The sequence below is a fragment of the Numenius arquata genome, chromosome 1, assembly GCF_964106895.1.
Source record: "Numenius arquata chromosome 1, bNumArq3.hap1.1, whole genome shotgun sequence".
In the NCBI taxonomy this organism is placed as follows: Eukaryota; Metazoa; Chordata; class Aves; order Charadriiformes; family Scolopacidae; genus Numenius; species Numenius arquata.
In genome coordinates this window covers 57,420,642-57,484,408 of record NC_133576.1, presented here as the reverse complement: position 1 = coordinate 57,484,408, position 63,767 = coordinate 57,420,642, and the positions used below count along the sequence as shown (strand labels likewise).

The 63,767-nt window shown below is 41.7% G+C and overlaps 2 protein-coding genes across 2 annotated transcripts; one reads left to right on the top strand and one right to left on the bottom strand.

Moving 5' to 3' along the window:
• The first annotated feature begins 7,714 nt into the window (after positions 1-7,714).
• On the top strand, positions 7,715-35,669 carry TXLNG (taxilin gamma). The gene is made up of 10 exons (XM_074146780.1): positions 7,715-7,876; positions 19,034-19,343; positions 20,022-20,113; positions 23,477-23,647; positions 24,397-24,591; positions 25,962-26,081; positions 27,136-27,210; positions 30,617-30,709; positions 31,227-31,322; positions 32,335-35,669. Exons 1-10 carry the CDS (start codon positions 7,733-7,735, stop codon positions 32,653-32,655), a joined length of 1,617 nt encoding a protein of 538 aa, XP_074002881.1. The 5' UTR covers positions 7,715-7,732; the 3' UTR covers positions 32,656-35,669.
• Positions 35,670-44,698: 9,029 nt separating this feature from the next.
• On the bottom strand, positions 44,699-53,194 carry RBBP7 (RB binding protein 7, chromatin remodeling factor). The gene is made up of 12 exons (XM_074145787.1): positions 52,973-53,194; positions 52,581-52,725; positions 50,458-50,600; positions 49,820-49,993; positions 49,394-49,509; positions 48,657-48,817; positions 48,230-48,356; positions 48,062-48,139; positions 47,390-47,466; positions 46,901-46,958; positions 46,013-46,123; positions 44,699-45,236 (listed from the first exon to the last, which is right to left on the bottom strand). Exons 1-12 carry the CDS (start codon positions 52,986-52,988, stop codon positions 45,168-45,170), a joined length of 1,275 nt encoding a protein of 424 aa, XP_074001888.1. The 5' UTR covers positions 52,989-53,194; the 3' UTR covers positions 44,699-45,167.
• Positions 53,195-63,767: the final 10,573 nt, after the last annotated feature.

Here is a 63,767-nt window from a genome sequence, read left to right as displayed (position 1 = left end):
TATATTGAAGTTAATAATTTCAGAAAACAACTGTTCCTACAAAACCATCAGAAGACATGCATGGCTTCATCTTCTTCTCAGTATAGCCCAGTATCGGCTCTATATATATACATATAAAGACCATGCATACATATAAATGCAAACCCACATCTATTAGTGTGTCTAAATATATTCAAAAAATCATAATGTTCTTTTCCTTTTCAGCTGTTACTTTTAACTAGATACCGTTCCAGGAGGAGGAGCAACCAAAATAATTATCATTAGTTTTTAATGAGACAGCGCTCTGTAGAAATTATCTTGAAGAATGAATCACTTGCTTCGTTTCTTAAAAGCCTGGTTTTCATTATGGCACAGATTGGGAACATTTTCCTTTGCTAATTCAGGGATTCATGAAGCTATGACAAACCTCTCCAGATACACTTTGGGAGGTATGCTTAATCCAAAGCTACCTGGGCAGAAAGATTATTTTATCTCAGTATTACTCTGAAAAAGCAGGGAAAGACAGAAGAAAAATGCAGTTAGGTACGGGTTGTGTATAAAATTAAAAGAATATAAAGGTTTGATGCCTGCTTTGATATATGATGCTCTAGAGAAAACCATGTTTAGTGTGGTTTTTTTTTAATTGTATGCGTGCACAAAACCTTAATTCTGCAGTTGCTTTTTGTTATTTGTTCTCTTGGCTATGGTTTCCATACTCAGATGTGAAGGTTTCAGAGCCACATAAACTGCTACTTCTCTGCATTTCCTATCCTTCCCGAGGAGAAACGAGGCCAATTTAACTCACAGTCAAATAATGGCCAGAGAATAGATTGATGACACCCAGCTTCTTGTCCCACTTACTTCAGAAATGTTTTCGTGCTGGCCATGTGCCCTTTCGTGACTTTGATGCCTGCAATTTAAACATCAAACAGTTTTGCTTCTGCTGGATCATCACCGCCTCGCATCCTGCGTCATGTGTAACAAGACTTTCAAGCCCATCGTGTGTTGGGTGGATGAAAAGCGCTGCTGTAAGAGCATTACTGGGGTGGAGAGGAGCCGCCGCACGCATTTAGTGTGGATGTGGAAACAACAGTCTCTCTCAGTGGGATGTGGCGTCAAAGAATTAGTGGGCATGGGGATGAAAGAGCTGAGAACAGTGTCTGAGCAGGCAAAAATACTGGCGCATAGGATCTTTCAGGTGGAGGAACCAGACTCTAACTGTACTGAACAGTTAGGGTCTCTCTGGCTATATATATATTAGTTAACTGATGTGTCTGAGCACGTGTTGAAAACTGAATGCCTATAAACAGTTAGAAAGACCCCTAAAAATGTTTGCCCTGAGCTAACTGGCAATCTCTCCATCTGCTCCTGGCCAATGAGTTACTCCCAGAGGAGCTGGCATGCCACCCAGCTTTGGAGGCCGACGCTGAGGGGTACGGCAGGGAATGGTCTGCATCCCCTCGGTCTGGGTGCTGGAGGATGATGTTACACCAGCAGATGTAACTCACAGCAGCAAGCATAGTGGCTTCTGGCTTGGGTATCCTGCCTCCAGTCCTGGCTGGTGTAAACAAGGACAAGAGCAGCAGTAGGGTAAGCAGCACCAGGTTCATCCAGACCAACTGGCTGCCTCGTCACGGTGAGCCAAGGCTTGTGGCTGGCATCCGAATTCTCTTTCTAATTACCTTTGCACAAACCTGTAGCTGGCTATCATACATACAAATGTCCAGTTCCTTTTTTAATCTAGTTCACTATTTTATTGGTATTGTGGGATAATTAATTTCTTAATTTGTGACAGGGAAAAATCTTTTTAGTGGCTATAAATGTGCCACTTTGTAATTTAACTTAACTCCATGTGATGTAGGAAAACAAAAGATCCTGACTTTGCCTTCTTTTCATCACGTCTCACTTGTTATTTTTTTGAGCCAAGGGAGCAATTTCAGACTTTCCACTCTTGTCGCTCAACCCCAGCCAGCAACTGGGACCATGTAGCCATTCACTCACAGAGTAGGGAGAAGAGGGAGAAAAAGGAAAAAAACCTCATAGGTTGAGATAAAGACAGTTTAACAGAACTGTAACAGAAGAGGAAATAATAATAATAATGCTAAAAGAATGTACAAAACTATGATGCAACACAATTGCTCACTACCCGATGATCGATTGCCCAGCCTGTCCCGAGCTGTGATGCCGGATTCCTGCCCCCCGGCCAACTTCCATTTATATACTGAGCATGATGTCTACGGTACGGAATATTCCTTTGGCCAGCTTGTCCTGTCTATGCTCCCTCTCAGCTTCTATAGGAAGCTGAATAAGTCCTTGACTTATGTAAACATCACTTAGCAACAACTAAAACCATTATGCATTATCAGCATTATTCTCATACTAAATCCAAACACAGCAGCTACTAGGGAAAAAAAAAATAACATTATCCCAGCTGAAACCAGGACAGCCCCCAATAATTTGAGACAGCTTTCCTTAAAGCTCATTTATGTTCAAAGTTCATTTTCAGGGAGGGAAATGTGACACGTGCAACAAGTGCGTACGAGAACGCACCATCCAGCTGACACATGCTGGTTTCATTTTCTGTGTTACTCCTCATCCTATTCCTTGTGTACTCTGGCATCTTGGGTTTTTTTATTTTTCATATTCAGCCAATACATGTTTGTAATATTGTCCGCATTGGGCCCCAGGCAAATTCCCTAATAGTCATAATTTAATTTTTGGATCCTGTAAAGTAGAAGAGTGGTGATTTGAGTTGTTTCATTTGCTTGGTTTGTATTTTTCTGTTTCCCTCCTGCCTTCATTTTCATTTTTGATTGGTCATCCTGTGAAAAGTAACATTAGAAGAATTATAGTTCCTACTCAGTTGAGTGGTGCGATTGACACGCCTAGGGGACAGGATGCTATCCAGAGGGACCTGGACAGGCTCGAGAAGTAGGCTCATGTGAAACTCATGAGGTTCTACAAGGCCAACTGCACCTGGGTCGGGACAACCCCCAGTATCAACACAGGCTGGGGGATGAAGGGATTAAGAGCAGCACTGCCAAGAAGGACTTGGGGGTACTGATGGATGAAAAGCTGGACATGACCCGACAACATGCACTCGCAGCCCAGAAGGCCAACTGTATCCTGGGCTGCATCTAAAGAAGCATGGCCAGCAGGTCGAGGTAGGTGATTCTGCCCCTATGCTCTGCTCTGGTGAGACCCCACCTGGAGTACTGCGTCCAGCTCTGGAGTCCTCAGCACAGGAAAGACATGGACCTGTTGGGGCGAGTCCAGAGGAGGGCCACAAAAACTGTCAGAGGGATGGAGCACCTCTCCTGTGAGAACAGGCTGAAAAAGAGTTGAGGTTGTTCAGCCCAGAGAGGAAAAGGCTCCAGGGAGACCTTATAGCTTCTTCCAGTACTTAAAAGGGGCCTACAGGAAAGATGGGAAAAAGATTTTTAGAAGGGCTTGCTGCAATAGGACCAGGGGTAATGGTTTTAAACTAAAAGAGGATAGATTTTGACTAGATACAAGGAAGAAATTTTTACAATGAGGGTGATGACACATTGGCACAGGTTGCCCAGAGAGGTGGTAGATGCCCCATTCCTGGAAACATTCAAGGTGAGGTTGGACAGGACTTTGGGCAGCCTGACCTACTTGAAGATGTCCCTGCTCATTGCAGGGCCATTGGACTAGATGACCTTTAAAGGTCCCTTCCAACCCCAGCTATTCTGTGATTCTGTGAGTACCAGGAGGAAAGCGTTCCAAGAAAAGTTCTGGTAGTCCAGAACTTCTTGAAAATTTTGTTGAAAGCAATCATCATAGTAATCACGATAAAAATGACAAAATTAAATTTGGTGCTGTATTTCATTAGTTTCCTGACTGCTTTGTATATTGTAACAACGCTGTGAGAAAATAAATACTATCTTTATTTCATAATTTCTCGATTGTCATTGTTTAGAGTTTTAAACATCTTGTTCTAGTTGTCACCCTACTGATGTGTTTAAAAAAATAATGAAGCAATTTATTTTTCACCAAGTTGCCTAGGAGTCCCCACCCCAATGAAGACAGTGAAGTACTCAAGAGAGGTGTCAAACTGACTGCTTACATCTACAGTGTTCATGAAGTTAGACTGCTCTTAAGTGTGGTAATAACCACATAACTTGGACGTAGCCCATAAAAGTCGATTACCCTGAAAACTTAAAAAAAGTTGACGACTAAAGATTTTTACCAATGGATGCTTAGTTATATCCTAAATAATAATAATGCTAAAAAAGAAGTAATTTTCCTAATAGTTCAGCTTTCTGCCTGTCAAAACATGAAACCAACACTTTTGATGCACAATAATTAAGCAGCTTCTTGGCAATGGCCTTTTGGGTGGACTATCTGCTTGGCTGCTCCTAGTGCATAGTCCATGACTGTTCCTCCCTCGCACAAGCTATCTCCAGCAGGGTCATTAACAGGGCACAACTGCAACAGGGCACAACTGCAAAAATGTTCTCAGCACGTGTATCTACTTGCAGGAGTGCAATATGAATTTCCAGTGCTGCTGATATGCACTTTGCTGGTAAGTGCATTTTTTAAGGAAAACAGTTCAGAAAAGCAAGTACATAAAGAGACATGGGGAGAGAACTATAAATGTAGCTGAAAATGCTAAAAGTAGTTATTTTGTTCAATTTCACATTTGTGTTCTTCAGAGGACAATAGCACAGTAAGCAATCTGTGCACCAGAGATCTGTGACTGAGTTTGGAAGCTGATGGTACTTCTCTCACTCTGCCTGCATCAGCTATCCTCAAAAAACCCTACACTTCTGTAAAAATTGACTTACTAGGAAGCACTATCTTTATGAGAAAAAATATTATAATTGATCTGTATCACTGTATCAGCAGAAAAAACCTCCGCCATTTCAAGTGTGAAAAGAATTACTGCTGGAAATCTAACATCTGGTAGTTTTTGAAGAAAACTTTGTCCCCCTTGACAGAATGGCCTCGTGCCTGCTTCTGCTGCACAATGTGTGCTAACCTCTCTGGCACCCAATTTCACCAGAATAGGCCTTACAATGAAGTTTATTACTGTAAAGTCGTACAGCCAGCAAAGAATCAACTCTGTGGTTCTTCATTTTGTTGTCTCTCAATGTAGCTCGTATTTGTAATTAATGTTCCTTCTATTCCAAAAAGTGCCTGTCTAGGGAAGGAAAGGAGGGTGCAAGAGTAATTTATGTTTTGCTACATACATATATATATATCTATACACTCTCACGTAATGCTTGGGAGACATTAAAAAGTAATCTTAAAGCCCTATTTAAGGATTGCATGAGCCATCCTGGGATCAGCCAGAGCATATTTTCCTGGATCTCTTGCTACTCTCAAATGGAAGGGATGCACGGGGAAAATCCTAAAGCACCAAAATTCTGCTGGGGGAGAGGAGGGGCCCTTTTTTCTTTTTCCAAGGATTGTACCAGTATTATGCCTGTTTGTAAAAGAACAAGTGTTATTTTGGGGGAGAAAAACTCCATCTAAAGATTGGGATCGTAGACAAAAATGTAAAATTATTTTTCATCTTGAAATTAGCAATTGAATAGTTCTTGTGTGTATAGATTGAGGCTATAAAGACTGCTTTAGAGAAGCTACTTTACTCAACACAAATATCCACTCTACTTGTTCTCTGAAGTAGTAAGTGTTTAGGGAGGTTTAGAGTGATATTTTTATTCGGTAACTACATAAAAGAATGTAAAGGTTCCCCTCGTATTATGAAGAGATTAAGTTTATTTCCATGGAGAGCAGAAACATATGTATTTCCAGGATGTTTGCCTGTATCAGTTTTAAGTTATTCTACAGCAGCCCACACGTGCACATGAAATTGGTGGTGGGTTCAAAGGACTGCACGTGTGCCTCAGCAGTTTTATTCTTTCCTTCAGCATGTGTTGCCTTCCCTTCTTCCACAGAAGCAACCCTTGAACCCATAGCAGCCTTCCCACAAAGCAGGATGTGAAGAGGTGAAGATCTTGGTCAAGGCAAGGGCTGTAGCCCATGGCCATGCTCCCAGGAATGGCTCCAAGTGACTTCTCCAGCTGTGCCAGCTGAGGAAGACAGCTCCATCTGCAGCCCTGGCCTTGGAGACATGTGCAAAGCCTTTCCTGGCAGAACTGCCTTGCGCAACTCGGGTTTCCCTCATGACAGACATCCAACTTTTCCTTCAGGAGCAGCTGCCCCACTCCTGGCCTCCCGCCGCTGCCACACCACTGGGCTTCAAAGCCGTGACAAATGCAGCAACAGCTACAAACAAGGCGGAAGAAAAGCTGGAGGCAGGGCGTGGTGACCTGTCTCCTATAACATCCTCATAGGTAAGCTTAGGAAGTGTGGGTTAGATGAGTGGGCAGTGCGGTGCACTGAGAACCAGCTGAATGGCAGAGCTCAGACGGTTGTGATCAGTGGTGCAGAGTCCAGTTGGAGGCCTGTAACTAGCGGTATTCACTAGGGGCCAGTACACTGGTTCCAGTTGTGTTCAATATATTCACCAACAACCTGGATGAGGGGACAGAGTGTACCCTCAGGGAGTTTGCCAATGACACAAAACTGGGAGGAGTGGCTGACACACCAGAAGGTTGTGCTGTCATTCAGTGAGACCTAGATGGGCTGGAGAGTTGGGCAGAGAGGAACCTAATGAAGTTCAAGAAGGGCGAGGTCCTGCACCTAGACAGGAATAAACCCATACACCAGTACAGGTTGGGGGGCTGACCTGCTGGAAAGCAGCTCTGTAGTAGAGAGACCTTGAAGTCCTGGTGGACAACAGGATGACCATGAGCCAGCAATGTGCCCTTGTGGCCAAGAAGGCTAATGTTCTCCTGGGGTGCATTAAAAAGAGCATGGCCAGCAGATCAAAGGAGGTCATCCTCCCTCTCTACTCTGCCCTGGTGAGGCCACATCTGGAGTCCTATGTCCAATTCTGGGCTCTCCAGTTCAGGAAGGCAGGGAACTACTGGAGAGAGTCTAGCAGAGGGCTACAAAGATGATCAAGGGAATGGAGCACCTCTCTTAGGAGGAAAGGCTGGGAGACCTGAGGGCCTGGAGAAGACTGAGAGAGGACCTCATCAATGCTTATTAATACTTAAAGGGTGGGTGTCAAGAGGATGGGGCCAGACTCTATTCAGTGGAGCCCAGCGACAGGACAAGGGCCAACGGGCACAAGCTGGAACACGGGAAATTCCATCGCAACATGCGGAAAAAATTGCTTACTTTGAGGGTGACAGCACTGGAACAGGCTGCCCAGCGAGATGGATCGCCTGGACGCGATCCTGTGCAACCTGCCCTGGGTGACCCTGCTTTGGCAGGGGGGAGGTTTGGACTAGATGATCTCCGAAGGCCCCTTCCAACCCCCACCATTCTGTGACTCTGTGACCGGCCGTTAATAACGCTGTGCGCCTGTGGCCCCGGCCCCGGCCCGGCGGGGCTACACGTCTCGGCACCCCACCACGGCGGCAGGCCCGACTACCGCTCCCGGCATGCCCTGCAGGGGCCGCAGCGCAGGGGAGCGCGCGCTGCACGCTGGGACGGTGCGGGCGCGCCCCCGCGCAGGGCAGGCTGGGAAGCGCAGTCCCCCTCTCTCCCGGGGAGCCCGCGGGCGGGGAGGACGCGAGTCGTCCCCCCCCCGAAACGCGGGGCGGAGGGACTGCACAGCGATTGGCTGCCGCACGGAGAAGGGGCGGGCCGGCCGGGAGAGCTTCCGGTGTTCCCTCGGTTCGGCAGCTTGTTTGGATGCTGCCGTCACATCATGGCGACGCGCGGAGCGGAGGCAGCGCGCGGAGGAGGCAGCAGCGGCGGCAGCGCGGCGGGACGGAGCCGGCGGCCAAGCCAGAGCGGCGAGGAAGAGGAGGAGGCGGCGACAGCGGCGGTCCCCCCGAGCGGCGGCCCGGAGGTGAGAGCGGTGCGCAGCCGGGCCCGGCGGGAGGGCGCTCCCCTTTCCCTCCTCCCCCGTCCCCATGCGGCCTCCGCGCTCCGCCGCCGGCCCGCCCGGGCGCTGGGGGCTGGGGCAGGCAGGGCCCCCCGCCGCTCCTCCTCCGCTGTCGGTAGCCGGCTAGGCTCCGCTCCGCTCCCCTCCCCTCCCCATGGGGCCCGACCCGTGGCTGCAGCCGCGGGTGTGTGTGTCGGGAGGGGGGGTTGTCTCGCCATCCCCCTCTCCCCCTTCTCCCCCCGACACGCCCGGGGAACCGCGGGTGGGCGCCCCCTGCGCCCCTCACCCGCATCCAAACCCCCGAGGGGCGGGCACTGCCTCGGGCGCGCGGCGGCCCGTTGGGGGCGGCGGCACGTGGCCGGGGCCCGGCGAGGGAGGTGCGGGGGGCGGGGGCGGGCCGGGGGGTATGTGAGGCCTCGGGGGGCTCAGCTGGGCGGCCCTGGCTGTTTCCCCCCTCCCCGGCCGGGGGGCCGCGGCCCGGCAGTGTCAGGGAGCCGCCGCTGCTGGCGCGAGCCGTGCGGCTGAGGTGCGAGGCGCGCCTGGCTTTGCCTCCTTTCCTCCTCTCTTTGCGGCGCGGTGGGGCTGCGGGGGCGGCGGCGAGAGCCTTCCCTTACCCTCCGAAATAAGTAAAAATGGTCTTTTCTCTCTTTTCCCTTCCTCTGCCGAAACGACGCTGAAAGCAACGGTGTCCTGGTGTGCTCCCTGACTTTACAGTCATTTCTGGTTACGTTTCCATGTAGGAAAAGCTTAAATTTTGTGTACCTGGGCACCAAAGGGCAAAGACTTGAAATGTGCTGTAACTCAGCTACTGTATGTAATATCACCAACATAGTGTTTTATGGGACAGAACTGCCTTGGTAATCTCATGTGCTGCTTTGGTATCTCATCCCGTGTCCTTACATAAATTCAAGTGGCTTTTTTGTGGTAAATCTTTTTTTCTGTGGTACAAAAGATAATAACATCCCAGAAATAATAACTTCATCGTAGTGGAGATAGATTTAGAAGGATGTGGAACTAGTTTTTCTCAATGAAAAGCCATCTCCTGCTATGTGTTTTCTGGAATTCTTTACTAGGAAGTGGCTTGTACGTAACTTTAGTGTCTGCTATGAAAGCAGGTGATTATTTTTTTTAAATTAAAAAAAAAAAAGGCAAAAACGCCAGCAAACTAACCAGCATCTTCATATTATTTCATATACCCACAGTCAAATGGAATTTCATTTTTAAAAAAGGTGAAATATGGCAGGGAATATTAAGCAAATTTTACTTTGAACTTTTTTTTTTGCGTATTAAAAATCTTTTCAGCAACATCTTGCAGATTTCCCTCCCCCTGCTTTGGTACATGGGAGCTTCTTTATTTTTAGGTTCCTTGTGGCCTGTTTGCATTCGGAATTCAGAACTTGTCTACCCTGCTTTTTCCGGAAACGTACTATGGATGACTAGAAAACTATTAGGTTTGGAGTAAAGAGGAAGTGAAACCTCATTGGCGGAAGTGATTCATGCTATATTAAGTGTTTTCTTAATTAGCACCTGTGTCAGATGCTTGCATTAAAAAAGGGCTGGTGAAATGTGCTGTGCTTTGCCCTGCATACAAATGCATTAAAAGGTTACATTTAAGCTTTGGGTTCCTCTAGTGAAATTTTTGCTAGAATTACAGAAACTGTTTTAAGTGTCTTAAGCTAAAGCAGGGAAGAGATCTTTCTAATTTCTCAGAGCACAGAGAAGAAAACTGGTACAAAGCCAACCTTTTTTTTTTTTTTTCACCCCTTTGCGATTATGTTTGGGTTAAATAACAAAAGCTATTTTTAAAAGCTGGAATGTCTTGTGTCATGAGGCCGTTAAAAGACAGAGCAAGAAGCATGGAAAGGGTAACAGAAGTTACCCTTTCCATGCTTCTTGCTCTGTCTTTTAACGGCCTCATGACACAGGTTACCCTTTCCATGCTTCTTGCTCTGTCTTTTAATGTAAGGACCATAAAGGGTCACGTGGGAATGTAAGTGTCTGAACCAGTATCAAAGACCACATCTTGAATGTAAGGCCTGCAGTATTAATAGTGGAATTCTATTAACATTGACTCTGTATTGACTTTTATAAAGATAAAATACAGGTTTCCAAAGCAGATATCTCTTAACTGACCTCTTTCTGTGTTGGGACTTCTAACCTTGCAATGCTTTGAAACTAATGATGAGCAATACTGCAGGTGCCTCAGTCCAGTATTTTGAAAGTAGATAAATGGGTGTGTAGAACATAATTTTTAATGTAATGACAGAACAGGGTGAGATGTTTGTTTGAAATGACTTTCTGATCTCACAACTAAGATCCTCGTTCAGTGGGGAGGCCACCTCAGAGGCCATCAGGTTTTCAGAAAGGTATAATTAGACTGCATGATCATTCAGGTCAGTGAGCATAGTATAGAGAAGTATTGCGTGGAGAAATAACCGTAATGAGCTAGTCTTGTGGTTATAGGCACCTGAATTGTAGTGTCTAGATCAGTGGATGAAGGTGCACCTGCTATGAAATTCAAACGCAACTTTTATGACATCCCAAAATACTAGTTTTTATGGAGAAGTCATAAATAAAATTATTACCAAGAATGACTGATTTTTTTGAGCACAATAGAGTTATGTTAAATGAAGTCATCTTGGGTATCTGCACCTAGGAAACATATATTACACGTTTTCAAAGTAAGTTTTCCTGTGTTAACAGATAAAAGTAAATTGCTGAGATGCAGGAAGCCTAAATTTTGTTATAGGACATTAACATTTATGATAAATGTGACATACTTTTTCCCACAAGATTTTTTTATGTAATTGGTCAGGATAAGGGGTATAAGGCATTTATGTTCAGTTGCATGTGCGATACCTTTGAAAATGTAGTCAGCTGAGAGATGTTATTCAAGAAGTTTTTTCTTAAGTCTGATGCTGAGCAAATGATTACATATTTGCTTGTTTTCGTGGCTTAACCCCAGCTGGCAGCTACAACTACAGTGCCTCTCGCTCACTCCCACCCAGTTTGGATGTGAGAGAGAACTGCAAGAGTGAAAGTGAGAAAAAAAAAAAATAGTGGGTTGCGATAAAGATAGTTTAATAGAGCGAAATATGCACGCATAAGCAAAGCAAAACAAGGAATTCATTCACTGCTTCCCATGGGCAGGCAGGTGTTCAGCCACCCCCAGGAAAGCAGGGCTCCATCAGGCATAATGGTTACTTGGGAAGACAAACATCATCACACCAAATGTCCCCTTCTTCTTCTTCCTCCAGCTTTATATGCTGAGCATGACGTCATATGGTATAGAATATCTGTTTGGCCAGTTGGGCTCAGCTGTCCCAGCTGTGTGCCCTCCCAGCTTCTTGTGCAGTCCCAGCCTCCTCACTGGTGAGGCGGTGTGAGGAACAGAAAAGTCCTTGACTGCTTAGCAACAACCAAAAACACCAGCGTGCTATCAAAAGTATTTCTCATCCCAAATCCGAAACACAGCACTATACCAGCTGCTAGCAAAAAGACAAACTCCATCCCAGCTGAACCTGTGACACTTATATATTTAGGTTGTCTTACAGTTGTGAAAATCTATACATATGTTTGTTCTAAAGCTTCCAGGATATTTTTAAAAGTATTAGCAATTCCGAGTCTTTTCACAGTACAGGCCAACTGCTACTATGGGAAATGTAGGTGTTTTGATACATTAGTGCTAGTGCTTTTTTAATTTTTGAGGGTAATTTGCTAACAGGAGAAAAAGGATGTTATTGTAGCTACTGGTTATGGTTACTTTTAGTAAGAGGTACCGAGAGGTGTTTTCAGGTGTTTTGGGGAAAGGTTGAGTATGTGTATGCACAGGACTATAAAATATAGGTACTTTACTAGTACCAATAACAAGCAAAGTCTATTTTAGGTAGTGCTGTAGGTAGACTTTTGAAGGTACTGACACACACAAAAAAAAAAAGTCCATTTGTGATACATTTTGGCATGATAGGATAAGTTCATAGAATCATAGAGTAGTTTGGGTTGGAAGGGACCTTTAGAGGTCACCTAGTCCAACCCCCTTGCAATGAGAAGGGACATCTTAACTAGATCAGGCTGCTCAGAGCCCCGTCCAACCTCACCTTGAATGTTTCCAGGGATGGGGCATCTACCACCTCTCTGGGCAACCTGTGCCAATGTGTCATCACCCTCATTGTAAAAATTTCTTCCTTGTATCTAGTCGAAATCTATCCTCTTAGTTTAAAACCATTACCCCTGGTCCTATTGCAGCAAGCCCTTCTAAAAATCTTTTTCCCATCTTTCCTGTAGGCCCCTTTTAAGTACTGGAAGAAGCTATAAGGTCTCCCTGGAGCCTTTTCCTCTCTGGGCTGAACAACCTCAACTCTTTTTCAGCCTGTTCTCACAGGAGAGGTGCTCCATCCCTCTGACAGTTTTTGTGGCCCTCCTCTGGACCCACTCCAGCAAGTCCATGTCCTTCCTTGGTTGAGGACTCCAGAGCTGACCACAAGCGGGATCTCACCAGAGCAGAGCATAGGGGCAGAATCACCTACCTTGACCTGCTGGCCATGCTTCTTTAGATGCAGCCCAGGATACAGTTGGCCTTCTGGGCTGCGAGTGCATGTTGTCGGGTCATGTCCAGCTTTTCATCCATCAGTACCCCAAGTCCTTCTTGGCAGTGCTGCTCTTAATCCCTTCATCCCCCAGCCTGTGTTGATACTGGGGGTTGCCCTGACCCAGGTGCAGGACTCTGCAGTTGGCCTTGTAGAACCCTATGAAGTTTACGCAGGCCCAGCTCTCGAGCCTGTCCAGGTCCCTCTGGATGGCATCCTCCAGCATATCAACTGCAACACTTAGCTTGGTGTTGTCTGCGAACTTCTTGTGGGTGCACTTGATCCCACTGTGTGTGTCATTGATGAAGATAGTAAACAGTACTGGTCCCAATATGACCCCCTGAGGAACACCATTTGTCACCGATCTCCATCTGGATGTTGAGCTGTTGACCGCTACCCTCTGGATGTGACCATCCAGCCAATTACTTGTCCACCCATCAAATCCATCTCTCTCCAATTTAGAGAGAAGGGTGTTGTGGGGGACTATGTCAAAGGTCTTACAGAAATCCAGATAGATGACATCTGTAGCTCTTCCCTTGTCCACTGATGTAGTTAACTCCATCATAGAAGGCCACTAGGTTGGTCAGGCAGGACTTGCCCTTAGTGAAACCATGTTGGCTGTCTCAAGTCACCTCCCTGTCCTCCATGTGCCTTTACATCGCTTCTAGGAGGATCTGTTCCATGATCTTTCCAGGCACAGAGGTGAGGCTGACAGGTCAGTAGTTTCCAGCCTCCTCCTTTCTGCCCTTTTTAAAAATGGGTGCAATGTTTCCCTTTTTCCAGTCACCAGGGATTTCCTCTGACTGCCATGACTTTTCAAATATCATGGAGAATGGCTTGGCAGCTCTATCAGCCAGTTCCCTTGGGACTCTAGGATGCATCTCATGGGGTCCCATAGATTACTGTACATTCAGGTTCCTCAGGTAGTCACGCACCTGATGATCTCTTACAGTGGGAGGGATTTCTCTCTCCAGTCCCTGCCTTGCAGTCCATCCACTCAAGAGGTGTGGGAAGAGAAGTTGCCAGTGAAAACTGGAAAAAAAGTTGTTGAGTACCTCAGTCGTCTTCTCATCCATTGTTACCAGTTTGCCAGTCTTGTTCACCAGGGGGGACTACGCTTTCTTTGACCTTCATTTTCTGGCTGACTTACCTGTAGAAGCCCTTCTTAGTATTCTTTGTGTTCCTTGCCAAGTTCAGCTCCAACTGCGCCTTGGCGTTCCTGACCCCATCTTTACACAACTGAGACACATCCCTATACTCTTCCCAGGATACCTGTCCCTACTTCCACTGCCTGTGTGCTTCCTTCTTGCCCTTTAAGCTTGACCAACAAGTCTTGAGTCAGCCATGCTGGTCTCTTGCCTTCCTTTCCTGATTTCTTATACCTGGGGATTGAGAGCTCTTATGCTCTGTCCTTAAAGGTCTGCCAGCTCTGTTCTGCTGCCTTGTCCCTAGGGGCAATTTCCCAAAGGGTCTTACTAACTCCTTGAACAACTGGAAGTTTGCTTTCCTAAAATTCAGTGTCCTGACTTTACTTTTTGCCTGACCCGTACCCCTCAGGACTGCAAACTCCACCAGTCCATGATCATGGCAGCCCAGGCTGTCTCTGGTGGCACTGATTAGCTCATGATTAGTTCTGCCCAGGTGCCTGTTTTGTCCTTATGTGCAGTGCGTGTTACTGAAGCAGTACTGTTGAAGTAAAATTGACTTAGGCTCTTGTGATCATAGCCAGTTTCATAAATAGGATCCCTATCTTGTACTCTCATGTTTTGGATATGAAATAAGGTAGAGTTTTCCTGGTGTGCACCATTTTTGATCAAGGTACAAGTTGAGAGAACAGAGTAGAAGACTGAATGAAAACTTTGGGGTGAGCAGGAGTGATCTTACCAGTAATTTTCGTACAGGCATTCTCAAGTTGTTTGGCCTGTGACTCTTACCTTAAATAGCTTGAAGATTATATGCTTATTCAGAAATGTCAGCATCTTGTAGTAGTTGGTTTCGTAACTAGGTAGGTGGCAAGTATCTTATTTTTTAATGATAATTTTGAATTTTGATAAGTAATTTTGTTATCAAGTGGCACATCTGTGCCACATACTCTTTTTGTCTCTCACTGAAAAATCTTTCTAGGTATGTAAAAATCTTAATTCTGGTCCATCAGATTATAAACCACCTATCATTAAAGCTGGTTAGAAGCTAGAGGTTGGACGGCAGCTAGAAGCTGAGAGAGCACAGTAGCAGCTAGAAAAGGTAGTGGTGATTTCAGTGGAAGGTCTTTGGTGGGGTGGTTTGGTTTTGTTTTTATTCAGTCAGTACTGAATCAGCGCTATTATACAATGTGCTGTTGGAAGTGCTCTGTTCTGGCTGGAATGTTGAACTGAGAAGCTCACTCGTCTGATGAGCTCGCATTTGAAAAGATAGAGGTAATAAATAGTTGGGGTTGTTCTGACCATTGTCCCTGTAAGGGGGGCAGAATTTCAGTGATACTAATATGGGTTAGTACTTAACATTCTAGTGTGACATTTTTTATTACTATGCTCCAACTTGAAGCTTGATAGAGATCAAATCTGAAACTATCTGTAGTTAAAGTGTTCTAAGAATAAAATTGAGTGAGAAGGCTGTTCAGACTTCTAGTTAAGTTTTTAATATCTAAAGTGAGAGCTAATGTAGAAAATTCTTTGTTAGTCATCTAGCTATTGGTGTTTGTGGCCCCTGTCAGGCAATAGCAGACTTCTGTTTAAAATGAAAAACAAACACTTTCTAATCTAGGTTAAATGCATTAGAATTTTAGTATGTCATGCCACTACTGTCAGTTTTGCCAAAACTTACGGCCTGCAACTTGATAGGGGGTTTTGTAGTTATTTTGGTATGTTATCAGGTTGTTCTAGCTGCTAGTAGAACCACTTCTTTAAATACAGTATTCTAGCTTGTGGTCACCAATTTTTAATTGTGTTTAAGTTGAGAAAATTGGGTATTATTACAAAAACTGTCTACTGCCACACTGAGCTTTGGTTTTGCAGGGAGTATGCCTGCTTGTCAGTAAGCTTGGATTTGTTCCATGTTCACTGGAAAACCAGAAGATGTTGACAAGTTCTGTAGTTTTTTCACTGTTGCTGTTATTTGCAAATATGGTTGAGATGTACAAGACATTTGTACACAAACTTTTTCTTCAGTGTGGTATTCTGATAGGTTATTTCAACTTTCTCTGTTAGACTTCAGAGAATGAGTCTGAAGTTCCGAAAATCCTTGTGGGTTTTTTTTGATGAAGGATGGAGCATTTCTCAACTCAGAATTGAGAAATTATTATTGTCAGGAAAGAATTGGACTGACACCTAATTTGACTTCTTCAAAAAGCTCTGCTGAATTAATTAGGTGGTGGTGTTCACTCTGTGAAACTTCCAGATGCTGTAGAAAATGCATGTTAATTGTCAGCTCTGAATTGACAGGTGTTTAGGTTACTATGATTGTTTGCTAGTAGAGGTGAGCATTTAATGACTTATTGGTCACACGTATGCCCTTGCCAGTAGGGCATACTCCCCAGAAATGGCGGAATTCTCTCGGATGAGAAATCTCTGGGTTGCCTAAATTTGAAGCAGTGCTTCTCACAAACATCTTCTTACTGACTATTTCAGTACCTCAGTAGTCAATGTTAGCTACGTACTTGCAGTTAGGATAAGGTATTTTTTTTTGCCTAGTTCCTTGTGCTCTGGCTGTAATTAGACTGACTTTTTATTTTATTTTAGTGACTCTCATGCTTTGGCTTCTTTCCAACCATCGTGCTAGCACTTCTGGTTGGCAGGATTGCGTGTTGCTGTGCAGTGAACTGGGCTGAGGTACTGATCTCGCTATAAACTGTGTGAGAACAAGTTGCACGAACACTGTTGCTAGCACAACAGAGGCAGGTATGGAAAAAGGGGAATGAAATGATAGCAAGAGAGCTGTTTGGACACTACTGCTGTTCAATGTGTAACCACAACCACAGCCAGTCAGGCCTTCTCAGCTGCTTGTTGGAGTTCCGCTTTCAAAAAGAAAATCTGGAGTCTGTTTAGGGATTTTGGTAAGTCTGGAAATACTGTGCAAACCCAGAAGCTTTGAGTTTAGAGCAGACTTTTCCTACCTTTTACTAAGCTTCTTAGGCACAAGTCTGAATTGCAAGTTCACGTTCTGTGTGATGGAAAACCTGCATGCTTTAGTTGCTGTGTTGGTACTGCGGTTCTACCTTGGTATCATGTTGTGTTCAGATACCTCTGATCTTTCCTGTTTTGTCAGTTACCTTGAGCTTCTGTATGAATTATGCTTTTTAGAGAAGATCCATACCATTGTACCTACAAAAAGGTTAAGTGAGCTCTACTGTTTTCACATCTCTTGTCCTTTTTTAAGAAGCACCTTGTGTTTGTTTAGTTGACCCTAAACTTGGAGTGGTAAGCCTTTCCCCTGCCAATAGAAGCCCCAAGGTTTAAGGCAATTTAAGGAAAAAAGCGTTTTACAGGTCTAAAAAGTTAAATGTTAAACGTTGGGGTTGGTTATTTGTTACAGCAATTCTATTACTGCATTACCTTTGCAAGGTATTTATCAAGTACACTGATATGATTGGAGAATGATAGAACTACAGCGTGTTTATATTTTTCTGTAAAGCACGTGCATCATTTCCACACTTGTGAGGAACAGTGCAAAGTGAATCTTTCTTAAGTCAAAAGTTGTTTATTAATGTCTATATAGATTATTTGCAGTTAAAAAGCCTTTATTGTCCTTTTTGAAAGGTATTGTGTGAATTCCATCTTGTCAAGAATGAATCTGCCTTGAGATAAAAGTCTAAAGCAAGAGACTTGCTCTAAGTATAGAGGACAACTAAGCTGTTATGTTTTTTTTACAATATTAATGCATATTTGTTTAATGATTTTTTAAAAATAACTCTTCCAAGCATGCTGAACAAATGGGGAGTTGAAATATATCTCACAATATGTTATTAGCATTGGCTGCGTTCCTTTGATGTTGGCTAATTCCTTTTGAAGAGGAAAACGGTCCATCTGTGCAGAATATAAAACCCAGTGCAAACTCCTGGCTTTAAGAATTAGCACCTTTTTAATATTAAAATGTAAGATAATTTGAAATGAATTTGTGCTTCAACAGCTTAACTGTGAATATAAACAAGCCCTGTTTTTATAATTCCTTGTGACTTTTTAAGGAAACTTACTTCCAGTTCATGGAAAATAAATCAATGAGAATGATCATTTTGGCAGTAAAGTGAGTTCAGCTCTGCTTATCTGCTTTTAGCTATGTATGTTGTATAGTAGGATTGCAAATGGACAGCAAAAAAAATACCCAGTCGCTTCCAAGTATTGTCCTGAGTCCCAGCCTCTGTAGTGTAACAAAACAAAAAAACACCCAACTAAACACCCTTGAAGTTCTATCAGAAATGTTTCTAGAAACTGAGGCTGTCGTTCTGGTGATTGAGAGAGGAGTCTGGTGGCGTAGCTGCTTAATAAGCTATAGAGTGGTATCATCGGATGTTCTGCTCCAAAATATGGACACATCACTGCAGTGTTAACTGGTGATGTTTAACTTCTTAGTTAAATGATTAAACATTTTGGGGTTTAAGAAATCTTTCAAGAAAGTTCTGCTTAATTGAGCAGAAATCGTGTGGTGTATTGTTAAAAATCATAGATAGTAGGACTCCAAATCTGAAGCCAGTTAGTATTCACTTCCGTGATGATTTCATAGATGTGAATTTTAACATTTCAAAAATGGATGTGCTCCTGGTCCTGTTTATCGTTCCTGTTACAACAACAGACTTTATCCAGTCATGACCTGAAAATTGTATTTGGCATTTTGATGGAAGTAGTTTAAACTCTAACCCTCTATGTTATCGAAACTGTATTTCTGTGGATTTCTTTAGACTTCCTAGCAGGTTAATTTTTTTCCCCTCTTTATTGAAATATCTCTTGAATTATTTTAAAACTGATCTTTCATTTTTCTGAAACTAATGTGTAATAAAGTTGTTTTTCATACTGATGCCCTCCTGTCTCCATTTCTGTACCATATTTTTCAAATACCAGTACATAAAGCTAGTTAAACTCTTGCTGAGTTTTGGATTTATTATACTTCATGATTATTTGTGAGATACTTTTTTTTTTTTTTTTTTTTTTTTTTTTTTCCAGAACTAGAAGGGGGAAATGTTTTCATTTAAGATTGTGTGCTTTAACATCTGAGTTGTAGTCAATTAGTTTTGGAGCTTTAAGAACAGATTTTTATATGGACTTTTAATTTCTAGAGTATAAACATTTTTGCAATGACAAGGTATTGAAGTTCTTTCATAATACAGTAATTAATATTTTGGGCTGTTATGTGCTGTTTTATTCATCACTCTTTAGGTTCATTCTCTGTGCAGTTATTTATATACCTGTCTTAACAGCAGTGAGAATTAACTTGAGTAACAGTGGAATTTTACTCTTATTTGTCCATACAAAGGAAAGGTGGAAGTTCTCATTTTAAATACAGTTGCTTGACTGTTTACGTCCACTTCTTCCTTTCCTTTCTGAAGTTGGCTGGTGGTGCAATGGAAGACGCTGGATCTCAGGAGATGGGAATGAATAACCAGGATGAGCTGGTGAACAGCAAGTGCAATGAATTGGCCGATACGGTGTTGCAGCATGTGCAGTCCAACTGTTACGGCCTGGAAAACACAGCATTGGAAGAAGCTGAGTATGTCACGAAGAACAGAAAGCACCCGGGATCCATGTGCTGCTCTCAAGAGTCTCGTGAGGAGACTCCTGGGAGAGAAGAAGCTCGTACTGATCCACCTGATGGCCAACAAGATCCAGAGAGTGAAAAATACAAAGAGAAAACTTTGGGTATGTTCTCTTTGGCATTTTGATTTTTTCAGTAGCTTTAACATTTTCATAAAATAGATACGCGTTTTCTGTCTTGAGTTTACTTTGCAGCCAAAACTTGTCATCTTTAACAGGATGTTCTGAGAAAATGTGTGCTTCTGCTTAGGAAAACACAGTTATTAATACATACGTAAGAATCCTTCTGCTGGTAATGCTATTCTTACAGGAACTTTAATAATAATAATGTGTTAATTACTAATTGGCTTTTTTAACTTCTGGTTGTTGGATTAACTCTTAAATTTGGGATTGTGGTGTTCTATGCTACCAAAACACTGCTGATATTTAAATTCCAAAGGCTTATTGAAAACACTTGTGTAAATATCCTTTACTAGCAAAACTTAACCTTTTAAATTTAACTCTTTCAGATTTTTCTTTTTATTGGTGGTGTTATAAACTAGAAAACAAAAATATTTTGCGGTTTTAAGATTAAAGTAACTTTTGCTTTCCAAGTTGTGTAATGGCATATAGGCAAAACTAATTTATTCTTACTGTTGATGACTTCCCGTTTGTCATCTGTTAGGATTATGCAGCTAGCAAACCAAAGAACAGCTTAACTCACATGAATTTCTCATGGTTCTACATTTTACTATTTCTGCTATTATTTTTTTTCAATATGGTTGTATTTCATCCAATTCATAGGAAAAGAAGTGCTGTTATTAATGAAAGCCTTGAACACACTTTCTACTCCAGAGGAAAAGCTGGCAGCTTTGTGTAAGAAATATGCTGATCTGGTAAGTAATTTGTAAAGACAGCAGGAGTTATTCATGTGTTAATATTAACTGTGGAATGCAGGAGCTTCTAATACAAGACAGTTAATGATTTTGAGTATTTCACAGTGTTGGTAGGAAGAAGGAAAAAAAAAAAAACCCAAACCCTGCTCAGGCTTATTATGACTATTGCTTCAGCCAAACTTGCATGTAGTGATTTCACTTCTACATGACTGCCTAAATCCAAAGGAAAAATAGGTTATGATAACTTTTTGGTAACTTGGTGCTGAAGCATAACATTAGGATTAACAGAAAAGCTAACAGTTTCTTTTGGGAGTAATTGTTTTCTTAGTTTGTGTCTGTTGATATTGCTTTTGTGCTAGCATTTTATAATTTATACCCTCTATGATAAAGGGAAAGAACATATTGTAATAACAAGATTGGGGAAAAAGAAAGTGTCAGTTACACTTAACTCTTTAGTGACTTTTGGGGGGTAGAGGAAGTTGGAAAGATCTAAGTTTAATTTTGCTTTGTGCTTTCTAATCATGCGAAGGAATGGATAGAAAAGTCTTCATTTCTTCATTAACAAACCAAAAAGGCAAAACTTTGGTAGTAACTAATCATAAAGTATGTTCCCATCTCAAGTAGGAGAAATAATAATTTATTCTCTAAATTAATTGATGGCAAAACTGGGGTGGGGGGTGGGGGGGAGCAGGGAAGGCTCATAAGTTGACTTTTCAGAATGTGCCTGGGGACAAAAATGCTTTGCTCGTTCATTTTGAGACAGGGACAGACAAGAATGGAAAGACTAGAAATACTGTGTGTATATGTTTTCCCACTGTATTTGTAGATAAAAAATGAATGCAAACCTGAAGAGATAACTGAATAACTTGGAAAAAAGAATAAGGTTTGCCTTCTATAGATGTCAAGTGTATTATATATGAAAATGATATAATGGCTGTACAACATGGCGTAACTCTTCTAAAATAAATTTATTTTTCCCTTGAGATTATTAATGTCTCCAGAGCTTTGAGGATGAGCTAGCAGGTAGTCTTTTCACTCACAAGAGGCAATACTAATTACTAAGAATAGATTAAGATTAGTTCTCTTTAGGAAATCCTGAGTCCTCCTTGGAGGTCTGTTACGTTTTTGCTTTGTTTTCTTTGCGCTTTCTTACGTGCATGCTCTTGTTCACATGAGTGAATTTCCTTCAAAACCAGCAGCTTCTCTAAGAAGTCACTTTCATTTAAGTAACAATAATACTTCCATAGTGGACTTCAAGAATGGGGACCCCACCTAAAAATAAGCCTTGATATTGTGAGAGAAAAATGCAGTAAATGAGTTCGTTCTTATGAGCAATTGCTTGTGCATGTCTATTAGAAAAGTCTATTTGAGTGAGCAGCTCTCATGTCAAATCAGTGGTGATCATGATGGCCTGCATGAGGAGCTAGGTTGGCATGAGTTCCTTGCTTCTGCAGAAAGAAAACAGTCTGCGCTATCTTCACTTGAGTTTTCTCGCTGAAGGAAAGATCTCAAAACAATTAGGTAACAGCTAGACCAAATGAATTGTAATTTCCCTCAAGAAGCTTGGCAATCAGGAGAGATGCATTCACGTTATGTTTTTTTCCCCTGTCAGGAGAGGATCCATAGGTAGAGTAAGCATTCACAGTTCACAGATACTCACCATCCTAGAAAACCAGTTGCTTTCCCCATGATGCTCAGGACTGCTGGGAAGTTGGGTGGAAGCTTGTCCGGGTGTAACAATAGCTCTGTTTTAGCTGAATGAGTCTTAGAGGTACTCTGTTCCCCTTAGAAAGTTTAGGTTGCATCTGGTTGTGTTCCTTTTAAGATGTATTCTCTTCTTCGTGATAGTGGTGGTGAACCACTGGCATAGGTGTCAGCTTTAATGCCAGCAGAGGTTTGAACTGTTCATGACAGTGCACCTACAATGCTTTTTTTCTTTTTTTAAAGATTCATCTTTAAAGCTCACTGTCAGGTTTTTCAGTGGTGTCTCATGAAAAGGACTGTACAATAAAGGTAGGAATGCCTCTCTCCTGGCAAAAGATCTTCCACAATTTTTTTTTTTTTCCTAATTTGGAATCTATCAGGAGATCAATTTGTGACACAGGAAGGTTTGCATCGTTTGTGGTATGTCTCACAGTGGCATACTTCTACAGGCCTGAAGTTTCATAGGTATGCAAACAGCACAGCCACTTGAAGTGTTTTTTATGGCCACCCAAGAAAAGGGCTTTTTATGTCTGGATATCAAATATTTCCATAACTTTCCTTTTCTCTAAACTAGATTAAATACACATTTAATTTACTGTTGTCATGGAGGTACTTCACTTTATTTATTCTTTCTTCTGTGCTTCAGCATTATTTTGAGCTCTTTCAGAAAACCGGCATTGTATTCTTCTCTGTCATGGTGATGTTCCTTGTTGCCAGCCACCTTTTCCTGTGGTGTCTTGAGGCTGATGCACTAATAAGGAGCAATGTTGCACTTGACATTGTTACCCTCTTTACAATAGAACAGACTCTAAATAGCGTGGTTTCTCGGGGAGCCCAAAAATCATGTATAATGGAACTTAATCTCAAGTAGATAGCAGTGCATGAAACTTCTGTTCACTGGGTATTCATAGAATAGATATTGAAGTCAATACTGTATAGAAAGTTTAACGCTGTCAGCTGCCATCTAAACAGCCTAAGGGAAATAAAATTAAAATTTTGCCTCAAATGGTTGAGACTACGGATCTCTTATGTCATCAAAGTCTGGGCTGTGCAACTTTAATAGTATTTGACTTGATTTGTCAGGGCTTCTAGTTGTATCTGTTCCTTTCTGAAATACCTTAGCATTTTAAAAACTGGTATAAATTACTGCTTCCTTTGGTAGGAGCTCCTGCTGATGAGAGAGAATGCCATACAGTCATGTGGAGTTTTCTTTTTGATAGTAAAAACAAGACCTATTGGGTAAAAATCTGAGCGTACCTTACAGATAAGAGAGTGGAAAAAGTTGTGACTTGTTGAAAAGCCAGTCTCAGTCAGCTTTTAATTGTATCTGCTACAACCTCCTTTCTCAAGGCTAGTCTTATCCTTGTAGCTGAATACAAGCTGATAGCCCATGGTCAACAGGTCCATGGCCCCTGCTCCTCAAAGGCAAATGTTTGTTAAGTTGCAATTTGTATATTTTCATCCTGTGTCCTTACACATTTTGAATTTTCTGAAGGATGATGGGAGTTTCTCTTTAAGATCAGCTTGGGGACCTTAATGAAATTATTGACTTCCTTGCTTTCACCTGAAATGTTTAAAACTTTTTTTCATTCTGCTCATCTAGATGCATAAAGATAATTTCACCTATGTTTGTTTAATAAATATACTTTCTAATGTTAGTTGGAGGAGAGCCGGAATGTTCAAAAGCAGATGAAGATACTGCAGAAGAAGCAAGCACAAGTTGTGAAGGAGAAAGTCCATTTGCAGAGTGAGCATGGCAAGGCCATTTTGGCACGTAGCAAACTGGAATCTCTCTGTCGGGAGCTTCAGCGTCATAACAAGACTTTGAAGGTTAGTTTATTTACATAAATTGCAGTGCGAGTAGTGGTGGAAATCTTACTGATTACTGCCTAAAATCAGGACTGCTGCTCTTTATTTTCCACTTTGTCTATTACCTGTACCTGCAGAAGATCAGTGGTGTGTGGCATAACTGAACCCGATTTTAAGGTAAAGAATATGGGGATAGTTTAACTTGATATTTTTCCCCCCATCTCGGACTGGTTCATAGATCATATTACTTGCAGTATGTGATCTTGCCATGTTTGTTTCTGGGAGCTGTGCTGATGACTGTTGGAAAAAATAGCACAAGTGAAATAACAGCAGTATGAAATGGCAGGGTATCAAAAAAGGCTTAATTCTGTCAGAATATAATGAATGGGAGTGAAATGGAAGAGAACCAAGAGATCCCTATCTGTGATCACTGTAGGAAACTTCATTAACTTCATCAATGCTGTTTCTAACATCTGGGTAATTCTTACACCGGCAAAGGAGTTCATGTAGTGTCTTATAATACCAGCCCCTAAGTAATGTTAGTAATGGTAAGGACAAAATTCTCTAGAAGTTTTGACATTTCTAGATTGTTTGTCCCATGCACTTCATATGGGTAGGCAGCATAGCATATTAAGATTGTGGTTTAATTTAACTCTTGAACTCTAGAACTTGAAACTTTGCAGAAGTGAATTATTACCATTGTTTCTTACTCAAAAATATGAAAAAAGTGCATGGTTTGGCTTGAACACGTTAATATTCTCTCACAAAAGGAAGACAACATGCGGCAAGCGCGTGAATATGAAGAAAAACGGAAAGAAGGAACTGCACACTTCCAGATTACGCTGAATGAAATTCAGGCTCAACTGGAACAGCATGATATGCATAATGCCAAGCTCCGTCAGGAAAATATTGAACTGGGGGAAAAACTGAAGAAACTCATTGAGCAGTATGCATTGCGAGAAGAGGTGCTTACATTATGCTTTTAATGGGATTCTGTTAGTTACTTGACTGTAAGGATTAGATAGTTCTTTGAAGGGGAGAAAAAACCCTAATGCTTTACAGCCATCATATGTGTATATATATATTTTAAATTATTCTTTTTACCTCACTACTGTGAAAAATTAAGTAGCTGTTTGCCCCCCTCCATGCCTTTCCTGTTTGGTTTTGCATATCTAAATTCAGGATGCCTTGAAAAAAAATCTTGCACAGTGAAAGCAGTCAAATAGAGGTAAGTTGTCCAGAGATTGTGGAATCTGTCTTGAGAGGTATTCAGAGCTCAGCTGGGCAAGGTGTGAACAACGTGATTAGACTTTGAAGTTGACCCTAGTTTGAGTGAACTAAGTGGCTTCCAGAGGTTATTTCCAACATAAATATATATTAATGTTTGAAGTTCTTCTAAATTATAATTTCACAGTATAACGGGAGAGGGTATATAGTTTATTCTCTATCTTACTTGGTTTGGTTCATTAAGGTTGGGAGGTTTTGGCAAGCTTCTTTGTGTATGTAGCTCTTCTTGTTGGCATAGAATCAAAATAAGCTATCACACTTTAAGAATATATTTGGACTAGTGTCATGGAAATTACTGTTATTTTAGGGCTAACTGAGCTAGCTTTAATTGGCACCCATATGTGAGCTAGCCAGTCTAAACTACAGTAATGGAAAACAGCCAATTCTCCTTTTCAAAGAGAGAACCAAGCTTCAAGGAGTTCTACAACTTAGTTCTTAGTTGGCATAGGTTTGGAATATAATTTCTCAACTGTTTTTGTTCTTTTTTTTAATCGGAATCAGTTAAAAAGCTCTCTGTAGATTCTCTCTGTAGAATATTTGTGTCGTGGGAAAGAGAAGAGGTAGGAAGGTGCCTTGTGCTACTTTACAGATGGCAGTAAGACTGCAAAATTCAATGACTTGTTTAATTCCATTGTCCAAATAAACTGTTGTTGCAATCTTGCTCATTTTGATCCTTTTTAATGGTGAGGACTAGAGTTTTTAGATGTAACCAAGTACAGTTAGGATTAGAGGTAGATACACCAACTTCAGAAGAAAGCATGTAGACTACTTGTTACAGGATTCTTGAAATACCTGGTGTGAAGTGTATTGACTGACAGTATTGTACCAATTTAATAGGAAATGCTTTTGGCTTTCATGAAAGACAAAAACCGTGTAGCTATAATGTATGACAGTAACAGGAGGAAAAAAGCACATAGAACAGTCTTTGCTGCTTTTTCTTCTGCATGAAACTTAAAAACAGCATGCATCTCCCCATACATGTACACTTCACTTAATTGACCACTGCACTCTTTATATTTGACTAATATGATTTTCTTTCTCCCTCTAGCATATTGATAAAGTGTTCAAACATAAAGAATTGCAGCAGCAACTTGTGGATGCCAAACTTCAGCAAACTACCCATCTTATTAAAGAAGCAGAGGAAAAACATCAGCGAGAAAGGGAGTTTGTAAGTGAATTCTATGTATGTTAAGAGAAATAACAAAACCCACCAAACCAGATTTTTCATGATTTAAAGTAAATAAAGCAAACTGACTGGGGGGACTGTCTTTTGAAAGTTAGGGTAGAATTCAACATGAAGACGTGAGACTTAAGTTTTGTGTATGATGCCTGCAATATTAATGTCTGTGTTCACAGGCAAATATTACTGTTTGCATTTTCTTAGCAAATATGCTGGATATCATTTAGATTTTTCTTAGACTAGGAAATGTCTTGAGCTGAAACACGAAAGGTGCTTCCTTGCTGTCTTGTAACTTCTGTGTTTTTATGCTATAAGAAAGCAGAATAAAGCATATGTTCTTCTAAACTTTCTGTCCCCAAACTATGCCTGGTGTTGATTATCAGCATACAAATAAAACAATTTACTCGCAGCCTTCCAAGAAGTTAGCTCGCAATTTAAAAATAATACTTCAGTGAAGATTTCTTTCATACTCCTTACGTATCTGTAACTTATACAGGAAAAGGAAGGCTTTTGCCTAGAATCTTAAAATGATCATCCAGTGTTAGATTTTGGATTGGTTTATATTATTAAAATGTAATTTTGGAATCATAAACTGATGAAAATATCTCCAAAGATAAATTTACAAAATGGTGTCAAGTTGAAGCAAAATTGAACAGGTCTGTAAAGGTGTTCTTAGTGACTGGAGAAATGGAGGTAGAAAAAAAAATTAAGTTACAAAACAGGTGTAAATTACATACAGTTCATTAATGAAATGCTCATGTAAGTGTAGCAGTTTAAACTTGCTATAGAAATAGAAACATTGACTCATTCTACCAATTAGAAAAATGTCTCAATAAAAATAATTTCTGCATGCCACTACATGCTTTGGATAGTGTTTATGAAAGTATAGTATAGTAATGAAAAACCCATGTGAGAGAACTTGGTTGAGCGGCCCTTAGGTGACGTTAACCCTTGTTCATTTTTCATCATAAATCAAGTTCTTTAAGCCATTCTTAGGAGTACTTTCTTCATTTTGTGGCATTTTGCAATTATTTTTTTTTAGCTGCTAAAAGAAGCTACTGAGTCCAGACACAAATGTGAACAGATGAAGCAACAGGAAGCTCAACTAAAGCAGCAGGTATTTTTTTTTTTTCAATGGAGTGCTCTTCAATACTAGTTGTTCTGAAAAGAAAATACCAAGAGATTTGTGATTGTAGTGAACTACATGTTAACGATTTATCAGATGCAATATACTACTTGTGAAAAGTATTTGGTATTTTTAAAATTAAGTCTTAAATTTAATTTCCAGTTAGTAACTCTAAAATAGTGAAGTGTGAAGTATAAATTGTAAAGACTTGCCATTTTGTACTTGCTGTTTAATACATATGGAGAATACTGTTACTGGAAGGTGCTAAACACTGAATTGCTGAAGTTAGTATCCTTTTAAATTAATAGCGTTAATATTACAAAGAATAGAATATGTGAAAGTTTAAGAATCTGTTCATTAAGGTTACTGCTTTACCATACCTTGACTTCTCTGAAACTGTTTTCTTTCTTCCAAAGGTATCTTTATCTTTTTTTCTTTTTTTAAATAGCCGTTTAGGACCAGAGAGGCATTTGTTGTGACTAGAAAGGGTTGGGTGGGGATTTTTACTCCTGCAGGTTTTGGAATTTGTTTCTTACTGTTTCCATCCCATCCTGTTTTGGAGGATTAAGAGCAAGCAATGTCATATTTATCCTTGTTGTTACTGAGGCTGCCCTGGTTTCAGCTGGGATACAGTTAATTGTTTTTTCCCAGTAGCTTCTGTGCTTGGATTTAGTATGAGAATAATTTGATAACACATATAGGGTTTAGTTGTTCCTAAGTCCTAGTCGAGGACTTTTTCAGCTTCCCATAGAAGCTGAGAAGGGAGCATAGGCAGGACAAGCTGGTCAAAGGAATATTCCATACCATAGGTGTCATGCTCAGTATATAAATGGCAGTTGGCCAGGGGACAGGAATCCGGGATCACAACTTGGAATGGGCTGGGCAATTGGTAGTGGTGAGCATCATCAGGTGGTGAGCAGTTGTATTGCATCACTTTTTTTTGTATATTTTTTTACCATTGTTGTTATTGTTGTTTTCCTCCTCTGTAACTGTTCTATTAAACTGTCTTTATTTCAACCCATGAGGTTTTTTTTTCCCTTTCCCCTTCTTTCCTCCCTCTTCTCCCTACCCTACTGGGGACAGAGGGAGTGTGCAAGCAGCTGTGTGGTCCTAGTTGCCAGCTGAGATAAAACCATGACAGAGGTTTAGTAACTTAAAACTGAGTGTCTCTGTTCACAAACAATCACTATATTCAAATTTTTTTGATGCTGTTGTGGCGGTGTTTCCTCTTCCCCCACCCCTGGCTCCTGCTCAAGCCATAACCATCAGTGGGAGTTGTGATGAGTTGCACCTGGACTTTGGGGGATGGCTGGCAACACAGCCAAAACACTGTCTGGAGTGGGGACCTAGATATTTTGTTCCCGTGAGAATATGACTATAGGTCAATTATCTTACTCTATAAATAGTGGACAGCCCAAGAGCCCTTTGAGCTCTCCTGTGTGGCAGCGGCCTGCATGCCAGGATCTCCCCTTGAGTGGGAACTCTCACTTAAGGTTCTGCTCCTCAAGGTTGAGAGATTCCTTGCCACAACAGATTCTCGGTAAGTGACAAATAGCATGCTAAACTTTGAAATCTTAGCTAAGTAATATAAAGGGTTGATTGCACATATATAATCCTTTAGACATAAACCACTGACCAAGTCTGGGGCTAGAATTGGATCCAGCGGCACCTAGACTCTCTGAGAGGGAGTTTAGAAAGTGAGGGAGGTCTTTTCTGAACCTTGTGACTCAATGGGAGGGTTTACGTGATAGCTTGTCTGACCCTGTCCTCTATGCAGTAAATAATCAAGCGTGCCTTGCATCGAATCTCGTAAAACACTGTCACATTTACAACTAATTTTGTTAAATCAGTTTCACCTTAATAAATATTTCATTACTTCTCTCTTATGAGTGAAGTTAATCACTCTGCCTGCGACAGCTGTAAATGCTGCAGCAAAATAATGTCTGAGAGTGGAGAGGTGGTCTCCAGGTTTTTGTGCCGTGGTTCTCAATCACCTGCAGTCATTGACCACACGTGAGCACACCACATAAGGCAAGGGGAAATCATAAGGTTAAGCTGACATAGCATCTGAGAAGCAGCAACTATTCCTTTTATTGTATACCTCTTACTGCTTGAATTTTGTGAGGTTTTTGTGTTGAGTCTCCTTGCAAGCTCTGTTTCATGGCCTTTTTTCACACTTAGCGTGCCTAATTCTTTCCCAGGCTTTCCAGCTGTTACATTTGAAGTGTGCGTGTACATTTAACTACATATATACACGCATACCCCAAGGTGTCCAGTGACTTGGACTCATTAATATCCAGATTCTCCCAAATACTTTTTTCTGCACTTTTATGATTTTTTTTAAGTTGTTTACATTTTATCTAAAGTCCTGTTGCCTTTTTGTTATGCTTTTTAATAGTAACAATAGGAGTGGTTTCCTGGGGCAAACAGATTTATTTTTTTTTTTTGTAGAATGAGATGAGCTAGAAAGTTCAGTCACAAAAAACAGTCGTGATCTACTGTTGACAAAGTAGGCTAATTCCTGTTATGAAATTTCCTCTGCTGTTGGAGGAAAATACAATATTTCTGTGCTCTGAATTGTATTGTCCTGCAACCCCCAATGTAAGAATTGAGAGAACTGATTACTCTTCAGATAGAGTAAGAAGTTCCTAGTAAATGGTAATGTATTCTCAGAACATCAAATCATAACACTAGTAGTGTAAGTTGTTTTAATAAGAAGCATCATCTAATATGTGTTTTGTGGAAAAACTATGTTAATTAACATATTTTGCAGTTCCTTCTTGATGATTGGCCTTGTCTTGCAGGGCATGAAAACTTTCTGTCATGGGACGTTAATGCCCTTCACTTGTTAAAATGTAATGTTTTTCCCTATTAAAATAATTCCTTGTCAATATTCTTTTTCCATGATTTTTGGTCACTAGGCAGATTTCATAGGTTGTGAATGTGCATTTTGATTTCTGGAATCAATCATGTTTATTTTGTCCCAGCCTTGGTTGTTAGCTTTGGCTGGTTAAAGTGGAAAGGTAGGTCTTTTCTAAGTTTAATTTCACTAACCATGTGCTGAATTTCCTGTATATTAAAGTCCACAGATGTTTGAGGTTTTTTTTTAGTGTGGAAGCAAAAATGAGATCGTGATGAACTGTGATGTCTTCCAACATTTTATTAACCATAGAATATGTTTTTCTTTAGAATATATTACTGTTCTATAAACATAGAACTCTCATATATAATTTGAGTAGCATGTTTTCAGACAAGTTCTGTATGCTTCTCAAATGGAAATTGTAGGATAGTATAAAAAAAGTTCATCTTCTACTATTTTAATTTTCCCTTGTACCTTTAATGTTTTTATATTTGTATACAGCTGTTCAGATTAATGTTCCTGCCTCTTTCCCAACAGCTTTCTCTTTACATGGATAAGTTTGAAGAATTCCAGACCACCATGGCAAAAAGTAATGAACTCTTTACAACCTTCAGGCAAGAAATGGAGAAGGTACTTATAGGATTACTTAGTTTCATAAAAAGTAATATAAAAATGCATGCTCTTAGTGGGATGCATTTTAGATTTTGTAACAGTGTTTGCCTTCTGAAAATATACGGAGTATTTTGACATTTGATTTGGATCATAAGATAGGGCATAAGAACTTGTCATATTATGGAAGAGAAATGTAATGTTTTTCTTGTTTTTGACATACTTGCCTAATATCTGAATTCCAATGTCAGTGTTTTATCAGAGGCATACAGTACTTATTGGTCTTTTGGCTGTGCTTATGTTCTTAAACTTACTTTCCTGGAGCTTTTTATTACTTGTACTTGAAGGTTGCTAGTCTGTTTCTTTTAACAATCAGTCTTGTTTTCTTTGAATGCAGAATCTGCATTTGTGAGCTTGATTTTGTACAGAAAGACTTTTCTGTACAATAACTTGTTCAAACTGGACTTGGAAAGCTACAGTACTTTCCAAGTGTTGCAGTGCAAGCCACGAAATTAAGTCTTCTATTTATCTTTTGTAGATGACGAAGAAGATTAAGAAACTGGAAAAGGAAACCATAGTGTGGCGTACAAAATGGGAGAACAACAACAAGGCTCTTCTGCAAATGGCTGAAGAGGTAATTACCTGTTAAACTGCCATATAGCTAAACTAGAGTCTGTGTCCTAGAGAACATCATACAGTTTTTCAGTTTTGGAGAATTGGAAATAATACACAGTAACCCCTTGGATTATCTGCTTTCTGTTTCTGTGTAAATGGTACTGTTCTTCTCAGACATGGAAAATAAAAAGCTGCTATATAAATCTAAAGTCATGACGCACAAAAAGCTCAGCCTCATCTTTCCCTGCTTACTGTTAAATTGGTGTGATAATGTGTATAAAATCATACAAGCTGAATGAATTGAACGTATTTTAATATGCTGAGCAAAGTTCAATCAGTGCTGCAATAGAAATCTATTGTAAATATACAAGACTGACATGAAGGAAATCCCCTGTGCGGAAGGTATCAATTACTTTCCTGCAGTGCTGCTGCTTTGAGGGCATGAGGTGCCGTTACTTAATTGTAGTCCAGCAGGAGAAGAGCTAAACCAGTTTTCACACAAGCCACACAGTTCTGCCTCCACTGTCTAATGTATAGTTAAAGTATTTTAGGTGTGATTTTGCTAAACCATGTGCTAGGTTATATAGATTCTGCTGTAGCACTGCTTATCTTTCCTAACTAGCTCCTTATAAGAACAGAGAGAGCCATGACTATGGTACCTTCTGACCTGGATTCTGCTGCTGGATTTTAAATTTCCCGCTTTTATGCCCTTCTGGTCCCTGTAGTTGCCATTATTTGGGTTGTAATTGACTGCTTTACGGGACTTTATATCAGGATCCTCACTGACAGTCATCAATTACAATTAGCATTATATAGTTCTCATAGCTTGTTTCTAAAGGTGCCTGTTGCCACTCCAGCCTAGACCATCTGAAGTGTAGTGGTCAAGTATGCTGAGCAAACTTGCTCTAGCGCAGCTGGAATTTGACCTACTAGATTAATTAAGACTTAATATTCAGGATTAAATAGTGGTGATTCTTTAAGGACAAAAAATCAGTTGGATCACAGAGCTTTTATTTTCTTTTGTCCTTCAGAAAACAGTAAGAGATAAAGAATACAAGGGCTTTCAAATAAAACTGGAGCGTTTGGAGAAGCTATGCAGGGCTCTTCAGACAGAAAGGAACGAGCTGAATGAGAAGGTGGAAGTCCTTAAGGAGCAGGTTTCTCTCAGAGAAGCAGATGTGGATCTAGCTGTGCAGGTGTTGCAGTCCTGCACACTCAATTTCCACGAGGAGCTGGGAACTCCCACTGACACGGAACCAGGAATCCAACCCGATGTGGAATCACGTGCAACAGATAATTCCGAAAAGACTGTCTCGACAAGTCCTGTTCCTGGCACTGAATCTGTAGACTAAAATGAAGTGTAAACACTGTATTGAGAGATATATTTTGTGTATAACTTTCTCTGTTGGTGGTAACTATTTGGTTTTGTGGTGAAAATTTTCTTACTTTTTCTACCATATCTGTATTTTCTTAGAACTACTGGACTTATGTGGTACAGGAAGCTGCATAGCAGCTTTAAATAGCTTAAACTATAAATTTTCCACAACTGTGTTGCACATCTGCCTCATTTTTTAAAAGAAAATATTTTTCCATAAAAGGATGCATGTGCGTTTCCTCCCCACAACACAAATCACTGTCATGGAAGACCGTGTACAGATACAACATTGTTCCGGGGAAAGTAGTGACAGCGTGTCACTTCATTGGTTTAAAGAACAGCATTTGGGTTTTCTTCATTGATTTGACTCTCAGTATACTAAAGAATACCAATTTCTCCAGTAAATTAATCTACATAAGGATGTCTGATGGCCAGTACAAGTCAGCTTTCCCCTCTAGTATGTTTTCATATATATGAATGCAAAAGTAAAGGTCTAGAATATAGTAAAAGATATGTTAAAAGGGTTTTATGTACTTTGTGGTATGAAAAAACAGCTTTGAAATACATTAATTTGCAGCTGGTGAAACAGGGTGTACAACTTCTTGCAGACTTCTCAGGGTTGTGTTGTAAAGGTTATTTTGGACTGTTTGCCCTACCTGTGAACATGTTAAATATAAATGTGTGAGAAATTGTACAGCAACGTTACCGAGTGGAATTTTGCAGTTGTGTAGCCTGTTGCACAAATGTTGGTCACGTTCTTCCCTCTTGGCTGCAGTGTGTCCCTCACGTGGTTATCCTGACTAGAGAAATCCGTTACTGTCTAGACAAATCTCTGGATTATCCGAAGGGCTGGGAAATTAGACATCTACTGCCATAGGTGTGGAAGACCACGAGTGTGTGGCATATAGGCTTTCTCTAATAGCATGGTATGCAATGTATTTAAGCGTTAGTTAAGCGTGTACTGGTTATAATTGAACAAGGAGATTCAAATACTTTTCCTGAAGTACAACATGGAATTTCTTGCACGTTCAGCCTCAAAGCTGTACCAGTTGGCAGAGTGCCTTCCCAGTTAGGTAATCTGGTAAAGGTGGTACTTCAAATTCTTACAGTAGCATACCACAAGCAAAAGCTCCCTTGTTAACTGTAAACCATATAGTCTTTTCCTAGAAAATTTGATATCCACACTTTGACTTCTTTTCCTGAGAGAAACCAGGACTGACACTTATATTTTGGCCAAGACAATGTGTGAAATAATGACAAGCTACCCTTAACTTTAGTTCCCATGTACTTACTTTTCTAGTTTTGGTTGCTGTCGTTTTAAGAAATACAAATGTGTAGCCTTTTCTGGTACTTAAAGTTCTTTGCACTTACTTGGGAGGGGATTTCTGAATCGAGCACATCTCTCAGTGAGCTTCCCACCCTCGTTGCCCTTGACAGTTTAGTGGCTAAATTACTTGAATGTTCAGGCTGCACTGAGCTCCCGATCCTTTTCCTGTAGTAATGTACATTGAAATAATGTAGCTGTCTCTGAAAGAGAAGTAAGGCTCTGTAAGGCCTGATAGATGTGTTTTAGCTCATACCACTGAGAGGAACTGTGCAAAACTGACACTTCTGAAATGGTGGAGCAAAGGGGGAAGCTGGCCATCGTTCTCCTGGATTTGTGCGGGTTTTGAGTTTGTGGTCCGAGCACAATGCAGGAATGAAAAGAAGGTAGCAATGAGCAGTCAGTCAAGCTGGACTCGGAGCTTTGAAATGTTAATCATGCTAACCATATGGCATAAAAAATACCGGAAAGAACTATTTCAGACTTGCTTTTCAAATTATTTGCTTTATAGAATCAAACTGTTTTTAAAAAAAAAAAAAAAGAAGTTGTTGCGAGAACTGGTTTTCAGCTAACACTAAGCGTGAAGTAATTTTCCTGAGGAAAAGTGAAAAAACTTTGATGCATCATACCCTTGACAAGGTAGGACATGCAGTTTTCTATTTTTACGATTTATTATTTGGACGTTTGTATCTTTAACAATCCTTTCTATAGTGCTTGTTCTATATGGAGGCAAGAGTGACTTTTTGGACCCTGCTGCAAGAATATTTTAAAGGGCTTTTAGAGACGTGACAGATGTATAGAACAGCAATACAAATATATTTGCTACTGACTTATTCTGTAAATGAAGCAGAACGCCCCAAGTGAAAGGGTTTTAAATGGGGGATATCTTTTTCTCTTTCCTACCCTTGACATTACCCATATCGTATCAATTTATCTGGCCAAGGTGAGCGCTCCTTGGCTTCCTGAAACCAGTCAATACAGTTTCATGCATTGCTTCAAGAGTGTTGTTTTTAGGGGGGGAAAAAAAAAAGTTTAAAAAAAAAATAGAGGTTTCTATAAGGGATAAGCTCAGCACTCTTAACAGATCTGCCATACAGCAGGCTCTTGCACTGCCAGTCTGCAGCCAAATTGGCTCCAGTAGGGTTTTTAAGTAAACTTGTATTAATGCCTTTCTCCCGCTACCATAAACCGTTTAACCTGGGCTGTAAACGGATGTAGCCTGAAATCAGTATGTCTGATTGTCAAAACTCTGGGGCCCGATTGACAGTTTCACCACGATTAAGCTGCAAAAAGCTAAATGGTATGTGATGCAAGACCCAAATACGTGTCTATGTACACAAGTAAGTTAGGGCTGTATCTCTAACATTTGTCCTTCCTTTCATTACACCTGGTTATGTTACAGTTCAATTCTCAGGTGTTGCAGAAAATCTACCTCTTTGGACTGTAGATGGAAATAACTGTGAAAAAAGTGATGCAGAAATCTAGTTTGTGCTAAACACACTGCTTTATTTTTACAACCCATGTCTGCTTTCATGACGGAAAAAATTATAAATGAACAGGCAGTTTTTGTTTTGCTTTTCAAAAACATTTTGTAGAGATTTTTCACTAATGTGAATCTGAAATTTTATCTACTCGATTCTGTATAGATTAAGTAAATAAGTATGCTTAATATATTGGACTCTGAGTTTTTCTTTAACACATATTCATGTCTTCTAACTGGATCTACAGAGCTCGTTGTATTTGTTTGAACACTCAAGAATGAAAATTAAAAAGATGCGAAATTGGAGTTCGAGCGTATTGTTCGAGTGGAATGAAGAGTGATATTACAGGGTCGTGTCAATGGCTTGCGTGTTGCTGGTGGTGGCCAGTACAAGCCACACAGGCAGCGTATGGTAAGAAAAGTGCTGTAGCTGCTGCGCTCGCCCCGCCAGCTGCGGTTTAACGGGGGCATGGTAAGGTGGGGGGCACGTCGGGCCGCAGAGAGCGGGGGCTCTGGCTGAAGCTGGGGCTGCCTGCTTTGAATTCTGCTTGTGCCTTCCGTCTCCAAAAATCTACCGTAGTTCAGTTGCGCGCAGTGTGGAAAAAAATGTGGGGTTTTCTCTTAAAAAATCAGGTTGTCTAGTAACTTCATCAAGGTGCTCCCCGTTGCGTCATACAATTTGGGGTCACTTGTTACTGATGTACAAGTTTCCTATTAATGCTGTAAGTGTTTTGTCTGCCTTTTTGGCGTATTCCCTAACATTTGGCAGCTTCCCCAAATTTGAGAACTGGTTTTGAGTTCAGTTTTCCTTCATGTATACTTTTTTTTCCAGGTAATACATAGAATTTTTTGTAGCAATACACTATGATGTGCTCTGTGACTCTTTGAAGATGGTATTAATTTTTTTATTTTGGAAAAATATATAAATCGATCACTGGTTTGAAGATACATTGCTCAGCTTTTTTGAGATGGGTATGTCCTACCCCTGAGCCTTTTCTAGAGCTGTGCCAAGTATTTTGGAAATCTGGGTGCATTTCCTGGTCTCGGTTGCCATCCCTTCTGTGCTCGTTTGCTTGTGGCGTCTTGGCTCCACAAAAGGCGCTGCTTCTGCCCCTATATAAGCATCTCTACTATTTCTGTCCTTTCTTATGGTGCAAGCTCCAGGGACCTCCTAGACTGTTCCCTCTCAGCTGGATTGTATTTCCAGCCAACATCTGGTAAATTGATACAGGAGTCGAATCTACTGATTGATAGTAGTTCTGTGGATCTCCCCCGTCTTCCCAAATTCATTATAAAAAAATTGGTTTTGCTAGAGAGAAATTTGGTTATGTACCACGTTAGTAGCTGAGGAAGTTTGCTAGTCCGTAAAGGGTTTTTCTGGTAGGTGCTAAGTCTCTCCTGTTAATGTAAATGCACACACGTATTTAACTCGTTTCTTGTGCAGAGTAGCTCTGATGCGAGAACCTCTTTCACCAGCTGCATATTCCCAGCCCTCCAGCCCATTGCTGCTAGGGCTTCATCTCCCTGGCAGGTGGGCAAGTGTCTTTGATGTACTTGGAAAAAGATACTTGCTTTTAGGCCTTCAGTAAGTTACTTCTCACAGGTACCTTTTTTGCTCCTTTCTGAATATATATACATACTACATTTAAATTTCCTGTTATCCACCTTTTTGCTCTTGTTTAGACATGTCTTCTTGAATGAAGGATGTATTTTCTTCTAACAAACAGCCTCAGAGTCTCATCTTGCTGGCTTTTATTGATCTTGCTGACTCTGGCGCTCATCTAGCCTAAACCTCCAAATAATTTAAGAATATTGTGCTACTTGCAAAGATTTTTAAGTTCCTTTAAAACTGTTTGTTATCTTCCAGCTTTGAGGTTGCATGGTATTTCGGATTTCCTGCTCAAACAAGGATCTGGGGTTTGCCTTCCTTATGGACTGCGACAGCTGAGTCTTGAAGCAGGCATAATTGTGAATAATTCAAGATTAAGCCAAGAATACAGCTCATAAAGCACTAGTTCAAGAAAGTAATCGCACCCAGCAACTAAAACTTTAAATACCTGTTACATCTTGTGATATTTGCTCAAGATGAGGAACTGAATTCAAGTCCTGCATTTTTTTAACCTTATTCTAACCACAGCCATGTAATAGATAGTCCATACTGATGTGGTTCCCTGTCACTTCCACCAACTTTGTCCTGGTGTTGAGAGTCAAAATAACAATCTCCAAATTATATGGATTAAATACCAGTAATATAATTTGTTGGGCTTAGGGTGGTTTGGTTGGTTGTGGTTTTTTCCCCCACCAGCATTCATATAAAGCCATTTGATCTTGGTCATAGTGCCTATTTTGTAACTCCTGCTCATCAAAAGCTTTTGCTGGCTTTGACTGCACTTCCGCTACTTCCTGCCAGAAGGTCACTGAACCTGCTCCTAACCCTTTTCTCCAGCATGTGGTTCTTATGCAGGCTTGATGTTTAAAGCAGAAAATCATTGCCTTCTGAAGGGGAACAGTAGTTATGCTACTCTTAAACAGGTTTTGATGCTTCAGTTGACAAGGTTACCATTTGTTACACAGGTTTGGTCGTGCCCAGGACTGGGGGAACCTTTGGGTTTGCAAGTCGTTTATCTGAAGTACCAGCTCATGGGACAGAAGCTGACTTGGAGAGAATTAAGAGAACCCACCGCGTTGTGCTTTCTAGTGGCTGAAAAGCAAAAGGTGACAGCGGGTGTTGACTAAGTACTTCTTGTTTTCTGTGGGGAGTTTACACAGCTAACAAACAAACAAGTGCACTTCGTTCAGCTATTGCAGTGCTGAAGTGAAAATGTACAGCCCACACACCAATAACAGTATTTCAGTTAGAAGGGACCTACAGTGACCATCTAGTGCAACTGCTGTACTATAATAAGGTAGAGTATGGATAAGGGCATAAAACAAATGACAAAAATCGCCTGGCATCCAACACTCGATACCCTTAAGGGCCTCGCATGCAACAATAAAAGCAGCGCAAGTAAAGCAAACACAGTTCTTCGTACACAGGAAAGGAAAAACCCCTGACACCGCTTTTTGTCTCATTGAGGCAAAAATGCAGGCATGTTATACGTTCTCCAAATTTTGCTGTTATATGGGTATCAGTCTGCTATAATGTTTCAGTATTAATTAGCCTTAACCACTTCTACCTCCTCACAGGGATATTTCTGTTGTTCAAGTTTGTATTCAGAGGAGCTGGTGACACAAACCGTCACGTGCTTAGAGAAGAAAACAGTGGGCAAACAATTTGTGATGCACACACAGTAATGTGTACTGGCCTTATTAGTAATGAATTTTTGGCGGGGGGGGGTTGGACTACATGATCTCCAGAGGTCCCTTCCAACCCCATATCATTCTGTGAGCCACCAGTACAACGTGGGGCTGGAAGTATGCAAGAGTGCTGCTCTCCAGCTACTGCTCCTCTGAAGAGCTCAAGTGGCTGCAGGTTTTATCATTCAGCTTCTGGAAACACAGGTGCGTTGAAATAAAATAGCTGCTTTTCAACATAGTTTATAATTCCACTACCATCCATGTTTTATTTCAGTGCAAAGATGAAAGAATTTAGATTTCCTTGGTGCAGGCTGAAAACCTTAGCGAGAGAAGATAGATACCCTTTACGCTGAAAAATTGCACCACATACGTAGGCATTCAGAAGAAATGAGGAATTTGCCCTAAACTAGCAATTTTTAACTTTAAATTACCTTCTGTAGTTTTTGTTGTGCCTGCATTTCTCAAAATAACTAATACAAAAAAGGTAGGTCTCAAAACTCTGTACATAGTTCCCTCTGAGATAAAGGCCAGGGGAGGGAAAGCTTGCTGGTTTTTTACTCTCCCCAGCATGTACCAACCTGCAGGAGTAGCTTATCGAATTAAGTATGCTCTGTAAGTACACCTAAAGTAACTATTGTTTAATGCAATAAATAAATATCTTGCTGTAGCCGCTGTTCAGGTTGACTATTTTACAACTTTTTTTTTTTTAACTTCAAATTCCATTATTTTTACTTCTAACTGCAGCACATAAGCAGTATAAACTTACCGCAGAGGTCACCAGTTTATAAAATCAAAATATTAAGGCAGTCGGATAGACAAAGAGGCTTAAAAATGACAGCCTTCCAATGTTTCACAAACATTCTCCTCAGGCAATAAGAAAACGTGTCGGACTTGCAAATTAAAAAACACAATGGTCCCCCAGTAGCACATTCTCATTCAGTAACCAAAAGGTTTAAATAAGCGAGAGGTAGGTTAACTCTTAAATTAAATGCTGTCCCTGTGACCTGGCTGTGGGACCGAGCTGTCCTAGAACTACCAAAGTAAGGCTTGTGCAAGGTTGCCCCTGCTGAAGGAAGGTATGTATGTACACATATATTGTGAAAGACAATTCAGATTTTGGGAAAAGACAATCCCTGTACTGATTTATTTACTGAAGCACTTTGAACTGCAAATATATTAAAGATCATGAAATTATGCTCTCTTGTTGTTCTGTAATGAATTAGCCCATCCTGCTGCCTTTCAGCTGTATGACAGTAGGTACTGAGTGCATCCCTAAGCCCCAGCTAGCTGCCTCTTCCACGCTCCACAGGGAAGCAGCAGGGTGTTGAGGGATGTCGAAGATACCCATCAGTGACCTAAGAGAGCTTCCAGCTTGGAGCTCTTGGTATTTCAGTAAAGGAAATGAAGAACACTGACAAACACTTATTTTTATTTTAAAAGATAGATGCGTCTGTACAATAGCATTGTTTCAGTGCTAAAATATCTCTTGACAGTATGCTGCTAATCAACCAGACGGGTATGCTTTTGCAACAATTTATCTAGTTAACCAGGGTACAAAATAAGGTCTTTAAAAAAACCAGAATGGCTTTAGGCTAGTATGAGTGGCTGAGTGGCAACCTGTCCGGGTCTTGCCAGACACGGCAGTGCTTTGGCAGGCGTTCTGCATCCTGCAGGAGACCATGTTTCTGACAGGAATGAATTCAGAGAACACGAAGTAAAATTTAGAGGGACAGTCTACCACGAGGGCCTCTAACTCTTAACACTGAGTCACCAGCTTCCTGAGGGGACGTGAGATGTTTCTGGACAGCCTGGGACAGAAACTGCTAGCCCAGCAGCTGCATTGGCTGCCTTGGGCCTTCAGCAGCAGGTCCCCCTCTACCGGTTAGTCAAACCAAAACCATGCTCAGAGAACGTACTCGCCTCCTTTTTCTGGTTACTGCATTTTAGTGTTTTTACACCCCTGAACACCAGCTAAACCGAAGCACAGTTAATTGGGTAGTGGCCTAGCTGTCCTTCAGCAGCTTTCACGCTGTTTAAAACGTCATCTCCAGCTGCTGTCCACCTGCTAAACGCTGACAGCATCTCTGCCTTCCATGGGAATATTCAAGTGCTTTTGCACCTACCTGCATCACTTTTCGAGGAACCAGTCTGGAAAAAGGTGTGGAAGGAGACAAGTCTATGCATGATGACCCAGTGCCTACAACGCGGGGTGTCCTGGTAACAGCAGGCAGGGAATTAAAAACAAACAGCGTAAGAAGAGCAACGAGAAGAGAGCTGCCATTAGTAGTTCATCCCTCCTTCCCCCCTCTATCATCTAGTTAGCGAGGCAGTAAGAAAGATTAACCACCCAACCATAACAGACACACCAAGCTGAAATCACCCATCGTAGGAGTGAATTGCACCCTAGGTGCTGGTGCAAGGCAGCCAGTAGGTCTCCTCAAAGTAAGCCCTGAGGAGCACCAGCAGCAGGAGGGGTCATCTAATAGCAGCCATATCTGTGCCACAAAGAGCCCCTGTTGTGCTCTCTGGGAAGCACTTCTGTTTTTCCAGTACCAATCCATCAGTCTGGCCACTGACCATGCCATTTCCTACTTTTCAAGAGCTGCGCATGTCAGAATGGATATCGAAAGGAAGTAGGACCTGACCAAAACCCATCCCTGAGTTCAGTGTGTTTAATGCTTATCATTTGCTGCCACTTGCAAGTTAAATTAGCACCCAGAGCAGCCAGAGTTCTCCTTAGATATCACTGTGGGGGCCTCCCGTTAAGGCAAGGGAAACTGCTGGCCTGCTTACGCCGACCAAGACTTTGGCAACAGATGTTGACTCTTTTAGCTGAATGACCGTTAGCCACACAGGAAAGTTGGCAATACCTTTGCTCTCCAGCTTCACTGCCATTCCCTCACAGCACCGGCACAGGGATTATCTGCTGTAGACGATGACCAGAGGGTTCATGCTGGAAGGAAGTTGGTCCTCTCAGTGACACACAGGTAAGCACCTTCCTGAGGAATGGAACGCTGAACCACAGACATCTAGAGTCAAGTTCCAGCTGTCAACTGCCACCTCTGTCCTGGAAAGGGCTGGCTGTGGCTGAAGTTAGTCAATATTAAAATACCAGTACGTGGTACTACTCTCATGAGAGTTAATTACTTCCTTTGTCAAAATCATCTTTTGTTCATTCCCAACCCATTCCCAAGTATTAATGATTTTAAGAATGGGGATGCAACATTACACCGGTTTACTAATATCATAGAATAGTTTGAGTTGGAAGGGACCTTTAAAGGTCATCTAGTCCAACCTCCCCTGCAATGAGCAGGGACATCTTCAACCAGATCAGGCTGCTCAGAACCCTGTCCAACCTGACCTTGAACATTTCCAGGGATGGGGTAACTACCACGCCTCTGGGCAACCCGTTGCCAATGTTTCACCACACTCAGTGTAAAAAATTTCTTCCTTATATCTAGTCTAAATCCAGCCTCTTTGAGTTTAAAACTGTTATCCTCTGTCCTATCGCTACACTCCCTGATAAAGAGTCCCTCCCCATCTCTCCTGTAGGCCCCCTTTGAGTACTGAAAGGCCACAGTAATGTCTCCCCGGGGCCTTCTCTTCTCCAGGCTGAACAGCCCCAACTCTCTCAGCCTGTCCTCACAGCAGAGGTGCTCCAGCCCTCTTAACGATTTTTGTGGCCCTCCGTTCCAACAGGTCCATGTCCTTCCTGTGCTGAGGGCTCCAGAGCTGGATGCAGTACTCCAGGTGGGGTCTCACCAGAGTGCAGTAGAGGGGCAGAATCACCTCCCTCAACCTGCTGGCCACACTTCTTTTGATGCAGGCCAGGATACTAGACTTTAAGGAGTGTCCAGCCTAACAACTTCCCACACAGAACATGAAATGAGCTAAATCAAAACTCCTATTCATTCAACTCTTGCTCCTAAAAAACTTAAACATTTCTCTCAAATGGCAGCTTCACATTTGTGAGGGTAGAGCAGTAGGCTGACCCTGGCCAGCAGGTAAGCACTCACACAGCTCTTCAATTCACACCCCATCCCCGCAGGGCAGGGGAGAGAATAGGAACAAAAAAAGTCTTATGGGTAGGGATGAAACACAGTTTTATAGGTGGGTGAAGCAGTAAAAAAAAAAAAAAAAAAAAAAAAGTAAAAAGAAAAGAAAAAAAAGTCATTTGCCACCTCCCAGCAAGCAGATCCCTGCCAGCCTCTAAGCAACAGCCACCATGGAAGACCCCCTTCCTCCTCGATCCCCTTTTTTATTGCTGAGCATGACATGGCCAATTTGGGTCAGCTGTCCTGGCTGTGGCCCCTCCCCACCTCCTGCCAACCCCCAGGTGACATGCTGTACAAGCATTGCTCAGCAACAGCCAAAACACAGGTGTGTTATCAACACCCTTCTAGCCATAAACCCAAAACACAGCACCATACCCACTTCTTGGATGGAAGCAAACTCCATCCCAGCCAGACCCAGCACAGGTAATTTAAGACACACAGCTTGAGCCCAGTAACCTACTAACTTGTTGAAGTCAGGTAGAGACGACTAAGTTACACATCAAGGGAAGTAGTATTTTCAACATCAAAAAACCCACACTGTCAATACCAGTCAAAGTCCTCTATTTTTTTTTTTTCAGTTTGAGCAGAAAGATAAGGACAGCCAAATTTAATTGAGGCCTGTCTTAAGTAACTAAAAGCTTTCATTTAAACTCAAGTTAGACACTAACTTAGATTTGTCTGACTGACATCTCCCAAGGTGATCCACAACTTGCCTGTAGAACTATGATAAATATAGAATCATAGAATCATCCAGGTTGGAAGAGACCCTTGGGATCATCGAGTCCAACCATCTACCCTACACTACAAAGTTCTCCCCTATATCATATCCCCCAACACCACATCTAAACGTCTCTTAAACACATCCAGGGATGGTGACTCAACCACCTCCCTGGGCAGCCTATTCCAATGCCCGACCACTCTTTCTGTGAAAAATTCTTTCCTAATGTTCAGTCTAAACCTACCCTGCTGGAGCTTGAAGCCATTCCCTCTTGTTCTGTCATTAATTACCTGTGCGAAGAGACCAGCACCAACCTCTCTACAGTGTCCTTTCAAGTAGTTGTAGAGAGTGATGAGGTCTCCCCTCAGCCTCCTCTTCCTCATACTAAACAGACCCAGCTCCTTCAACCACTCTTTATATGATTTGTTTTCCAGGCCCTTCACCAGCTTCGTTGCCCTCCTCTGCACTCGCTCCAGCACCTCGATATCTCTCTTGTATTGAGGTGCCCAAAACTGGAGACAATACTCGAGGTGTGGCCTCGAGTAAAATATGGAGGTATTTTACCTCTACATGGTCCGAATTCTCCAGCTTCTCAGGCAGCCACAGGTTTAGAAGCAAACTGTATGTTTGTCTTACATTTGTTTAGATAATAAATGCATTTTCGACACCTGCTGATTGCCTCACATCAGTTTAATCAAAAAAAAAAGCTAGAGGAGGGCTCTAACTAAACACAGGTGAAACCAATTCACCAAGACGCTGAACATCCACATTGCCATCATAGCACCTGAGACAAGAAAAGGTTAAAGGACAGTGCTTCCACCACCACTCCAAAAAACATCCAAAACCAAACTCAACAGTTACCTGAGTCTGCTCAAGATTTATATTGGAACTTTACAGGAGTCTGACTGGTCATCCCCACATATTCCCCAAAACTCTTTCTACACCCATTCTGTTTGTGAATGATCCAAGTTCTCTATTCCAAGTTTTTCTGCATCAAGACAACTCTCATCTCCCCAGACCTTTAACTGTGGGGTAAACTAAAAATTACACATCTTCATTACCATGCAGAAATTAAATTATATTCAGGCAAGAAGGCATTCACCTTATGTCAGTGGACAACAATTAAACACACCAAACATTTTATTTAATAAATTTTATTTATGCAAAGCCAATCCAAAAGTGTTGTGTAAAAGTGAAAAGCTCTTTTTACATATTAATAAAAACCTTGGGTTTGTTTTTTTTTTTTCTTGCACATCTTCAGTGTGGGAAGAGTGAGAATTTTACTATTTTATTTACAGGAACCCACTAAGTTTGTTTAAAAAATATAGATATAGGTATTACGTCATTCTTATTTTCCCTAAAAGCTAATTGCTGTACAGTATACAATAGCTCAAAGTGCCTAAATAACCAAGGGTATCCCATCATAACTTGACTATACAAGCTTTTTGTGCCCAATTAAGAATATTATCATTTTGATGTAATGCTTTTGCGCAGTGCTTTTTTTTTTTTTTTTCCAAAAATTAGGGAAGGGGAGCCTTTTTTTTTTTTCTTAAATGTATACAGTAGTCAAATTATATTATTATGTTACACCCAGTATTTCCTTAAGGAAGAATAATTACGTTCCTTGACCCTCCAGTTCGGCTGCTGCTATATCTGGTTCTTCATCATTGTAAATGTTCTCTGCCTAAAGACACAAAACATTACAAGTGGTAGACGCAATTGTTTTTAAACGGTCTTTTACACTTTTATATAAAAAAACCATGGTAATACCAAGAAGGCACAGACAACATCCCCTTCTCAAAGGGACCCTCTCCCTGCCTTTTCTTAAAGGACAGCCAAATTTAGGCATGTGCATACAGTGGCCAGACTTCAGCAGATGTCTTCTCATGTTGTTTTATTTCAGCAGGATAAGCCTTAGCCATTTAATTCCCTAGCATGAACATTTCGTTGTTTGGACTTGTCTCAACCTCAGTCTGAACACATAACACAAGTTAAAGAAGAGGCATTAAAAACTGAAAGCCTGCCTCGTGATGCACATTTAAGTGTTACAATTTTTAACTTGTTATTCCCAAGTGATTTTATTCCACATTTATAAGATAACTAATCAAATTCCTGTAACGTAAAATATGAACTAACTGGAGAGTTAAAAGGCATCTTGCTTCACAGTCAACATGCGAGGCGGGGGGGGGGGGGAAGAAGAGTAAGTCTTGGCTAGTACTGGATATAAGTTTGCAACTACCAGATTTATTCTTACTATTAACTAGTACCTAAGACTTGGAGTTAAGAATAAGCTAGCGGTTGCATCTATTCAGGTTGGTTTAGTCTTTGTTTTCTTTTGAAAGCCTTACTCTCCAATCTAACAGCATAAGAAGGCACAAGCTGCCCTAAGAAGAACAAGCCATTTCAGTTTCATTTATGCAACAAGCTTCAGAGCAACTCCAGAGCTGTTGTGACACTCACCATTTGCCATATCTGCATTATGTTGTCCTCCGATACAGAACAGATTACCCAAGGCTCATTAGGATTCCAACTGAAATCTGAAATTTTGGCAGTGTGTCCTCCATGAATAAACTGTTAAAAGAGCCACAAGCTTCAGTAAGCCATTTCATCTCTAGAGAGAAATCTGTTAAATCCCAAGGTTCAGAAGTTAAATTCATCATGCTGATGACAACACACAGAAGAAAAGCTTGCTACTAGAGAGTCACAATACAGACATAAAGGCGGCGTGTGTGAAACGGTGCACTCCATTCATTGCTTATGGACAAGGATGCAATTGCTGAGACGGCATTTAAGTCAACAGTTCATCTTATTGTAACAATTGACATCCCCAGAAAGGTGCTACTTCACGTAAGGTTGGCCTACGAAATCCACCCATATTTTATATCCATTACCTCATCTAATTATATGAACACTTACACAGGAAATGAGGAAACAAAACTGGAAGTATTTCTAATTGTTTGTTTCCTAAGGAAGCAAAACAAAACATAAGCCTTTGTACTTTCTACATCATATATGGGACCTAACTGGCCCAATGCAAGGTAAACAATTTGAGGCCTTGGCTTTATATGCGTTTAGTTATAAGAAGAGTACAGACAAGCACATGGCCAAACTGTAAATACATTCAACAATAAAGATGTATAAATCATGCCCCAACGGCTTTGAAAAAAAAAAAAAATAATCACTGCCTTCAGAACTGAACAGAGGAAGCCCACTGCCAAGTGAGAGCAATGGACTGAAAACTGGAGAGGAGAAAAGATTTAAGAACTGCTGCAGTTTTAGCAGCACAGTCGTAAGGCATCGTACTGCCACATAGCACATCAGCAGACTGACACCCGAACAAGAACATACCAGCAGCTCAGGAGGCCCGTCTTCTGCATCCTCTGCAGACTGCTCTTCTCCAATTTTACTGTAACAAAGTAGTTTATACCTTTTATTAATAATGAAAATTGCATCCTGTATCAGCTTAACAGTTCCTAGACTTTGTTTCCAGTATTTGCTTTTGCTACTGTTTTTTCTCACTGTCAAATAACCATAAGCTTCAGGTTTAAAATGTCAACTGTTTGGCGTTATCACTCCTGAAATAGAATCTAACTTGTGAAGAACATGAAGGCAGAAATCACTTATTACTAAAGACAACAGAAAACAATTCTATCAGCAAGAAATCCTCGCAGAGAAGTAACATTAGAAGTACTGCGCTGCTTCTACTGTATACCCAGAACACTAGGTCCAAGTTAAGCAAGGAAGGCTACAGAACAGCACAAATGTAGTCTACTAAATAAAGCAGCTCTGCAGCCTTAGTGTATCTGTTCATACATACTAGAAGGAAATGTTCTTTACCTCAGATCCCATACATTAAGCCGACGATCAGTACCACTTGAAGCAAGAATCGTTTCATTATGAGGAGACCAGTGAACCTATTGAAAGAAAACAACTTGACTGGAGCAAAGTTACTGATTTCTAAAAGCATATCCTAGAAGACTGTCATCAGCACCCAGCCAACAAATTTCAACAACTATACTCAATACAGCAGTTTCTTCCAGCACAAAGGGTATCCTATAGCTCAAATAGAGTGCTTTAAAGTCTTAAGGTTTCTCAAGTTGAACAGCCCATATTCTTTCACTGTTACCGATTTACCGTATCATGAAATTTAATTGTCCAAAATTTACTGTTACTTGCACCTACTAAATAGGCAGAGTTCACAATATTAAATTTGAACCCAAGTCCTCTCTACAGCAGGACCATTTTAGAGAAACCTTCTACCCGAACTGAAGGTATTTGCAAGCTCCCAGTAACTTTTTAGCAATAAGTTGACTACTTGCTTCAGAGTCAAGTGGGGGAAGAAACTATGTGGTATTGTCTGTATTTGTTGAACCAAAATTCGCTATTTAATGTCGAACAGACTTATTTATTGTGGTTGGTCACTGTATGGAAGTCTACATGTTCTTGTCCAAATCAGTAGTCTTCTGTTTTTTTTTTTTTTTCTACAGCTTGTGAGAAAAGTTTACCCACCTGAAAAATTTCATCTTTATGTGACTCAAAAGAATGGAGTTTCAATTTTAAGTTCCGAAGATCCCACAAAGCCACTGTCTGGGAGAAGTAACAAGAAATTTTTACTGTAATGCCTATAGAATTATTATCTAGAATACTTATGAATTTAAAGTATACACAAATAAAAACCTTGTCAGCAGAACCAGTTGCTAGAATGAACTCGCTGTAAGGATTGAAGGACAGACAGTTGACCTCAGCTGTATGAGCATCTACAGAATGACTTGGTTTGGACGTGGTATTAGATCTTGTGTCCCAACTGTTGCAATGAAGCGTTTAGGGGAGGGTGAGGGGCAGGGAAGAAAAAGAGTGAACAAAAATTAATTTTCATAGGAGGTTCTTTTTCACTACACTACTGTCCTGGTTTGACGACAACTACACATTAGTTTAAGAGCCTACATTATTACTAAACTTAAGTCTGAAGCTACGGTTTTTATTCCATAACCTTTCAGTATTTTGTGTCTGTTGTACATGAGCAGTTTGCACCAGGAAGCTGACATTAATTTCATCTTATTTTCAAATGATGTGAACACATTAAAACTGCTTAACTTCAACTTACATCATAAGCTTCTGGTCATCCGCCACAGATCCAAACAGAGATTCATGGAGCAGATGCCACGCCACATCTTCTACTACTGCAGAGTGTCCAGTAAAAATCGCTTTCGCATCAACAATTTTGCCTTCTTTTGGTCCAGCACTTACATCCCATAAACACACAGTCTGTAAGTAAGGGCCGTATTCTATTGTTACACTGACTCTGACTGTATCATCTTTCAAATAAATAATCACATTCTACATATAAGCAGAGAGACACACTCCTGAAACAGTTCTTTGTTTTTGAAAAGGAACACTTAATATGTCACGAGAACTGAGCTAAGTTATCAATCAGTTTTCTGCAAATTCCAGACGCAAGGATTACGGTCACAAAAGCAATTTACACTTTTAAGGCCACAAAGAAATTTATAAGCTATTAGTTCAACTGATCTTTGAGAGTCTTACTAATTTATGCTCTCAGAACCAAGCCAGTTTAAAGGGTTGTTATGCAACAATTTCTTCCAGCATACAACTATAAAAACATTCTGTTCTTAATCAAGAACGTTACAACAAAGCGACTGTTGATTACAGCCTAAAGTTAACTGGCAGCCTTTAGAAATATAATTACAGTACGTGAGAGCTTCCTCACATAACAGTATGCAGCTACACTAACCCAGTTTTTCTCTAGTTATCCATTACAGCATAAGTTAGGAATGGTTGCGGTTTTTTTTTTTTAAATAGGGGAAAAGACGTCGATTTTACATGATCATCTGATGCACTGAGAAGATGTCCACTCAAATTTGAGTTCCATGATAAACCATAGCCTTCCTTCTGGTGCCCTCTTAATCTAAGGTCAGGGTTACACTCTCCACTTGGGTCTGAAAGAGAGGAAATTCCTTCCATTTAACTTCAAGTCGCACATCAATCCATAAGAGCATGATTATTCCCTAAGAACTTTACGTCCATTGCAATAATCATATTTTATATATCGGCCTCTTAGTAAAGTGCTGCTTTTATCAAGATTCTCTTATGATGCTGAGAATAACCAGGCAATTAAAGTCACCGGAGATATGGACCTTCTCATTTGGATTACAAAGCCCATCACCTCGCCTCCCAGCTACAGTTAAGTACAAGTTCACCCCTCAATGACAAGTGGCATTTTGCTTAAATTCAAGGAGTTTGACCCACCTGGTTTTGAGGGATGTTTAGTGTAATCAAACACCAACACATCAGCAGATGGTGTTTTTGTAGCAATGATGCAGGGATTCTGTGGCATGTAACGAGCACGGTTTACTTCACCTTCATGGTTAATTTTGATCTCTGTTTCAATTTTGCCAGTCACAGATCCAAAGCCACCAAACTCTACATTTGTCAGAAAAGAGCCAGTTTATCACATCAACTATTTTAAACAAGTGAAACAGCGTTTCATGTCATCTCCCCCACTCTAAGAAACAGTGGTAAGCATCTTATCATGAAGCCTATGAAAGAATAGCATCACCTGACACAACAGCATTAACACTTTAGATATTTTGCATCCCCTATGATATAGACTAAAGTTCTGAAAGAGTTTCTATTTGAGGCAGATGCGTATCAGTTCTTACCACAACTGACAGAGCTGGCAGAAATGCTACAGGGATTGTACATCCTAATGTTACCTAAGTTTTTCTAAGCTCCCTCTTCTTAGTCACAATTCATGATCCAGAATTAGTGTAAATTGATAAGCATATGTCAGCTTTAGTATTTAACAGAAAATCAGAACACCATTAGACAGAACACTTATTAATGCTACTTCTAAAACATAATCTAAGAATGCATGCACTGCCTACCTCCTTTCTCACTGTCATACTGCGAAGTATCAAACTGATCATCATTGGGAATCTGGACTCTTGCAACAACCAGGTGGTTCTGTTCATCAGATGTGTGCGTTCCCAAAACCAGCCAGTGCAGAGCATAATCCTTTCCTTCTGGCCTGTTTAGAGTAATAAATGCACGGAATAAAATTATGTGCTCAGTTCCAGAAGTTCAATACCTAGCATCAACAATACTCAAGATTCAAACTTCTTCAGGGAGCTAGAAAAGAGAGACTCATGTAAATGACCCTTTCTTTGTCACAAGAGATTTATGCAATATAGTGAACTAGACTCTGACGTAAGCAAGTCAAAGATGCAACCAGCAAGGCTAGAGTGACAATACAAATCAGTAAACACTGCCACTATGGCTTGAAAGGGACAATTACAATTTGCACAGTAGTTACAGGTGAAGCTAATACCTACTTCTGTCTTTAATTCCCCTGGCAGTCACATAGTATTGAACTAGAAAACAATCAATACTACTTTCTATAAAACACAAATACTGAGGACAAGTGGCAACCTAATTTAGTTACTCCTCTTAAAAGCTCTTACCAGCTATTATTTTATTTCAGAAGCTCATTTTTAAACGCTGCACAAATCCTAGCTAACTAGACTCAAGTTTCTCTTCTGGTGGTGAAATGTAACATTTAGTAGTAAGTAAAAGGCTGGATGGACACTGCCATTTATCTCTGAAAGGAAAAATTTAAACAGTCAAAGCCAAGCAACTTATGCGTTCTTGAAAACAACAAACTAATTATGCTGTCTGAATCCAAGCAAACAGGAATCATTTGGGCAATCATATACCGCCACAAGTATTACTACACCAGTTCCAAGCCATCATCATACATTTTGAGGGGGAAAGAAAAATACAAAACAAAACAGAACAAAACCACACAATGCACACACACTTACTTGTATCAGGAACAGTTGTCTCATCATGCCAGGTGCCATACAAAGAGACAGTCCTTGCCTTAAATGGCTTACATATTTTGACACTGGATAATTGGAAATACCAGGTTTTAAATTGAATATTAAGTCAATCTGCAAAATACGAGGCAAGCAGAAGTGTTCCTCATAAGGGCTCCACACCCTCACATCCCCACTTCATTTTCTCCATGTCATAAGGAGTTGGCTCACATCTCTCAACATCTTCCCCAAACATTCTGGTACAAAAAATTAAGTGATCATTTAACCACCAAGCATAACATCACATATGTAAGGTGGAATTTTAAAAAGGAAAGAGACCATCCTCTAATTATTGCATGAACTTTACATAGAAGATACTTTAAAATCCAGCTGTATCCAGTTTACAACAGCATGAGGGACCTGGTTCTTGTCCACTACCTCAATGGAGTCCTGAGTGGTTGCTGCAACAATTTAAGTTCTATAGTACCTGGCACATGAACAGAATCTATCCCCATCTTCATAATTCTTTAAGAAATTAACCAGAGAACCCACAATTTTCAGGGGGACATGGAAGAATGGGAAATTAAAATATGTTAAATCAACAGTGAGCCATGGACAGAACCAGGACACGAAGCACCAGTTTTAGGACAATACTCTCTTAAATAAGTTCAGGCTTAAAACAAAACAAAAAAATCAGAGACAGATACTATAGCTTCTATAGAATAGTAATCTGTAGTGCACACGAGGAAAAACAGTCTTCAAGATAAAGCTAATTTGGTACTTAGATTTCTCTGATCAGAATTAACTACAGAAGAGTGTTAGATAGCTTATGTATCAGTAAATTGAGAACGATTTCTCTCCTCACACCTCATGACATCTTCTGCTAGGCTAAGCTAGAGTTCTGTAAAGTATCAACTTGTGACTTTTTTCCTCAAAACTTCTGCATGCTCAAAGGGTTTTTTAAGTTGTAAGCAAAATAAAGTGTTGTAAGCTCACAAAGAGCAGCCTAATGGAAGTTATTCTCATCTTGCATGGGTTTTATCCTCACATTACCTAACAGACATGGTTAGCAGAGACAGAGCAGTGGAACGAGCAACTGCAGAGCCTCAGCTCCTGCTTTGCAAATTAAGCAAATCAGCAGCTAAGCCCTGTGCCTCCCCGGCGCCTTCCAGGCCTCTCCTCCCTTCTCTCACCTAGTCACATCAGGCAACCACTGCACGGTGAGACTGGGCCACTCCAGCGCATGTGTCATCACCAGGTCGTACAAGAAGGGGGTGTTTTTCTTCCAGATCTTGTACTCCTCGCTGATGACTCGTTCCTCCACCGTGTCCTCCAGCACTGCAGGAAGAGAGGGAGGTGAACCAGGGGCTCCCGCCACAGGCCGAGGCTATAGCAGAGAGGGAGTGGAGTAGGAGGGGGGGGAGTCCCGAGTGGCCCTCAGGGGCAGCCGCTGGGGGAATAACTGCAGCCGCCCCACCCCCGCTACCATCCCGTCAGAAGCTCCTTGGAGAGGAAGCCCAGAAGGGCTCCTCTCACACGCGTCCTCCCCCCACTAGAAAGAGGGGGAGCGGGGGGTGCCTCCTACCTTCCTTGCTCGCCATTTTGGGTGTGTGTGGGTGTGTCCGCGCACAGGCGCGACGCGGCGCAGGAGGCAACAGTTAACGGCGGAGAGGGGGAAGGAGGGAGCGAAGGCCACCGATGAGGATGAGAGCTGCCGGTGAGGGCCCCAACGGCGCCGCCACCGCCCCGCCACGCGCGGCCCGCCGACTTCCAACCCGCGCCTCGCGCCACCGCGCACGCGCCGCCCGCGGGCCCCTCCCCGCCCACGGCGGCAGCCAATGGAACGGGCGGAGAAGGGGCGCGCCAGGCGGGAGCGGCCGACGCCGGCGGGGCGCTCCAATCAGGCGCCGGCGCGCGCGGGGTCCACGCGGCACGGGGCGGGGCCGCCCTAACCGCCGGGAGCAGCGGCGGCGGCTGTGGGGCCTTCCCCGCCCCGGGAGCGCCCGGCCTCGGTCTCCCGAAGGGGTTGACGGGGCGCCCGGGGGCTCTGTGCGGCGGCCCCGGGAATCACGGTGTGGGGCGGAGCGGAGGGGACGAGGAGGAGCCAGGCGGCCGCAGAGGCGGGCGGGGGGAAGGCGGGCGGGCCTGGGCGCGTTAGTGCCGCGAGGTGGGGCTGTAGGCAAAGCGGCTCGGCCGAGGGTGGCAGAGCAGTGAGCAAGCAAACGGGCTTCGCGCGGCTTCACCCGGGGAGTAACCTGCCAGCCCGGTCCAGAAACCGGTACGAGCTCAGCTCGTACCGCGGAGGCCCAGGCGTTCGGGTTCGATGAGCGTGATCCGCTCACCAAAATTTTGCCGTTGCCTCAAAGTCTCAGCGTAGCAGGAGGGCGTAAGGCCGAGAGGCCGCTACGGGAGCTGTACGGAGCCATGCGCACCGCAGCGGCGTTAATAACGGGTTTCTCTGCTTGGACGGTGCTCCCGGGAGCAACCACGCTCACCGCAGAGAGCACCGGCGCTCCCCCCCAACCCCCCCCGTAATTAATTAAACGAAGGGTGGTGCTACGACGGTGGTGGCGCCACGAGCCAAACTGGGAAGCTCTCCCGTCATTACTGCTGGGAAAGAGCAGAGTACAAATGCTACCCGCGACTATCATTTATACCCGTCTTCTTGCAGGGGGATAAAATAGAAATTAAAAATTTAAGAGGTGTTAAATAAAATCCCTCAAAGCACTCAAGAGTGGGTCAACAACAAAAAACTTTCTTCTGGCCCTCCTCCTAAAAATACCCTTCATGTTACTGTTGCTGTAAGGGAGATTTACCAAACAGGGCATCAGTCATTGCACATTGGAAGTAGAAATTGGGAAACAGGAGTAGTTTTATTATTACTTAAATCATTCATTAGTTTTTCATGCACAGAAGCCAGGGTACATTCAGAAAAGAGGGACAGTGCTGTCAACGAGAGGGAAATGAGAGCAAATGACTCTTTCTGCAGAAGTGTCCAAAATACAAAATGCAAGTTATCCCTTGCCACCAATCAGAAATTACAATAATTTACCCATTAAAAGAGACAAGAACAGCTCACATCTTTAACATCAGTTAAAAACCGATCCCGGCATGAATGAAGACTAGAGATGAGCCTTGTGGAGGCAAGCAGAGGCAGCTACACCCGGGAGACTTGGGGTAAACCCAGAGGGGTCGGGGCGAGGGGCGGTGTGCAGTGCTGCAGCCGGCTGTGCAGGGCTGCAGGGTGAGCTGCACGGTGCAGGGCTGTACTCGGCCTGTGGCGCAGGGGCTCCGCAGGCTCTCACCGCTGCAGCATGTCTCTCTAAACTGTGTTCCATGTTATGCAGAGGTTTGGGACTTTGGCAGTAAAATAAAAATTTCTTGGAGATACAGCAGTTACCAGGCAGCCTATCTGCATTTGATATAAATTTAAGTTTAGCAGCAAAGAACAGCAGTCGGACCGTATTTAGTATGTCTTAACTAATAATCTTTAAATTATATTAAAAACTTAGCTATTAATCCCACTTTACAACTAGAAATCATAGGATCATAGAAATGTTGGGGTTGGAAGGGACCTTAAAGATCATCTAGTTCCAACCCTCTGCCATGGGCACCTCCCACTAAGTTGCCCAAAGCCCCATCCAACCTGGCCTTGAACACTTCTAGCGATGCGGCATCCACAACTTCCCTGGGCAACCTGTTCCAGTGCCTCAACACCCTCATAGTGAAGAAATCTGTGAGTAAAAATGGTTACAGAGGCAACAGCTGAATAGTTACAATTTTTTGGCAATGGTGCTGAAGATAACAGAATGTTGCTTAATTTTTTAGAAGAAATGCATGTTTGAAATATTTGTAAGTTGCAATTAGGGCATGGAAGACACTGAACTGCATTATTGAATCCTTAGTCACATAGTATCAGTCAGTCTCACCAGAGTTTTAAATCCTGTTGTTGTTTAATAGGGTCAGTGGTATTGTCTGACTACTGTGGCAAGTGACACAGCTTCTTTTAAACAGTGATACCCAAATAAAATGCATGGCTTTGCCACCGTGCCCGCCCAGCCTTTCCGTTCTTCTCTGTTTCAGCTATCAACTAACCGAAAGACCATTTAATTGAACTGCTTTTTATTCAGCTTGAATGAACAGTGCTTCACAGGTAACAGCCTTAACCAGGGTAGATCTTTCTGGCAGCTAACACTTTCCAGCTGAATAATGGAAATATAGGCAGTTAAGAATCAGGTTAGATTCTCCCGAATCCTCCTAAACATTCAAAGGAACTTTCTGCCTCCAAATTGCATGGGTTCTCTTACCGTGTTGTGACTTGGAGTCTTAAGATAAATTTTTGCTTAAGTAATAAACTCAGGGAATTGAATCCTGTATCGCTAAGGCTCATATGCGTTGAGTCCCAAAAGAGGAGGAAATTAGCTGCGTAGTGGAGCTCACTGTACTCAGCTAGAGATAGTGGCAGGAGAGAGGGGAACACGCAGCCAAAGAAAAGCTGGCATTTTTTAATTTCTCTCTGTGAGGACACTGTTCATGGGCTGAGCCTTCTACGTCTGGACTCCAGTTTTTCAAACAAAGAATCCAATTATGGAAAATGTTTATGTCTAGGAGAGGCTGGAGAGTCAGAGGCTGGTAGGAGCAGCTGAAGGCTGCAGCATGGGAACTGGGGAAGAAGGCTGAGGTAGGCAGCCAGCTCCTCATACAGGCAGCCTTCTCTAATCAACCGTTGCTTTTTTGGCCAGTGTTGAAAAACAGAAATCTTTTGGTGAAGGAGCTAAATAACTAATCTTCCTCTCAAACCTGCACAAATTGTAATTAAAGTTATGCATGGCTTGCTTAATCAAAATGGGAATCTTGTCAAATTAGTTGGGAGCTGTGAAATAATCCATTTCGTAGGAGCACACGAGTGTGTTAACAGACACAGAGCCTTGATCATACAAGATGTGTTACCAGCTTGCCTTTGGCAACGCTTACTAGTTGTTTTGGTATTTGCTGCCAAGTATGTGTCTACTCCTGCAAAGTGCTGAGGCCTTCCTAAAATGTTGGAGAGTGAAGACTGAACCTTTCAGAGTCTCTGTGTTGTTGCAGAGCGTTGATCACTTAAACCTCAGATACTGGATAAAAGAAATCTCTGTCAGGCTTCCTGTCTTTAAGTGACCTCTGTTAGCTCTCACTGAAGGGTGATTACATGGCCCTTTGAAGGATCAAGCCTGTATGAGCATTTGGGTGGGATGCTGTTTGTGCTTTTTGCTATAAACAGCAGTATTTTTGGCCACAGCTTACCTGGAATATGATGGGAAAATATGAATTAATTTTGGGAAATGATAAACAAAATTGTCCTTCAATGATGTTATGTAGGGCTTGGCTAAACTATAAATGAAGAGAGGAATTGCTCCCCGATCCTGCACAAATTTTTTCAGACTTGGGTTAGGATCTGCAAATTGAGTTGGATTCTAATAGGCTGCCAGCACTAGTGCTAGCTTTGGTGAACAAAACCTGTCACACCTTTATATCAAAATAGTTGGTATATGACCAGCACAGTTCTCTTCTTGCTAGCAGTTATACTTGCACACAGCCAAATTTTGTTTTAATTTAAACCCACACAACAAAAATCCTAGTATTAAGTACTTGTTTCCTGTTGAGATTGTAATGGAAAAGACAATTTATAAACAATATGGCTATTAAAGAAGGCACATCATTGACTCTTAGGTTGGTTATTTGCAATTCATCAGCATGGTCATATCTATGACCACACATCTAAAACACATTCTTTTATTCCCACACTTTGTAAGGAAAGTAATTATCCAAGGCTATTGTTCATCACTTGCAGTATGTGTAAAATGTATGATAAATTAGTTTTGAAGTAAAAGAGTGACTTGAATCATAAGCTTTATTTTATTAAGCTATAGTTCCTTCAAACCTAAGCATAAAATATTGCATTTTCATTTCAGTAAAAAAAAAAATCTGTCTCCTGCATCCTCAATTGTATGTGCTGCATCATGCTTCAAATCGCTTGGTACACTTAGGAAGAATTATATGCACTTATTAATTTTCAGCTTGAAGACACATATGCTGATTTATTACCCTGCAAAGAATTAGCTGGCTTGCTGACGCTTATGTCTCTTATACATTATGCAGAGCTGATGGATGTTCATAGCACAACTCAGCAAGTAGGTGTAGGGGTTACCGTGAATGACCATCTCAATCAAAAAATTGTTTAAAGAAAATCAAGTTTGCCCATGTCATGGTTTAACCCTGGCTGGCAACTAGGACCACACAAAGACACTCACTCACTTCTCCCCCTCCCCAGTGGGTTGAGGAGAAGAATCGGAAAAATAATGAAAACTCATGGGTTGAGATAAAGACAGTTTAATAAGTAAAGCGAAAGCCACATGCGCAAGCAAAGCAAAACAAGGAATTCATTCACTGCTTCCCATGGGCAGGCAGGTGTTCAGCCATCTCCAGGAAAGCAGGGCTCCATGATGCATAATAGTTACTTGGGAAGACAAACACTATCACTCCGAACTTCCCTCTTTCTTCTTCTTCCCCCAGCTTTATATACTGAGCATGTCGTCATTTGGCATGGAATATCCCTTTGGCCAGTTGGGCTCAGCTGTCCCAGCTGTGTCCCCTCCCAACTTCTTGTGCAGCCCCAGCCTCCTCACTGGTGAGGCGGTGTGAGGAGCAGAAAAAGCCTTGACTGCTTAGCAGCAGCTAAAAACAGCAGCATCCTATCAAAAGTATTTCTCATCCCAAATCTGAAACACAGCACTATACCAGCTGCTAGCAAGAAAGTCAAGTCCGTCCCAGCTAAAAGCATGACAGCACAAAAACTCAAAATTGCCCATTGGAAAAGTGAAGTAGCAGCCTCAGCATTTATCATTCTCTAATATATTTGCTATCATTGCGTATCTTCAATAGCCTGTTTGGAATAAAGCATCATTTTCATCAAACGTGCAGTTAAGAAAAGCACACCTCAGTTTAACTGGTGCAAACGTCCATTCAGAATTTCTTAAACTGTGACTGTGTTTATTTTTCCCACTGCTCATCCACTATTTCTTTGTATTTACCTAGTGATTATTATCTCCCCAGTATAAATCACACCTAACCAATAGCCTGCTGTCACAGAAAATCTTGAGCTGTAGCAGTGTAGCAGTGTCTTGGACTTTTTTGTTGGGATTTGTCTAATGACAGCATGTCTCTGGCGGTTCACTTCTAAATAGGCTTGGCTGTGTTTTGTCCTGATATGCAATGTATATTCACCTGGACATGTTCCTGTGCAACCTGCTCTAGGTGGACGTGCTTTGGGAGGGGGCTTGGACTAGGTGATCTCCAGAGGTCCCTTCCAACCCCGTATCATTCTGTGATTCTGTATGTATGCTGCATAGCCATGTGCAATTGATAGCTTTTGCTTTGCAGCGAATAAAGTACATTTGTAGGAACGTTAGCGCTTAGGGGAAGGTGTAACTCACTCCGATTTCATCCAGCATTGTAGGCAAATACTCCTCTTGCACTTTCTAGGTGGGATTGTTCCCACTGTTGGGATGCTGTAGTGGGAACTCATCTGCATGTTTTGGATAACTAGCACCGTTTATCACACTTCCAGCTAACCATCGTAGATTGTATTGAACTTCACGCTGCAAATGAGAAGGAATCCTGCGGTAGTCTTGGTGCATTCTGTTAGTATTCAGGAATATACAGTGCTTTACCTTTGATGTAGAATATGTTTATGTTGGAACATAAAAACTAAGCTTGTTCTCATATAACAAGCCTTCCCCTCCGCCTCCTGAAATAACATTAACACTGCGCTAAGCCCAGACTAATAAATCCCACCCTGCTGAACACTTTTGTTACTTGCCGTGGACGTGGCAGCATTCCCTCAACACCTAGGCTTGCTGGGCTATTTCTGTACTCTGCAGTATTTGCTTAGCATTTTCTATGCAGTTTTTAAATAATTCTATATAGATTGGCAGGTAAATTATTTGAGAGGTAGATATCAACATTCACATAACTGGCTTGGTACCCTTTTACTGATTTTGCACAGAGTAGTGAAACTGGTGGAACTACTGAGGAGCAGAGGGCCTATGTGAGTAGTTTTTAACAGGTCATCTTATGAATCAGCGCTGCAATATGTGCTGCTTTGCATGCTATACATTTCCAAGAGGACGTCAGATGTGCTTTCATTGTATAGTCTGCTGTAGTTCTGCAGCCTACTGGCCTGGACAGATGATTGCCCACATATGGAGTTTACAGACCTGTAGGATATTAAAAGAAATGGCAGAGGATATTTTGCTCAGCAGAAAATACTTTGGCTTTTTGACAGAAGTAACAGACATGCAAATCTGTTCAACAAACAATCTATTGTCCTAAAGGTACAAATGCTTAAATGAGTGCCAACAGGGGGATTTTCAATAAAATGGAAGGAGACATCTGAAGCTTCCAGCATTTGGCTCAGTGGAGTTCCTCTTTGCCTGTTGCCCTGGCCTCCCTGCTTGTGATCTCAAAGGAACTTGGGGAGCAGGAATGGGTAGTTCCACACCTGTGTATGGGTCACAGGAACCAGAAGAGACTGTAATCCAGAAGCTGCTGTTTTCAGTTATATGGAAAGGACTGGAGGCAAACTGCTGCTCTCAATGATGTGCTGAAGTATCGTGAAGCACAAGAAAGTCTAAGTCTTCCGTGCCAAAGAAGGTGAAAGGGAGATGTTTATTATAATCCATTTCCTCTTCATCTTCTATTCTTGGCCTTAAAAGCCTCTACAAGTATTTCATGAAGGAATGTGATTTCTACCTTCTAATCTTTGGGAATGTCTCTCTCCACCTGAGCTGCCTGGCCTTTTTTCAGAGACTTCTCTGAGGTCACCATATGGTTTCTCTCTTTGTTCTTCACTCTTACTCTTTTGAGACTTGAAGCAATTAATAACAGCATTATCTTCAAGGTTCTGGGTATCTCAGAGGTGAATCCACTGAGACAGGACCTGTGCCGAGCAGTTTTAGCTCACTGATCAGCTTCTGTGGTAATGAAGATTTTTTTGTTTGTTCCGTTTGACTTAGTCGTTATGGCAGGACACCCTCAGGTGCAGTTCTCAGAAGCTCTAGAGATCTTGAATTTTATATGCTCTCTTCATTCCAAGAGTTCTGAATACTGAGAACGATAGTACTGCACCGAGTATGTAGTAATGGATAGGTGTTATGCCAGATAGCTGTACAGCATTTTACTTTGGGAGGCAGAGGCTGGGGCTAGATTAACTGTGGAGTCACAGTGTGTTAGGGACATCATAGAAGAAGGAAAAGGCAGATAGAAGATTTGCTGAGACCCAGGTTGGTGCCTGTTTGCATTTCTGCAAAAAATTTCAGTTTGAAAACTGGTGGGTACCCAAGCATCTTAGGACTATCCAGCAAGTAAACTTTGCTGCAGTTTATGCTAGTTACTCCCAGTGGTCTCTGCAGCTAAAGCGGCACAGCCACATGTTCAGAAATGGAAGAAAAGAAAGATAGTGGCACTGCCCTGTCAGATCAGAACTGTACTTGAACACGTTCTGCAATTAGCAGTCTGTCTTATATTCCCTGTGGGCCAGTTCAAAGTTCATCATGCTGTTAATGCCGTTTTGCAATACATTTCAGAGTATGTTTCTATGAACAGCTTAAGCCAGTCTAAGACCATAATAATACTAAAAGGAGTAGACCTGGTCTCCCCTCTTGCTAGCCACTCTTCTGCCCCTGCCCTTGTGTCAGCGCTACCATTCGTGTGGTCAGTGGGGGGCTGTGTCAGGTCCCCAGTCTAGCCGATTTAGGTTTTTTTAGCAGAGTTGGTTTTCAGCCAGATGATCGCGCTGGGCATTCTCACTGCATGTCTTCCTGGTCTTAAACCTGGCACGATGGGGAGCACACGGCCAAGGGCAAGAGCAGGGATGGCTCCATTTAGGCTCTGGTTTCAGATTAGTTCACACCAATTGTGAGATTGCACCAGAGGCCATGCAAGTCAATAGTGTCAGCACTTTACTGTTAGTTCATTGCCGTGTCTGGAGCATTCAGTTCCCTGAACAACCAGCTAGTAGTATTGTCTCTTGGCCACTTGGCTGTCTTCTGCAGATGAGGAAACTGAGAAAGAAGGTGAAAAGTCCATTCACATGCTTTCATTTGCTGGCATGGGAAGAAAGCTTTAAAATTTCTACTTAGTTACTGGTACAAATGGAATATATAACTAGGGCTTCACTGGGTGACAACTCAGCTAAATATGAGTACAGGGATTCGCAGTATCATGGGACACCAGTGAGACCTTATTTGACGCGCACTTAAAATATTCTTCAAAGAGGTTTTTTTAAAGGAAAAAGGTTTTAACAAAATTGCTGCTTTGCTAAGAAGCAGCACAACTGGATCAAATTAAATAAAACCTGAATTTTAAAAGCATCTTGTGATTTGAAATACTGCAGAGAGCCTCTTTAAAAGGTGTTTGAGACTAAGCGTCCATCAGCTGAGGAAATCCCTAACACTAGGGGCTTTAGAAGAATCTATGCTTTCATATTTGAACTATTTCTCCATACAGCTAGAAATGTAAAGTAAACAGGGCCTAAGCAACTTGGCCAAAGTATTTTAGGGACTCAGAACTGCTGACTGCTAATCCTAGCTCAAGTTTCTAGCCACATGCCCAGAATGCTAACGTTTGGCTTTATTGTTTTGTATTTTGCCTTTAGTCTCTGCTGTGAGGTACACTGAGGGAACAGCGGAGCAGTGAAGACTTAGCACCTCTGCCCTCTTTCTTAAGGAGGAGATGGTTTTTGCTGAAGCTTAGGGAGACAAGTACAGACTACATGATAACATACTTCTGTGTGAGAAGTCATTTTTGTCTCTCTCACTTTGAAAAACATTGCACATGGGAGGTTAAGGAGGGTGTGAATAACCTGGTTTCTTTTTTGGAAGAGTGACGCAGATGCAGTACTTTGGATGTCAGGACAGCTTTGCTGTTAGTTATGTGTTATCATTACATCTGCATACCAGAGTCACAGGTCAGCACCCGGTTCTGTCAGCACTCTACAGACACCATAGGAAGACGTCAGTTGTTGACGTGAAGATTTGTCTTCCTCTTAAATTTTGAGAATAAGGCAGTTGGGTACAGGAAGATGGGACTGTGCAAGGTGACAATTATTGGTGAGAAAAATAAGCGGTTCTCACGATTGCAACCTCCCTGGTAGCAGAGATAATATAGAAAGAGAATTTGACAGACACACAAAGTTATTATATTTAGCGTGGAGTCAAGGTCCTCGAAACAAATTGCTTTACTCTACAGATCCACTCCTATTGCATGGTACTACTTGCTAGTGTAGACATAAATTATCTTGTTTCTTTTAACTTTTTTTGCTGAAAGGAATACAGCTTTTTGAGAGCTTTTCAAGTGCTTTTTGCTTATATTTCTTAAGTATGCTGATATCCTATCATGTGTAATGACTCAGTAGCATTTGCTCAGGTAGCTGTCGTGGTTTCGGCAGATTTTCCAAAACCAGACCGACAGATGGCCCTTCCCCCCCCCCCAAAAGAGAGGAGAGGAAGAGATAAGGAGATTCAGAAGTTTAGAATGAACTAAACTACTTTGATGAAGAATTAATATTAAAAAAAAAAAAAAAAGTATAAAATAATGAAATAGATACAATATATACAAAACGATATCAGGCTCCCAGGATGACAGTCACATCACCGGCAGGCACCGGGGAAGTCCCAGACTGGACTCAGCGACAGATGGAAACTTGATTCTGGCTCTGGAGTCAGGAACACAGGAATCGGGATCAAAGGCAGATGAACAGAGTCCTCGTCGGACGTTGGCCATCAAAGAAAAAGAATTGACCCTTTGATCCCTCAGCTTTTATACTGAGCATGGGGCAGATGGGATGGAATACCCCAGTTGGTCAGGTTTGGGTCACCTGTCCTGTCCACTCCTCCCTACAGGTGTGACCCCTCTACGCTTTTCCATTTCTGACCCTCTAAGGGGGCAAATAACGAAATTGGCTGACCTTGGTTGTTATGGCATTAAGTATAAGCAAGAGCCTCTCTGCATGCCATTCCTTGGCATGGAGCACAAACATAGGTCTTATCATTCTGAGAACGAGCAGTTTTCTCCACAATATGCTGTTAATTTCAGAGAGTTAGAAGAGGCCTAGCTAAAATGTAAAATTACAGAACAGAAAATTGGTTCTGTTTTACTTCAAACCGGTACAGTAGCATTATATGATTTGCTTAGTATTTGCAGTGAAATTGCACCTATTTCAGGACAAAGTTTCTAGATTCACAGTAGGCATCTTTAAGCTAAAATGACATATTGAAGGTAAATCTCAAATGCCTACTCAGCATTTTGGCAGTGGCACATATGGAAACGAACAGTTAAAGGCA

Excerpts from the sequence above, each read along its gene's own strand:
- TXLNG (XM_074146780.1), top strand. The coding sequence starts at position 7,733 with ATGGCGACGCGCGGAGCGGAGGCAGCGCGCGGAGGAGGCAGCAGCGGC. Across the intron at positions 7,877-19,033 it reads CCCCGAGCGGCGGCCCGGAG|TTGGCTGGTGGTGCAATGGA; the intron begins GTGAGAGCGGTG and ends TCCTTTCTGAAG. Across the intron at positions 26,082-27,135 it reads ATCAGCGAGAAAGGGAGTTT|CTGCTAAAAGAAGCTACTGA; the intron begins GTAAGTGAATTC and ends ATTTTTTTTTAG.
- RBBP7 (XM_074145787.1), bottom strand. Across the intron at positions 50,601-52,580 it reads TGGTTGCCTGATGTGACTAG|GCCAGAAGGAAAGGATTATG; the intron begins GTGAGAGAAGGG and ends TACTCTAAACAG. Across the intron at positions 48,818-49,393 it reads TCAGTGCATCAGATGATCAT|ACTGTGTGTTTATGGGATGT; the intron begins GTAAAATCGACG and ends CCTTACTTACAG.